The sequence below is a fragment of the Python bivittatus genome, unplaced genomic scaffold, assembly GCF_059951505.1.
Source record: "Python bivittatus isolate LINGU-HERP-01145 unplaced genomic scaffold, Pbiv_v1 ctg000080_np1212, whole genome shotgun sequence".
NCBI lineage: Eukaryota > Metazoa > Chordata > Lepidosauria > Squamata > Pythonidae > Python > Python bivittatus.
The window spans coordinates 28608387-28666089 of record NW_028277035.1 but is presented as its reverse complement, the minus strand read 5'-3'; the positions used below and the strand labels follow the sequence as shown (position 1 = coordinate 28666089).

Here is a 57703-nt window from a genome sequence, read left to right as displayed (position 1 = left end):
GCAGGTGGCTCAGGCCATGGCGGATTATTAATGTAGCTATAGCTGGAATATGCTTCTGAGTGGACATACAGCTATGGGTGAGCAGTAAAATAAACTATGAAGTCATGTTTAAGGAATAATTGTAGATTTTTTTAAAAAATAAAAACATTGCTATTAAAATTTGTCCTGCCATTGCCAATATTGACCTTTATTCCTGGTCAAATAAGGTGGAAGATGCCTTCCAGATGATCAAGTCCAAGCCTCTGATACTATCCAATCCCTGATCTGGATGGGTTTTATAGGAGCAGAAGCATCAGATTGCATACTGCTGAATGCCAGAGTTCCAGCCAGCTGCACAAAATGATTGGCCATCTCTCATATTTCAGACCTGGGAAGAAATGCCTGAGATAAAAGTGGTTTGTGGTGCAGCAGAAAATGGCTTGGAATTCTACTGACCCTCAGAAAAACTATCTCCTCACTTTCCTGATCCAAATCCAAGGTTATATGTAGAAGCCTTATGATCTGCAATTAACTTTTGTTTAAAGAGGAAAAACAGCAAAATAATCCTCATGCCAAGGTTTGCTGTTGTACTGGCATATTTGGAATCCATTGATCCGACAGTCCATTGGTTTACCACAACTTTTTTCCAGGATGCTTTTTGAGTTCCCAACCCAGCCTACAGAACTACGATTTCCTGGTGGCCCCTCATCCATGAACTAACCAGGTCTCAGCCTGTTTAGCTTCTGAGGCTTGCAAGGCCAACTAGAAGCTGTCGAATATTCGACTGTTACCTCCCTGACCTCAATTGCTACAATTCATTAAGTATAAGCCTGCAGCGATTTCCCCGTTTCTGAGCGGCAGGTTGTCACGTGCAGGGACGAGGCACCTAGAGATAAAGCCATGCAGAAACGCCACTCAGTCGAATGGCTGCGAAACAGCTCTCAGTCACGATTTCCCAGAGGGCTCAGGACCGCGTCGCTTCATCACGTCCTCCCGGCTGCGCGACCTCTCCTCCGGCCTTGCCGAGGGCGCTCTAACTTTGGCTGTCTCACTTCCCGCTGGATGCTGACGTCACACAGCCTCCTGGGCGGGGTGTTCCTTCGGCGGTGGCGCGAAGGCAGCGCCGGGGTTGCGGGCCGGGCGCGAGATCGAGCCCCCAGCGCTCGAGCGCCCTTTTTCAGTCAAACGCGCCAACCCCCGCCGCGCTGTTGGTGGGCGAGGCGAGGCGAGGCGAGGCGAGGCTTGTCAATCAAGGCGGTGGGTTCTCTCTGCCGCGATTCCACTGCGCGGGGCTGCTTGCCGAAGTCCTCGCGGCGGCCGACGCTGTTCTCCTGCGGCTCCCGGGTCCTCCGCCTGTCTCCCCCAAATCCGAGAGCAGTGCCCCTTCCCCGCCCCCAAGAAAGGTAGGCCCCCCCTCTTCTCGCGCCGTCCCCCTGCGGCTCTGGGAAGTTCCCGGTCCCAGAAAGAAGGAGTCCCCCCCGCGCATCCTCCTCCGGGATTCCGGCGCCGGGTTCTCGGGAGGGCTCGCTCCTTCCTCGAAATTACCGCCTCCGCAGAGGTGCCCTTCCTTCTTGCCCGGCGTGGCGGGCCGCGGTTTCTGATTCACCCTGGGGAGGTGGAGGAACGGGGGCGGGATCTTGCCGTAAAGGAAGAGCTGAGCTAAGAACGGGAACCCGCTGTGGAGGGTATTGGGGTTTCCTGGACTTCCTTTCCTTCCTGCCCTTTCCACCGGCCTGTGTTTTCCCTTTCGGGCGCTTTCGTTTTTAAAAGAATTTCCAAACCCAAACAGAAACAGTGATGCATGCAACTCTCCGATCTTCTCAGTGGAACCAATTACAAGAGAGGCGTCGATGCTTTTCACCAGGCCAACCGTTCCGGGGCATTTCTTTTAAAGCAGGGGCGCAGCCTCCTGCTCCTCCTGTAATTTGGATCCCTGCGTTGAGGCTTCTTCTAATGCTGCTTCTGTGATATCTTTAAAAATAAATAAGTCAATGTATGGAATGCATGCGTGCATGTACATTAAAAATATTAATTTTAAAAGAGAAAAACAGTACACATTTTGAACAGAAAGTAAAGTAATAAGTAAGTGAAAAAAGATGCAAAGAAAGAAAATAAAGAGAAAGAAAAGGTGATAAAGAAGCGGCTTTTTTTAACAGCAGTTACAAGTACATTTATATTTTACACTCTCTAAGGTTACATCATAATTTTCTTCCTTCCATAATCTCATGGAATGCTTGTTAAATATTTTAATGCAAATAGGAATGAATGTCAGATGCTTGTCTGTCAATTCAAAATGTCTTTGTGGAATATTATGGAAAGAGTTCATTCTTAGTGACATGTTTTTGTTGCACCACTGCTGGTAAAATGATTACAACATTGTTTCTCAAACTTTCTGGAATTGTGGAACACTAAATATTTAAAAAATCCAGGGACCCCTCAGTTAAGCAAACATCCCTCTATGATTCCATCTTTAACAATGTGGGAGTTCACTTTTTTTTGTTTTTTGGTGAACAAGCTCATGCATTTGTGAATGCCTTCCTATTCCCTCCCACTTCTGAAGATCGTTTTAAAATAAATTTTAGTGTAGAAGTCCAAGAACAAATAAGAGTGGTGATTGTTCAATAAGTATCTTAGGAAAAGAACAGTTTGATTCAAATATGTGGTTTAAGTATGACTTTTTGTGCATTTATATGAAAAGGGAATTCATTTAAAAGTATGGTATGATATTATGATAGTTTATGAGAAATGATTGAGAGAATTAGTGTAGAATACAAGGGTGCTGAGAGATTCTAAATATGAGATGGACCATTTTTGATAGTACTGTATTAAGAATGGGAAAAGACAGACATGAGAGAAAAGAAAAACTAGAGTGAAAGGAGAATGAGTGGAGAAAGAGAAAGTAAGAATCCAGTATGAAGAAACTTTGGACACTAGAATAATCTTTCAACAGAATGAATGGAAAGCAGGTGTAAGGAAGAGGATGTGGAAGCTGCTTGAAACAGAAATGAAAAGAATCTTATTACTGCATCAGTATTTGGAATTACACATATAGGCTGCTTCAATTGCCAAAGCAACTCTAGGTGACATACAGCAATAATTATAGTTACAAATTATAGCAACAGCAACAAAAATTAACAAGCCATGTCAGGGAGGTAATGCTGCAGTTGTGCAAGTTCTGTAGACTTACTTGGTCTTTAGCCTTCCATCCATTTCCAATAAGCATCCTTCATAAGTCTCAGCTTTTTCGCAAACTGCCTATTCAACTACATTGGCTTCTTCAGATATTGTTTTGTTTTCTTCCTCATTGGTATTATTTGAGACTACACTATCCTTAGTTTTCTTTTCAAGAAGTTCCAGCCAGCTACAACACCTCTGCCTTTACAATTCTGTTCTTGTGGTAACTCCCTTACTATTTTGTTTGGTTTATTCAAATTGGCCTTTTGAAAATCCATGGTTTGTGTTTATTTTTATTATTTTTAATCAAGCTTTTTATTAAAAATCAAGAACTCTTACTTGCACCCAAAGTTCCCACAACTCTAATATCTTCACTAGTACTTACCTGTTAGTATGGGCCAAGTCCAAGTAATAGTTCTTATAGCGCACACCACATCTTTTTGAAATACAACCCAACGCAAATAAAAAATTCATGATTTTTTTGAAGCTTCAGTTATCTGCTTTAATAAATCATCATCTTTTACTTCTGTCTAGTTTGGTGGCCTGCACCAGGTTTCCATTCCTTCTGTTGGCTTGACCTGCTATCTTAATCCATAATATTACTTCTTAGCAACTGTGTTACCATAAATCAATTGTAGCTTTACAAAACTCTGTGAAGTGGTTAAGATGGGAGATTTCAACAATCCATTTGTTGGAAGAGTAATTCTGCCAAACCCAAGATGTTAGATACATTTTTAATTTCTGTTGGAGATAATTTTCTCTTTTAAAAACTTGAGGTGGACGTTGCTAACTTGGAGTTCATCCTAACTAACAGGGAGGAGTTGATTGAAGAATGTTTGAACGTATATAACAATAAGGGAATTTTAACAGTTAAATGCTTTTTCATATGCTTTAATGAGAGAGATTTGAGTGGAATGAGATACCTAAAGTTGTAGAATTGAGAATTAAAATTAAGAACAGAAGTATATTAAGAAATAAGGATAGATGCTTCTGTGGCTACTGTTATAATACTGGTACAAATAAATAATGCTTAAACTTTTTGCCCTTTTTTGAACTTAAGTAAATTGTACTTTTGAAAAACTATTTTTCACATTTTATATATAATGCTTCGTTAAATATGTGATTTAGCAATAACACATTCTTACTCATTTACATTGATGCCAATTTAACTTACTTGTTTTACAGCTGCTTTTTTCAAGATCCTTACAATACTTGGCAGATACACATAATTTAATTCAGTTCTGCCTGTCTTTACATTCCATAGTAATGTTAAGGTGAGAGCATGAAGTGTCTCTAGTTTATAATTCAACAGAGTCTAGAATACATGGTGCTAGTCTGCCTTCTGAATTGAGGATGAAATCAAATGAAAGATACAACAAAATTGTTTACCAATATTTTGCTCTTTTAGTTCTATATCTAGAAGTTTATTTATGGGCAAATCTCTTATTACCCAAATTACATATGGCAAATTCTTTGCCTTATCTAGAATGAAGATTGATGAAACTGACATTTTTTATTCTATTTAACTTTACTCTGCAGGATATTTTGAATACAATTTAATGCTAACGGAACGAAGAACATTTTTCAAACATGTCTAAAATTAATAAAATGAGCATTCTTGGTGTGAGGAGCTTTGGTGTGGAAGATAAAGATAAGCAAGTTATCACTTTCTTTAGTCCTCTAACTATTTTGGTGGGTCCAAATGGTGCTGGAAAAACGGTAAGATTCAAGTAGGCTTAATTTCTTTTTAATTAAACTGCACTTTCATACCACCCATCCCAATGTTCAGAAGTGGCTTGATTCTGGGAATAAATAAATATATTTTAAAATCTTGCTACCAATATCCCAAAAGAATAATAAATAAATAACGAAGTTTTGAGATTATTTCTTATAGGGGAATGTTGTTGTATTCAGTTTCATATTTACCCTGAAGAGTAGCTCCTTACAAATAAACTCCTTAAACTCTGTTTAACAGTGACATTGAAAGAACAGATTGTATAGGATGCATGTTTTCTTTAAAGAGATACATTAAAAAAAATCTCTGCTCATTTATAGAATGATTGTTTAATTTGCACAAGGACTACCAAGATCCTATCCTTTCCTTTTCCTCCCCACCCCACTGGTTACCTCTTTTTTCTTTTCTTTCTGTTTGCCCAACTTTCTGCTGTCTCATCTCTTGAGCATCTCTCTTTCTCTTCCTTCATTCTCTTAGCTTTGTGGCTGCTTTCTTTTTAAGGTAGTGCCAGTTAACTTTTTACTTATATTTTACTGGTGCAACAGACTACAGTCTCATCACACACATAGTGTATGAGCAGATGACTAATTATAACACTGAATAAGTTTTTAAAATGTGACTGCACAGTGCACATGCAATTCTTAAATAATTTGTGTATTCATTCAAAGATCTGCCTGCTCTACCTTTAGCAGGAGTTTTGAATTTATCCATGGATTTCTAACAGTTCCATAGTGCTTTATTTATATGTGTATTTGTACATTGACCGTGTGTTTTACATTGGAGAATATGACTGTGGAAAATATTGAGACATTTCTTTCAATACAGGAGGATGCTTTCAAAGAACTAAATTCAAACATTTTCTTGTCTGTTCAACAACATACATGAGTAGTCAGCTTGTCAGATGCATAGCATCTTGCAGTTCTGTGCAAATAAATGTCAGTGTGAATTCCTGCGAATAGAAGTGATAAGCAAAGTTCCACGTTTGTAGTTCTTCTGATAACATCATTATATGAGTAAACAGTTTGCATGATTTCTTAAACATCTGGGAAGGTTGGAGAAAATAATACATGAGGGACTCTACATTGTCTTTTTATCTCCTTATCAAGATACTGTGTATTTGTTCAGTGGCTATTTATGTATTTCTGATGCTTGTTTCCATTTCATTAGACCATCATAGAATGCCTCAAGTATATATGTACTGGAGACTTCCCACCTGGCAGCAAAGGAAATTCATTTGTCCATGATCCAAAAGTAAGTATTGTAGTTGCTAGTTTGTTTGGCTAGTAAATTTCAGTTTGTAAATTAAGTTAGTTAGGAACTTGTATTTTCCTATTTCAAGAAAGTGACAATTGTGATTTCCTATCTTGTGCCTTGAGATGCAATGTCTCTAGTAGAGGAGCATATTGAAGCATAAATGTAAGAAATAGATTAAAATATATGGTCAGAAAATGACTGGATTATAAATATCCATTGGAAAAAGATTGTTTGTTGTTGTTGTTGTTATTATTATTATTATTAAATCTTGTGAATGAAATATATTTTAGTAAGCTATATTCTTGCACAGGGCAGTTTAATAATGATGTTTCGACCAAAAGGATCGCTGGTGCTTACTTTTCAATCTTAGATCTTGCAGATTCGGTTTCACTTGCAAGGTAAAGTCTTTTTTGAGTCAACTCCTGATTGTTTCATGGACACATCCATGCAGTTTTCTTGGCAGTAATTTCTTGGCTGGGTTATTTGTGGGACTGCCTCTCCCTAATTGTTTTTCCCTATCACATTCAGTCTGGCCACAGATGCATGCTGAGAGTCCCATCAGTTAAGGACCCAGAAAGTGGGCCTCTTTTGTCATAGCACCAGGCCTTTGGAACCCCCCCCCTCAAATTACAGTGGCCCCAGCCCTGCCAGCTTTTTGTAAAGTCTTGAACACCCAAATGTGTCCCCAGGGAGGTGACTCAGACTGTCATTTGGAGCCCATGAATTTGTTGATTATGGCAACTTAATTTTACCTCAGTTGCTATTATATATATTGATGTTTTATGCTGTTTGTATTTTGATTTTAAATGCTGTTAGCCGCCCAGAGCTGCTATGGTGAGATGGGCAGCCATACAAATTGAATGAATGAATGAACAAATAAATAATAATAGGGAAATGTTATAGGGAATGAACAAAAATAAATAATAGGGAAACAATGATAGTTTTATCATTGGCCTTTCTTGGTTTGTTTTTTCTACTTAAGATGTTCTTTTTTTTCATCTACAGGATTTAACTGCATTCAGCTAACATTAATGAATTTCTTCTCATACAATAAAAATATGTGCTTCAGCTTCTTGTCCTTGTCCTGCTCCTTAAATTTCCCAAATCTGTTCCAAAGGGTCCCTCAGCTATGGAGTGGAAATGGAGGAAATTCAGTACATCAGCAGCATCCATTATGCAGAAGCCAACTTTTAAATCTCTCTGTCTACTTTTGTTATAATAAACTTGGTGAAAGATGTGACTTAGGGAAGAAACTGTTGAGTTTCCTGGACCTTTTAGTGGTTTTCAGTGCATTACATGAGTGTTCTTCTGGATTAATCAACTGATGAATGCTTTCTTAATTTATTAACATTTGTTAGATATCAGGAGATAATATAGGGAGACTCCTTTTATAGCCCAGGGGAGTTTTCCTTTGCCGGAGGATTTTGTGGTTTTTAATATGAGCATGAAACTGCAAGAGGTTATTGTTATCTCTTGCAGTTTCATGCTCATGTTAAAAACTGCATGTCTTCAATAATGTCAGAGTCACTACTCAGATTAAAAAAGAGAAAGTTCAGTCCAGATCAGACATTGCCTGTGGGGGAATTGCATATTCTGTGCTTTATAAGATCAACTGCCATCATCCCAGAAAAACTGTTTTTGAATCCTAGAAAAAGCAGTACTTCCACTTAAGACAGTTCCTTGCTTTAGCCTTGCTCCCGAATCTTCCCTGATAATAGTGGCCAGGAGTCCTTTATATAAATAATCCTCAGTGTTCACAGTTTTGCCTCCAAAATACATGTCTTGTGTCATTAAACACATACTCTAGTGTGTTTAATGTGTGACTGCCTCTGAAAACAATTCTGAAATTGTCTGAACTGAAATAAATACAGCGGCAGAAATTTGTACAGTCATATAATGTACTGTAGAGAGTAAGGGAGATCTCTTTGACAGAAATACGCAAGAACCCTAGATAAGCAAAGGGGGCTGAAACGTTCTTCTGAAACGTCCTGGGAAATGATATTATTTGGAAGCGATTCAGGCAGGTCCCTCCCAGATTCACTGGTGTTTAAGGAGAAGAGTACTGTTAAAACATAATCAGGCTTGCAAGATTCTGTCATTACAACCTGTCTCGATAAAGTATAGTTCTAATCTTCCTGTGGAGTTGATTTTCTGGTTTGGTCCACGTAGTGGGGCTGACACGTAGACGTCATGTAAAAGATATACATGAATTGTCTTTCTGTTTTCAGACTCTATTTACAGCGCTGGTTTTGCCCTTTAAGTCTTATATAGATTAGGTCCTCTTTATCTGAAGGAAAACTTCATCTGATCACTGAAAGCTCTCTTGTAAGCATTTCTGCCAAATGAGGGATCATAGGTATGTTAAAAGGTATGCAGCTATCTCAGTGGAGGTTGTTATAGAACACTTTCTTCAAGCAAGTTCATTTCATACCTGCCCGTTTCCTTTAATGCAGCATATAAAATCCTTCCTATTTTAGAGAATTTTATTTTTTTCCTTTTTAAAAAGTTATTTAATTTTAGGAAAATACAAAATATAGGTAAAACACTAAAATTGTATGGAACAATCCTTAAACTTAAAAAAGAGAAACCAGGGAAAAAAGAAAACCCCAAACAAACAAACAAAAAAAGAAGTAAAAATCTACCTCATCTAGTAAACATATTGATAGTCACTGGCTTACTAATAAATACCATACAATACTATAGTGTAACCAGATATAAAATTTTATTGTAAAATATCATAAATTCTCTTTGGCAGAGATTTTATTTTAGATAATTTTAAACTTAAAACGAGCATTTGTTTAGTTATTCTGTTGTTTGATTTTATTTCTTTATAGACTTTAATCCCATTTTATTGGTAGGTAGGTAGGTAAATTTTATTGCAGCTTTGACCAGCAAGTGTACATAAACACATAAAGTTCTACATATATCATAAAAAATAACAAGTTAAAACCCCTTTTTTTCCATTGGCGAAGGTTGCCAACGAAACAGATGTCAGAGCTCAAATAAGACTTCAGTTTCATGATGTTAATGGAGAGCTTCTCGCTGTCCAGCGGTCCATGGTATGCACTCAGAAAGGAAAAAAGACAGAATTTAAAACTCTTGAAGGAATCATTACAAGAATAAAGTAAGTGAACAATCATTCTTTATTGGGTATGATTTTAGGGTTCTATCAGTGCAGATGTATAATTGTATGTCTGATAACAAAGTATGTCTGATAGCAAATTTCAAAGTTCTATTTTTACACACCACCAAAGGAATTGTAATCTTGTACAAAGTTGCTATGGCAACCCTTTTTAAATATTTTTATTTTATTTCTACTTTTATTCATACTTCCAGTTCATTTCTATTTCATTAATTTAATTGAGTAAATAACATAACTAATAACATATATTTTTCTTTTGTGATATTGAAAAGAGCTGTATTATCCTTACATGATACAGTGGAACCTCGGTTTACGAACTTAATTCGTTCCGTGACTCTGGTCGCGACCCGAATTGGTCGCAACCCAAAGCAAATTTCCCCATAAGGTTCAATACAATTACCGTTAATCCGTTCTGGCGTGGAGGACAGGGAGGTGGCTATTGCTTGGAGGGAGAGTCCACCTCCCTATGACCACGTGTCAGGGGCGCAAAATGGCCACGGATCACGTGTCAGGGGCGGAAAATGGCTGCGGACCACATGTCGGGCGGAAGAATGGCTGCGGACCACATGTCAGGGGCGGAAAAATGGCCGCAGACCACGTGTCAGGGGCGGAAAATGGCCGCGGACCACATGTCAGGGGCGGAAAAATGGCCACGGACCGTGTCACGGGAGGGAAAATGGCCGCGTATCCTGTTCGTACCCTGAGGTGGAGTTCGCAAACCGAAGCAAAATTTTGCAGCCGGAGCTGGCTGTAACCCAAAAAGTTCATTAACAGAAGCGTTCGTAACCCGAGGTTCCACTGTATATTGGAAAACAGTAAAAATAAGAATAATATAAAAAGTCAAACAGTAATGAAATATATGGAATAGATTTAACACAAGGAAAACCAAGAGTCCATGAGTTCTAGTCCCGCCTTAGGCATGAAGCCAACGGGGTGCCCTTGGGCCATCCATTCTCTCTCAGCCCTAGGAAGAAAACAGTGGTAAGCCACTTCCAGAAATCTTGCCAAGAAAACTACAGGGACTTGTCCAGGTAGTTGCCAGCAGTCAACACTGAGGAAGGAAGGAAGGAAGGAAGGTTGGTTGTGTGTATAATATTTATTATTCATCTGCTGTGATTTTGTATTTGTGTTCATACAGACATGGGGAAAAAGTCAGTTTGAGCTCCAAGTGTGCAGAAATTGACCGAGAGATGATTGCTGCCCTTGGAGTTTCCAAGTCTGTAATTAATAATGTCATTTTCTGCCATCAAGAAGAATCCAACTGGCCTCTAAGTGAAGGAAAGGCTCTGAAACAGAAATTTGATGAGATCTTTTCAGCAACAAGGTAGTTTTTACTTGTGGTTTCTTGAATGAGGTAAAAGATTAAAATTAATCAAATAGCCTTTAATAATACTAATTAATAAAAGTTTGTCCACGAAAGTTACAGATACAATTTAAGGTAAAATCACGTACGGTTTTCTTTCAAAAAGGTATATTAAAGCTTTGGAAACACTTCGTCAGGTGCGTCTGAAGCAAAGTCAGCGGGTTAAAGAATGTCTGGTGGAGTTGAAGTACTTGAAGCAGAATAAAGAAAAAGCACAGGAAATCCAGAATCAGCTATCTAACAGGGAAACTCAGTTAGCTGCCTCCAAAGAAAATGTCAGATATATTGAAAACCAACTAGAGCCTCTAAAGGTGATTTACTATCTGTAATACGTTGATGTAATAGATGTGTCCTCAGAGCTGGCAACCTGCAGGCTGTTTGTGGCTCTGAATCCTTTTATTATAGCTTATTTGCTGGCTCCAAATTGTTGCCATAGTTTAAATGTGTCTGTAATTATTGAAACATTAAAAGGCATTAAGAGAGCATGAAGTCAAACTTTTTTTTTTTTTAATGGATATTTGAATGTTGGGTCTTTATGTCCAGATAGATGATAGCTGGACTGCTTGAACTCATGCCCAACTTAAAAATGCAATCTCTGAAGATGGGAGAGAGCTTTGAGAGGTTGTTTTATAATCCCTCATATTTATTATATAGCTTTCTTATTTTAAATATTTATTCCTTTGTCAGAACTCTTTGATGGAAATAGAACAGAATCTTGTAAAAGTAATGAGACTTGATAATGAAAGCAAAGCTCTGGAAAGTCGAAGAAAGCAGATGGAAAAGGATCATCAAGACCTACAACAAAAAATGGAGAAGGTTTGCTTGTGTTCCTTGAAGTAGAATATAAACTGCATGTAAACGCTATGCTGACCCAATGGTAAAGGTTAGATTTTTCTTCCCAGCAGCTGTCGCATTTACAATCAGTCAGCCCTCTTGTATTTATTATTACTCTTGCAGTTTTTTTAGTGAGCAGATCCACACTCATTGTACTCCTGTTTTGGTTTTCAGGTTGAAAGTAATTTGAGATACCTTGAGAAAAAGTATGCCAGCTGTTTAATCAGTCATATTAGTGAGGTCTTTGCCCTCTTTCATTGATCTAATAGACAAACGGGAACTGTGCACACTTGGCTTGTAGCTGCGTAAAAGCCAAAATAGTTTGAAAGACAGACTTTGAGTTTTTTATTTTGTGTTAGCCTTTTATTCTAGGTGTTATCCCTCATATAACTGTTTTGAAGATCAGGAAATTGTACTCTGGGGGAAAAGATAATTAGCATCTTATATTTGCTACTGTTAGCTCCCTGGGAAGGTAGGAGGTGAGAGCATTCAGGGCTGGGATGAGAGTTACGTTAGGAAAAGGGTTAACATTTTCCCAGCCCACTACAGTATTTCCCAGTCTTCAAGGCAACAATGTGGGATGGTATCATAATCATGTACCTCTTTATGTCACATCTTCTTTGGCCTTTGCAGAACCCCCCTCTGAAAAAAGGTATTTCTGAATGTTTTTTTCCCCCTACATTGCAATGTTAGGTTTTTCAAGGAAGCGATGAGCAGCTTAGAGAAATGTATCAAAACCATCAGAAAAACGTGAGAGAAAAGGAGACACGGTTAACAGAGTGTCAGCGAGAACTGGAGAGAATAAACAAAGAATTCCAAAGATTTAATAGAGAAAAATCAGAATTATTGGTTGAACAAGGTATTATGGCATTTTTGTTAACTTTTTAATGCATGTTAATAATGAAATGTTTACAAGTATTTTTTTCTTTTATATATAATTTTGATTATAATGGTGAAATCTAATGTAAATTAAACTTAAAGAAAGAAGAAAATAATGGAGTAAAATGTGCAAGAAAAAAGAGAAGAAAGAGAAAAGTAAGAACGTAATAAAGAGAAAAGAAATATATAAAGAAGTGACTTCCAACCTTCATCACAAGTGTAAACAAATTTAGTGACTCTTCACCCCCTCTAAGGTTACAAACATTTACTTCTTAATCCCATATCCCATCCCTTATCTATAAACAAATCCATAAAATATCATTTTTCAGTCCTGGTGTCAGCAGAAAGTCTGTAAAGGGTTGCCAGAGGTAATAACTTATCTTGTTTTAACCTTGATTAAATACTGTAAACCAACTTTATATTTCTTCCTTTTACTTCAAACAGTCTTAATCTTTAGTTCATTCAAATGTTGTCGTAGGATTTGATTTCTCTTCATTTCTTCTTTGTCCCATTGCACAGAATTCTTCAAGACTTTAACAAGCCTCTTTTGAAATCCAGTAGGAAAAAAATTATCCAGGCCACTCTCTTGCTTTGTCATTTGTGCTTCCCTTTTAAATTTTAAAACCTCAGCCAGTTTTTTTTATAAATCCAGTGAAACATCCTTTTCTAAGTCATTCTCTTGGCCTGTCAGTTGTAAATCCTCTTTCGATACCATCTCTATCTTGTCAGATAAAATTTGTTCTCCATCTGTCATTTCTTCAATGGCATCTTTTGGACATAGTCTATCCATAGAAGCAGACATAATCACTGACATTGTTGATACTGTGGCTACAATTTTCTGATTCTATTCTTCAAAAGTCTCCTTCAGTATTTTCATTGTTAGAACATTTTGCAACATTTTGCAGGTTTGTAACACTTTCCTCTACCTAAAAACTTTAGTCCCCTCTGGTGTCCAGTTTTTGAAATCATGAAATTGCTTATCTTTGTTTTGTCTTGTAAAAACAAAAACAGAATCTATTTCCTGCGAGAAGCAGTTTGTTCTTTATAATTAATTCCAAAATCTTATTGTAAAAGTTTCAATATTCCAATTTTATCTGGACCCTTAGTCCATTTATAACTTTCTAAGATCAAAATCTTATTTAGCTTTTTGCTGTTTATTTCAGATTCTTTAATTCTTAAGCTTATGATTAAAATTTTCTTTCATTCAGGATTGAAGGCAGACTCACCCAGGGTTTTCAGACTTGTCAGTCCGAAAGTCTCTAATAGCTTAGAAGTAGTTAATGAGCAATTTCCGAAAGTGATAAGAAAGTGAAGTTTGTGAACTTAGTGTCCTTTAAAAGGCTCCACCGCGGTTGCAAGGAAGTTGGCTAATCCCATTGTCTCCTGGTGCTCAAAACCTGCCGAAAACTGCTGTTCTGAGCAGCCATCTGGAGCACATATGCATGATTTCCCATCCTCCCCTTATCCAGAGAGGTTCCAAGGAACTGGTTCCTTGGTCTTTGCTGCGGTCATCAGCTCTGATTTTGCAGAGCCATTTTCAGTTTGTCATACCTCCCCCAGAAGTCATCACAAGTATTTTTTTTTTTTATGGTTATGTGAACACACTAGATTTAAATGAGTGATAATTTTGATTCAGGTCATCCAATAGATCTACCTCCTAACACCAATTTATTTGGCTTACTAAACTTAAATCATAATTTGGTAAAGGGGGATGCCCACAATTTGGAAAAAAAAAAACACATTAAGAACTGTCACTCACACTTAACATATTGTGTGTGCATTTGGTATACTCCGTGACAAATCATTATAGCTAATTGTAAGTCACATTCTTCACAATGCTTAATACTTTCAAAGTAGCCCTTACAATTATTGAAAAGTGCCTAGCTGATTAAACATTTTTTCTGAGGTAAAGTATAACGTGGAAGATTAGAAGTTGAAGATAGATTAGACATGGCCTGATAGTTTCTTCAACTCCTAATGAGATCTTTGACAGCAAGTTTGCAAATAAATCCGTAATAGTTATAAAACACTATTAGAATGCCAGTCCATGCAAAGGAAATGTAAATTGTTTTAAACTCCTTTACATTGTAGTCCTATACATATCTATTCCAAAATAAGTCCTATTAATTTAAACAGTAATTTTGTCCCATGTAAGTGAGTTTACAATTCTAATCTCAATCTTGTAATCTTAAAACAAAGGTTTCAAAAAGCTATTCTGATTCTTGTTTTTGCATATGTTCTTGGAAGGAAGGTTCATTTGTCAGTAGAAGTGATTTCTTGAGAAGCATTACCATTTAGAAAAAGGAGATTTGCAGTGCACAGGGACATGAATGAAAAATCATTCAAATAATTAAAACAGCTGCATCATTTGAAGACTAATGTATTTTGGAAAGAGATGCCACGTATCTTTTTCAAAGGTTTGGCATAGCCCTAATAACATTCCTATCATTTTTACTGTAGTCATTTGTCTGTCTATTCATAAAATTGTCCAATAGGTGTCATAGGGTTTTATTTTCTCTTTGAAGTTCGTAGTAAAAAAACCCCTAAAGTTCTTTGTCCAAACCTCAATAATGCAGGAGGTCAGTGGGTTTTTAAACACTACAGTGCAGATAAAAAGGCTAAATATTGCTAGCATCTAATCACCCAATTATCCCTTCCTACTTTTTTAAATGCAAGTATAAAATAGGGGAACCTTTCAAATTAAAAAAAAAGTGAAGGATCATTAATATTTCGAACAGCTCTGTCAGACCATACAGAAGGAAAAGATACAGTATAAAATACTAGAATTGTACTGTAGGTTAGAAATACCAAACTGGAATAGATCGTAAAATAGCTGAGAGTTGATTTGATTACAGTGAAAATAATAGTAATAATACCATAATAAGAAGAGGAGGAGGAGGAGGGGGAGAAGGTAGAGGTGGTGGTTTGGGAAATCATAGATCTCAATTAAATGCTATATATAGTAAAAAGACAGCTACGTTCAGGAAACTTTACGTATGCCTGGCTAATACACATGTAGGCATTATTCTTTTCATACTGGATTTTTCTTTAGAAAAATCTAAAAAACTAGACCATATATGAACAGTCCATACTCATGAATCACAAGCACCCTTTGCATCATCCCAGATTCTGTTGCCTACCATCACCACCTTGGATGGAGATACGTAGTTAAATAACTACATTAATTAAAATAAATAATCTTAATATTTCATTAATTTTTACCCTCTCTGTCCCCTTTTAAAATCTGTTTAGGTAGCCCCACCCTCTTTTGCAGTGTGGCCTCCTTCAGCAGCTGGTGTTTCGCAGCTCAATTAAAGCTGTACATACCTGAATTAGAAAATAAGTAGTATCAAATACTGTATCATGTTCACTGTGACCATGTAGCTGAGATCCTAGCCCTTTCCTTGAATGTCCCTAACTCACATAAGAAGCTTTTAGAAGAGATACAAGGTTATGTGGGAATTGCAACAGAAAGATTCAGAATCAGTGATTTGTGGATTTGAGAATCTGGGGTTTGTGGTGAGTTGGAATAACAACTCAGGTTGAGTCAATGATGTAATAATATGTTTATCTACTTGTGCTTATATAAATATAATATTTGTGTGGGTATGTGTGTGTGTATAATGTATAATATGTGTATGCCCCTTTATATTCATAGATGCTTTATCATTTTGCTTTATCCCTCATATAATATCTTTAAGAATGGAATGTTTATTATTGTGGCCATCTGTGCCTTGTATGATTAATTGATTGCAGAGTTCACACCTTGAGAGGAGATAGGACTTGAGGAAATATGCTGCGGTACCTCCTTATCCCTTCTGGTTATAAACACAGGGGCAGTCTGTTAAGAATAACAATCATATCCTTGGCTCAACTTGTATATTAAAGCTGCTGGGTTGCATTTCAAGGAATGTGTGTGTGTTCACATTATGATGGATGTTTGTGTCTTCCTTCTTGGTTATCCTGTTTCCTTATAAAGCCATGTTTTCTTTATTTGGGATCTTCTGCTTGTATATACACATGCCTGAACTGTGTTTCATCAACATTTCATATAAGATCTCTCTTACTCTTTCATTTAGGTACAAGAGACCAGTAATTCACTGTAACCTGGTAGCTTTGGAACTAATAAACTACTGTTTGGATCTCTCCAATTGTTGGTGCTTTCCACCACAGGATTAATTTTACTTGGATGATTAGGCGACTAGCATTTTTTTCTATTTAAATGTAAACGACTTTTACAGTTCCTTGGATCTGATCAACAGTCCTATAAAACCTTGAATATGTGCATGTGTTTAAACTCTTGTTTCTGTCTGCGAAGGTCGTCTTCAGTTACAAGCAGATCGTTACCAACAGCATATTAGAACCCGAGATTCATTAATTCAGTCTTTGGCAGCTCAGTTGGAATTGGAAGGATTTGAAAGAGCACCCTTAAATGAAAGACAAATTAATAGTTTTCAGAGGCTGGTGAAAGAGAGACAGGACAAAGATATGGAAACTGCTAATAATTTAATGGTAAATATTTGTGTTTGTACATTTAATTTTTTTTTAATGGAAAGAAATATATATTTTTGCTTCTGTCCAGTATATTTCTGCAGTGATAAAATATCCCTGGCACCATTTTTTGAATAAAAATAAAGAGAAATGTATTACATACAAACTAGTTACAACTTTTGCAAGTATGAATATGTTAGTAAATACCAATAACAATTTTCTTTCTTGATGTGTGAGTCTGCCAAAATTAGCAAAATTAAATGGTTAGTAAACTGGGCTTAATCTGTGACGTGCTATGCTCCAGAACCAAAGAGCTCATTTCAGATAAACAGCACATCTGACAGGGATTCCAGCTCAGCCCTTATTGGTGGTTTTTTTTGGGCTTTTTAACATAAAACATTATTTTAAACAGGTATGCTCCTGTCATAAAATCAAATTGGTAGTAATACATGCTACTTTTCAGGGCCCTAGTAAATGAGACACAAAATATTTCAGAAATCATAATTGTACAGGTGATCCTTGACTTACGATGGCAATTGGGACCAGAATTTCTGTCGCTAAGCAATGCAGTCATAAACCTCGACTACATTGCTTAGCGACAGCAATCCCTGCAGTTCTGGTTGCTGTCGTTAAACTAAATCCCATGTCATTAGACAAGGCAACTTCCTGTCAGCTTCCAACAACTAAGTCAGTGGGAAGCTGGCAAAAAGTTGCAAGTCCCAGGTGGCTTGCCAGCAGCCAGGTAAGTGGCTGTTGCCAGGTGGGGGAGGGTGTGAGGGAGGTACGGGGAGGGTGCGTGGGGTGTGTGAAGGAGGTGAGACTTGGGGAGGGTGTGCAAGGATGTGAGAGGCATAGCGAAGGTCAAGGAGGGTGCATGGGGTGTGCGAGGATGGTGATGCAGGGGTTGGGGAGGGTGTGCAAGGGAGCCACAGGGAGGCTTGAGAGTGAGGAGGTGCGCAAGTGACTGGTGCGGTGCAAGCGCAAAGGAGCTGGGATAAGGTGCATGGGTGGGGAGATTTATCCCAGCAACTTGCAACCTTCCTTGGCAGCTTCCCCATTGGCTGGTTTGCAAATGGCAATCACGTGTAATTGGGCGCTGTAAATGGTTGTAAGTGCGAGCTGGTTGCCAAGTGCCCAGATTGCAATCATGTGCTGCGGGGATATTGGTGTGGCCAGAACTCTGAGGACAGTGATAACCACCATTTATTCAGCCCTGTTGTAACTTCGATCACTGAACAAATGGTTGTAAATCGAGGACTATGTGTATGTATGATTTATTTTTGTACATTAGCAGAGGCAGTGAAGGAATAACATGTTTGAGATCTTCCCCTTAGTCTGATAATCATAAATCTAGATAGTCACAAAAACAATTGTAGCTTAGTCTATCTTGATTACTATTATTTTGTGTATGTGCAAAGAGTTCCATGTGCAGAGTAAGCATCAGAAGAAAATTCCTGTGTACAGGCTGCGTACAGTTTAGTTTTTATATTACTGTTATTATATCCCATCCCCATCTTGAGTTCACAGTTTAGGAATCAAGAAATACGATAACCCATAATTTGATCTAATCTATAATTTGTTCTGTGTGGAGTTGTTGGTTGCTATTAGAAAACAAACTTAGGTTAGGTTTAATAATTTGCCAAGCCATAAGGTGGTCTGTTTGATTTGGTTTAGCATATTATATGAATGCAGTCATTGTGGCTTATTCAACAAATCGTGTTTGTAACAAATCATGGATTAGTGCAGAATGTGAATCAAATGTTAGTACTCCAGATTTCAAACACAAAAAACATCTTTGTATTATGTCTCTATAGTGACTAGATTGGTTGGGGCCATATGTGTATATAAATTATCACAAGTTTGGTTAGGCTCAGTATAGTAAAATAATTCATTAAAAGCATTAGTTGTGGAACATTTCTTAGCTTTAGTCTATTTAGATGAGGGATAGGGTTTTTTTTCTTTAATTTAACTCTAAATGATTGTGTATGACATCAGTATTGACAGAATTCTTCACAGAATTATATAAGTATTTGTATATATTGTATAATTACAAAGCATTATTGCCAAAATGTTATTACTTGATTTGATGCCATCCTAACCCATTTAATTACAGAGGATCCTGCTTGTAGTGGGCTAACTTGTAAGTACGTTTTAGAATACAGCCTTTGTTTGAATAAACTGTGATTTTATCTTTTTTTCAGAGAGAATTTGGCGAGAAGGAAACAATGAAGCAGAAACAACTTGATGAAATAAGAGATAAAAAAACTGGACTTGAAAGAACCATTGCCCTAAAGTCAGACATTCAAAATAAGAAGCAGCTTGAACTGAAGAATCTAAAACAGGAATTACGTCAGCTTGAAGGATCATCAAATCGACTCCTAGAACTGGATCAAGAACTTACAAAAGCAGTAAGGCTTAGTTAACAAACTTATATGTGATATGTAATAAAACTAAAGGATAAACATAGCTGTTTGCATCCACAGTTTTTGTTCTAAATACTCTCTAAATAAATATTTCTAAAACTAATTCCCTCTAATTTATTTTTTCCAAGTAGGAAGATATTAAACCCACAGCTCCCCCATGCATGCCACATTGTCAAGACATGAGAGCAAAACATTTTCCCTCCTCTAAAAAAAATCTCTTTCTCCAAACATTTCTCCCTCAAAGTTGCTTTGTGTTTGCTTTCTAGTTGCTTTGCTGACTTCAGATTTCTGATTTCTTCAACCTCCCCTTCCATTTTTAATGTGCTTGCTGGCTAACCCAGGGCTTGTACACATAAAAAAGTACATGGGTGAAATTACTGTGTTAAATGCAGCCAACGATCTGCATATAATGAGGAGTTAGGAATCTGAACTAATCCATTCCTTTGCCTCTAACATTCCTTTGCTGACCAAGAAGCTTGCAGGAAAACTGAAACTGCATATAAATTTGGTTAGTTTGCTTGCAGATCTGTCTATCATTACTGGAGAGAAGGTCGTAAATGGAGGGGTGAGACTGGAGTCCATGTTGTCAATTCTATTCATGTGTACATTTTTTCAGTGCCTCCATAGGACTATCTTGCATTTTAGGAATGTGTCTCAGATTAGTTCAATCCAGTTATTAACTTCATGAGATCTCCATATTTAGGCTCAGTCAGAATATGCTGAGTGCTCTCTGAAAATGCTGCTGGAGGGATGTCATCAGTTACAATTAACAGAATGGCGCATGCTGCTCCTTCTAAGGGCATTCTCAATCTGCATTGCTCTTTTTGAAGAAATGCAGCCCAATTCAAAACAGGCTACATATTGAGACTCCCTGTGATGATGAAATGTGAAGAAGATGCCACCAAAATAGCCTCTTAATTGTCACCTTGTTAAATGTCAGATATCAGAACAGAACATAAGAGGCTATTTTGGTATAGCCAAGAGTCTGGGTATATCACCTCAAATGGCACATGCAGGTTTTCTGTATGCAGATACTTTTTCCATAGGCAGGTGCTATTACCAGGAGCCTGAAATAGTCCAACCAATTGACTATTCTCATTCTTTCAGTGAGAAAAAGAAGTAATGACTGAGAGGTGTTTTCTTCAGCAGCTACAAAAAATATCCTGTTTCTATTGCTAGGATTAGCATTAATTCAGTGAATACTGTTCTAGTCTGTTCATTAGAATATGTGTCCCTAAATAGAGGTAAAAATCTGCTTCCTTTTATTTCTGTTCAGAAACATGAATTAGTTGAAGCTGAGAAAAACTGCAACGTTGAAACCCTAGAAATGGAAATTAAAAAACTGCAAGGAGAAAAGGCAAATTTGGACAGTACTCTTCGGAAACTGGATAAAGAGATGGAACAACTGAACCTGAATACTACAGTTATAACCCAAATGGATATGCTGAAAAAAGATAAAGTAGTGTATTTTCTCTGACATGCCTAAATATGCTGGAAATAGAGCACAGATCAAGGTTGCATTAAAATAACAGTTCAAATATAATGCTAGATCCATCATTTGGCACTACAAAGATAAACATAGTTTCCCACTTCTATGAAGTACCAAACAATCTTTATATCAAAGTAAAGAGAAACACATACTGAGGGCCTTTAAAACTTTATTTATGTAGTTTACTATTAAGTCTGAGCTAGTTCAGTATTTACAGAATGAGAAATTACTTTTTTGCTTATAAGTTATCTTTATCGCTGTTTCTTCTTTTAAGGCTGACAAAGAAGACCAAATCAGAAAAATTAAATTTAGACACAATGAAGAATTAATCTCCTTGTTGGGATTTTTTCCAACCAAAAATCAGCTTGAAGATTGGATTCACTCTAGAGTTCAAATAATTAATCAAACAAGAGACAAACTTGCCAAGCTCAAGTAAGTATTCATTTTGTTTGATGCAGTAATGCAGTGTGGGGATTAATGTTAATTATATAGGACTTTCACTTTTGGATGCATTAGTGCAGAAGCATTAGTACAGAATTTAGTCTGCTGGATGTTAAAAAAAATGTACTTTGAATTTCATTAAATTAACAGTTGTCTACAGTGGATTGCCTTAAAAAGGGGATTATTTTCAATATTTTTGTTGATCCTTTTCAAACAAGGACCCAAAACTTCAAACAAGTATACCAAAAAAAAAAAAAAGTATCTGAATATGTCCATTTAAAAGAATGAAAAAGTAAGAACAGAACATTTGAACCTATGTAAAAAGCATAATAGCATTCAGAAACCTATTATTAAAATGCCTGCTAAAACAGATTATTGTAAGTTACCTGTTGAAAGTTAATCAGTAATGGAGACTTCTGGGGAAGAAATGGTGAACTGAAGGCGACTCCACAAAAAACAGAGCAGACAACCACAGAGGAATTAAGAGCCAGCGAATAGACCGGCTCTTTGTAATTCCTCTCCAGACAGGGAAAGGACTTGAGATTGCCCACAAGTGCTCCAGACAGTTGCTCCTTGCAAAGAGACAACAAGACGGCGGTCTCCAGTGGATTTAGAGCTCTGGGAAATGAGGGAATAGCTATCTTGCTCAAACCACAGTTGGCTTCTTCAAAAGGACACTGGGTTTGCATACTTGCTTTTCTAATCACTTTTGGAAATTGCTTGTTAACTGCTTTTCAGCTATTAGGAACCTTTTGATCAATAAGCTTTACAGTATCCGGTAAGTTTCCTTCACTCCTTAGTGAATGAAGTTTTAAATACAAGTTTAAGGACTTAATTTTTTTTTCTGGAATAAACAGCAAAAGATGTTTAAAACTTTGATTTTAGAAAGTTAGAAACAGACTAAGGGTCCAGATAAATTTGAATTAAGATTTTGGAATTAATTATAAAGAATTATTCCTGTAGGAAAATGCTTTTGTTTTGAATTCTTTAAAAATGAGATAAGACTTTAAAATTGGACACTAGAGGGAACTAAAGATTACAGTTAAAGGAGAAGAGAACACTCAAACTGGACTTACTAATACAGAATGAAACAAAACATTGGACATATTGAAAGATATTTTTGAACAATGGGCTCAGAAATTACTTTTATCTGCCTCTGTAGATAGACTGTGTTTAAAAGAAGCTATGGAAGAGAAATGAGTATTACCTGACATGATTGAGACTGATTGAAGTGGATTTAAAAATGACAGGCTACAAGAATAATATGGAAAAAGATGTTATACTGGACATACAAAAGAAACCAGCTGATATCTTAATAATTAAAAGAGATATACAAATAACAAACTAAGAGAGTGACCTAGATAATTTTCCCATATTGGATTTACAAAAGAGTCTTGTTAAAGTTTTGAAGAATTTTGTGAGAAGGGACAGAGAAAAAATGAAAAGAAATAAAGTTCTAGGAAGTTATTTGAAGGGACTAAAGATCAAGATTGTTAAAAGTAAAAGGAAGGAATATAAGGTTGGTTTATTTGATCAAGGTTAAAATAGATGTGTTGTTATCTCTGGTAACCCCTAATGGACTTTTGCTGACATCAGGACTGAAATCACAAGGTTTTAAGGTGTTTATAGATTTGAGATGGGATATGGGAAGAAGAGATCATTTGTTGTATTTTAAGAGAAGATGATAAGTTACTAAAATTGTTTATACTTGTGATGAAGGGGGAAATCACTTCTTTATATATTTCTTTTCTTTTTCTTTACTATATTCTTTTTTTCTTTTCTATTTTTCTTTTTACTTTTCTACACATTCTATTTTTTCTTTTTATTCCTTTATTTTCTTTAGTTTGTATTTTTATTCTTGTAAATCTTTAATAAAAATATTAAAAAAAAAGAAAGCTAAGCAATAATGAGGCCAGGCTAAATGGCTAGAGTCAGAGCATTCATTATTATTGGTGCCATCACACAGAAAGTATTTAATTAAACTAAAGTGGAAATGGCCAGGATATGAATAACATTAGAGAAATCTAATTAAAACTCTACAGTGTCTTGCCACAAAGTCCAACAGAGAGATGGGGGAGGGGGAAAATATGTAACTGGTCTATAGTAGATCTGAGAGTTAAGGAAATTTGTTTGGGTGAAGGCAGTTCTTAAGATGCTCTAGCATGTGGTTGTTTAGACTTTAAAGTCATAACAGAACTTTGATAGAGGAAGCAGATGAGACATTCAATGTAGATGGAAGTGGAAGTGTCAGACTTGGAGGGGTGTGGTATGGCAGGTGTGCTAGACAGAAATATATTTTTCCTATGGTTTGCTGTTTGGGTTAGTGAACAATAGAGGAGGAGGAAGGATTGTGTCCATTGGGTTTATCAGTAAAAATTTTCCAGCAGACATGTGGTGAGGGGGTTTATTCTTTGCCCTGTGTAGTTATAAATGTGTACTTCTTATAATATTTGATCTACATCTAATTTGAATCATTATTTGTGAGTATTCTCTTTTAAACCAAAGTATCTATTCCTTTCAGATTATAAATTCATTTGGAGGTAAAAGCGTAAAAAGCTTGTTTCCTTAAAAGCATGATTCTTTAGGTTAGTTTATGATAATATTCAGACTGGGCAAATTATGATTAAGGTTAAATCCCAAACCAAGATAGGAACTCAGTTTACAAACTACAGCTGAATCTAGAACTAATCATAGTTCTTGATTCATACAAGATGGAAAATTGTGGTTGGGGTTTTCTGGAAATTAAGGAAGTCACTGATGTGCTGAAATAGAGAAACAAATATACAAACCTGTAATACAGTGCCAGTCCTATAGATGGTGGATTCTAATATTGTCTAAACTAAGCCAGTGTGAGGATCTTGTCTGAAGGCCGTGTGCATTTGCCAGAGCAATCTAAGTAACAGAGAGAGAGAGAATTGCTTTTAAATGATAAACATCATTTGGTAGGCAGATGCTCACCCAGCATGAAAAGAGCCAGAAAATCAAATCACTTCAACATTTTTTTTAAAAAAACCTCAGTTCTGATTATAATATTTATGTTTCAGCAAAGAACTCGTTTCAGCAGAGCAAAGCAAAAGTCATATTACCACTGAACTAAGGAAAAAGGAAGAGCAATTGTCCACATATGAAGAAAAGCTTTTCGATGTCTGTGGAAGTCAAGATTTTGAAAGTGATCTTAATAAACTGCAGCATGAAATTGAAAAAACATCCAAGCAACGAGGCAAGTTTATATGACTCCTTCCCACTCCCATAGGATACATCTGATTCTTTCTTATAAACTTGTTTATACCAGTAACTGGTAAGCTTCAAAATAATATCAGGAACTGCATTCATAGTAGAGCTGGAGGTCAGAATAGAAAAATGGGCAAAGCCATGATGTTTCCCCCCTCATTTTAGGAGATTTATGCAACAGTAATACTGAAACCAAGTAAAGATCCATCAAAGTGTGCAAGTTACCATCTAATACTCTTGTTAAATGTAGGTGCTAAAATCTTGACAGAAACTTAGCATGGATATTCCACACATCTCCTTCCTCAGGAAGGAAATACCATCAGGTTATTCAGTCAATTAGAAAAAATCTTGTGTGCTTCCTACTGGATCACAGGAATCTCTGGACATTTGTAAGGAACGGGAATTTGTCCACTGTCTGAATTGGTATGCTGAGGAAGATAACTTTGTTAATAGTGTACATATTTTAAATTACATTGCACAGGTTAACATTGATATAAGTAGATGGTTAAAAATATCTACAAGTTTATGGGGAACAACAAATGTGGTCAAAATGAGTATCCCTTCTAGATCAATATATATTTTAAGAGGACTCAGTATGTTAATTGCTGCCTGGTATTTTAAATGGATTAACAAGTAGCTAATTTTTATCAAGTGGACAGACACCAAGTTGTCATTCTTTAAACGGAGGCTCTCACACAGGGGAGGGGCATGTAACTTTCTCAATTTTAACTGTCTAATTGGGCTTAAATCTTCTGCTTTTATGAGAAATAAGTAGATGCCATTGTGAGTATCACTAGAAAATTATTTTTGACTCTTGAAAATATGCCAAATGCTTGGTTTTAATTTTTGCTGTCAGTTATTTTTTCTTTTTCTAAAGACAAGGAGATAGATTTGGAAGATTTTGGGATGGTTTAACTTTGATACTGGTTCTCATGAGAAATTGACCTTTTAGCATAGCACTAACTTAAAAATGGTGGATAATATCTTTTTGGGGAGAACTTGAGTAGATAAAGAAATTAATGTTATTTGTTGTTGTTTAGTCGTTAAGTCGTGTCCGACTCTTCGTGACCCCATGAACCATATTGCGCCAGGCCTTCCTGTCCTTCACTGCCTCCCTGAGTTTGCTCAGTTTCATGCTCATTGCTTCAGTGATGCTATCTAACCATCTCATCCTCTGCCGTCCTCTTCTCCTTTTGCCTTCAATCTTTCCCAGCGTCAGGGTCTTCTCCAAAGAGATCTCTCTTCGCATTAGGTGACCAAAATATCTGAGCTTGAGCTTCATTATCGATCCTTCCAATGAGCAATCAGGGTTGATTTCCTTTAAGATTGACTGGTTTGACCTCCTAGCAGTCCAGGGGACTCTCAAGAGTCTTCTCCAGCACCACAGTTCAAAGGCATCAATTCTTCGGCGCTCGGCCTTTTTTATGGTCCAGCTCTCACAGCCATACATTACTACTGGAAAAACCATAGCTTTGACTATGCGGATCTTTGTCGGCAAGGTGACGTCTCTGCTTTTTAATATGCTATCTAGGCTTGCCATAGCTTTCCTCCCAAGGAGCAAGCGTCTTTTAATTTCATGGCTGCAGTCTCCGTCTGCGGTGATCTTGGAGCCCAAATAAATGAAGTCTGTTACTGCTTCCATTTCTACCCCTTCTATTTGCCAGGAATTGATGGGTCCAGATGCCATGATCTTAGTTTTTTTAATGTTGAGTTTCAAGCCAGCTTTTGCACTCTCCTCTTTCACCCTCATCAAGAGGCTCTTTAGTTCTTCTTCACTTTCTGCCATTAGGGTGGTATCGTCCGCATATCTGAGGTTGTTGATGATTCTCCCTGCAATCTTAATTCCGGCTTGTGATTCTTCCAGCCTGGCATTTCTCATGATGTACTCTGCATATAGGTTAAATAAGCAGGGTGACAGTATACAGCCTTGTCGTACACCTTTCCCTATTTTGAACCAATCGGTTGTTCCGTGACCGGTTCTAACTGTTGCTTCTTGGCCCGCATACAGATTTCTCAGGAGACAGGTAAGGTGGTCTGGTACTCCCATCTCTTTAAGAATTTGCCACAGTTTGTTGTGATCCACACAATCAAAAGGCTTTTGCATAGTCAATGAAGCAGAAGTAGATATTTTTCTGGAACTCTCGTGCTTTCTCCATGATCCAGCGAATGTTGGCGATTTGATCTCTAGTTCCTCTGCCTCTTCGAAACCCAGCTTGTACATCCGGTAGTTCTTGGTTCATGTATTGCTGAAGCCTAGCTTGTAGGATTTTGAGCATAACCTTGCTAGCATGTGAAATGAGTGCAATTGTGCGATAGTTTGAGCATTCTTTGGCGTTGCCCTTCTTTGGAATTGGAACATAAACTGACCTTTTCCAATCCCGTGGCCACTGTTGCGTTTTCCAAACTTGCTGGCATATTGAGTGCAGCACTTTAACACCATCATCTTTTAGTATTTTAAATAACTCAGCTGGAATCCTGTCATCTCCACTAGCTTTGTTGTTAGCAATGCTTCCTAAGGCCCACTTGACTTCACTCTCTAGGATGTCTGGCTCAAGGTCAGTGATCACACCAGCGTGGACATCAGGGACATTAAGATCTTTCTTGTATAGTTCTTCTGTGTATTCTTGCCACCTCTTCTTAATCTCTTCTGCTTCTGTTAGGTCCCTGCCTTTTTTGTCCTTTATCATGCCCATCGTTGCACTAAACGTTCCTTTCATATCTCCAATTTTCTTGTAGAGATCTCTAGTCTTCCCCATTCTATTGTTTTCCTCAATTTCTTTGCATTGTTCATTTAAGAAGGCCTTCTTATCTCTCCTTGCTATTCTCTGGAAATCTGCATTCAGTTGCTTATATCTTTCCCTTTCGCCCTTGCTTTTCGCATTCCTTCTTTCCACAGCTATTTGTAAAGCCTCATCAGACAGCCATTTTGCTTTCTTGCATTTCTTTTTCTTTGGGATGGTTTTAGTTGCTGCCTCCTGTACAATGTTACGGACCTCCGTCCATAGTTCTTCAGGCACTCTGTCTACCAAATCTAATCCTCTAAATCTATTCATCACCTTCACTGTGTACTCACAAGGAATATGATCTAAGTCATACCTGAGTGGTCTAGTGGTTTTCCCTACATTCTTCAATTTAAGCCTAAATTTTGCAGTAAGAAGCTCATGATCTGAGCCACAGTCAGCTCCTGGTCTTGTTTTTGCTGTCTGTATAGAGCTTCTCCATCTTTGGCTGCAAAGTATATAATCAATAATTAATGTTATAGACCATCTGATTTTTTGCGGTGGTTAAGTAAATCACATGGTCATTAAGTGAAACACATGGTTCCCAATTAATTTTGCTTGTCAGAAGCTGTCTGGGAAGATCACAAATGACAATCATGTGACCTCAGGATGCTGCAACCATTGTATATACATGCTGGTTGTCAAGTGCCCAAATTTTGATCACATGACCACGAGGACACTGCGATGGTCATAAGTGCAAGAACCAGTCATAAGTCACTTTTTTCAGTGCTGTTGTAACTTTGAACAGTCGCTAAACAAATGGTTGTAAGTTGAGGACTACCTGTAATCTCTTTGGGGAGAAGTTCATTTTAAATTGAGGGTCCTTTGCCTTATGGGTAAACGACCCCAAAAGCATACGGTCAAACATTGTATTTTTATTTGTTATGTTTATCAACAGCATTAAGATTTGTACAGTTACATTCATAATTATTCTTCTCAGAAGAATTATCAATACCATTAATATTAGGACCATTGTCATTAGCAATAAAATGAACATTACAATTATAATAATGAATGGGATGCCATCATTGTGTACACTTAATTCTGTCTGCCTGCCTGCACCTATATTTTTTCTGTCACTGTATGCCTTGTTGAATGGAAGCAGTACTTCTTGCTATGAACAGAGTTGATTTTATATTTTGGTGAAAATTTTCCTTTAAACATTTAATATTTGACTTAACGCAGGCAGCATTCATAGACAATGTAGAATGGGCTTAAGTGGCAAGAAGGATCAGTGGGGAACCACATGTAGATTGTGAATTGCCCATCCCTGATTTACACCCTCATTTTTGGCAACAATGAATAGTAATGGAAAAGGTAGCTATTCTATCATGTGATTTTCTAAATTAGCATAAAGTTTAAATTACCCCTCAAGTTTTCCTTTACAACCCTGAAGCACTTCAAACTTTTTAATTTTTATCCAGTGCTTGTTGATATTTTTTTATAAGGGGTTAAATTGGGTTCATGTTTTTACTGTTTTAGCTTTTCTGTTCATCTTTGCTTAGATTATAAGTTGCTTTGGAGTTTTTTTGGTGGATAGGTACAAGTTCTTGACCTAAATCATCCATTAATAAGAATGGTTAATCCTCTTCGCCAAAATGAATTTGAAAAATGATAATTGATAAAATACTATCTTCCCTCTGTCTTATGAAAACATTTGTTCTTTGATATAGCTATGCTTGCAGGAGCCACAGCAGTTTATTCACAGTTCATCACACAGCTAACAGATGAAAACCAGTCATGTTGCCCAGTGTGTCAGAGGATCTTTCAAACAGAGGCAGAACTGCAAGATGTCATAAATGATCTTCAAGCCAAACTGCGCCTTGCTCCAGACAAACTGAAGGCAACAGAATCTGAACTTAAGAAAAGAGAGAAGAAACGTGATGATATGATTTCTCTGAAACCTTTCAGGTGAGGCAGGTATCACAATGTTCTATGTTGTGAGAAGTGAACAGAGTTTTCAGGAAAGACAGTCATTTGATATGTGCAAGTTAAAGCGGTTTGCTGTCCTTTCAGGCAGTAACATTCACTATCACTTCCACCACAAAATAATATAGTGACTTAGATAATGAGTTGCCCTTCTAAAAACAGCAACTGATTCCTCATTCTCTCAACAGCTGAGAGCATCAGTGGCCGTGTGGCTGTGAAGGGTCCCCCAAATATATGGAGGGCAGAGTTGGCTCAGGAGGAAAGAGAAATCATGTTTCTCCTCCCAATCTCTCTTTCTCCAGTAGGAGTGTGCCATGAGGAGAATTCCAGTCATGGGAAAGCAAGGTTAAGAACGTTACAATCAAAGCAAACATAATTGTAGTATTCAAATCAAAATAAGACCATGGCATCAAAACAGAATTTTTAACACTGCTAATAATAGGAAGAGCTGATCAGTGGGTTAGTTATAACTCCCATAAAAATCTGAGAGAGCCCTGCTGTATATGAGTTCAAAATTCATCAAGTCCAGCGTTTTGTTTCATGTGTGTGGCTCACTGGATGCATCTGGGAGTCTCTAAACTGAAGGTGAGAGCAAAAGCCCCCTTGGACTGTTGCTACCTAACCACGAATATTGAAGGCACGCTGCCTTAGATTTGGAGGCAATACTCATTAAGAAGTCAAATAGCCATGGAAACCTAAATTGTGGGCCATTATTTTATTTATTTATTAAACAAACTTATATAGTTGCCCATCTACCAGAAGGAACTCTGGATGGTGAACAAAATAAAAACACAGTGCATTAAAAAAGACAATGTAAAACAATAAACAGCATTGAGACCCCAGTATATCTCTCATTTATTCCATGCCAGCTGCATCAACATCCTGACCCGAAAGCCTAGGGGAAAAGCCAAGTCTCCACCGCTTTTCTGAAGGCCAACAGGGCCAGGGCCATTCCACAAGGCAGGTGCTATGACAGAGAAGGTTGGAGACTGGATGAAAATTGTCCAGCATTGCTGGGTCTAGTTATAACCTCTTGACCATCACATTTGATGGTAGCAAATTCCAGGTGTTGTGTAAAGAAGTAGCTCCTGAAGAAAGAGAACAAGGAGACAAATGGACCTCACAGGGAAGGATATTGGAGAAGGATGTCTCCTTCCAGGAATTACCAACTTTAATTGCAGATGGAAACAGGACTTAGAATAGAGTTTCAGCCACTGCTGAATATTTAAATAACTGCAACCAGCAAGCTCTTAATAGCTGTTTGTCTGAAGTTGCTGCCAAATCTTCAAAGTTAATTCCACAGAGGTACAACTTGGATATAATCAAGACATGTGGGGCAGCTTCTACATCAGTCAAAGCTTGGTTCACAGTGGCAACAAGACTCCCCAGGAATACTATTGAGCTGAGACTTATTTCTAGATTTTAAACTTGTTCTTCCAGAAGGGAGGGAACAGGTCACATATTTCCACTCCCTCCCTTCTGCATATTTTCTGCAGAATGATTGCCTACATACACTACAGTAAGGAATCCAAGTACAGTTGTACGAAGTTGATTTTATGACTGTTAACAAGGAAGAAAATGTCATGCAGTTTTATTTTGTGTTTCTTGTAAAGACAAACAGTATCTGAACTTCAAGAAAAAGATATACCTGAGTTAAGAAACAAGCTACAGACCCTTAACAGAGAAATTCAAAGCCTTAAAAGTGATATAGAAGAACAAGAAATCTTCTTGGGTGTTAACATAACAGAGGAAGAAAGTGCCAAAGCATGTCTGCAAGATATTATAATTATGGAAAGGGATCAGGTAAGGGTACTTCTTCTTAGATTGCACACAAAACCTTCCTTTACTACACTTCACATGTAAAATGGCAAAGTCTGTTAGAGAAAAAAGTCTCTTCATTTAGCTTTCTTTCTCAGTTAGTCACATAATGGGAAGGAACTCTTGAATTGGGGGTGCAGGGAACACCTGTATAAATATGCCATGCTTATCTCCAATAGATATTCTGGAGCCCAAAATATACTACAGGTAGTCCTTGACTTACGATGGCAATTGGGACTAGAATTTCAGTCACTAAGTGATATGGTCATAAAGTGTGACTGCATCACTTAGCAACAGCAATCCCTGCAGTCCCGGTTGCCATCGTTAACTGAATCCCAGAGTCGTTAGGCGAGGCAGCTTCCTGCCGGCTTCCCACAATCAAGTCAGTGAGGAAACCAGCAGGAAGTTTCAAGTCCTAGGTGGCTTGCGAGCAGGCAGGTAGGTAAATGGCGGCTGCCAGGTGGGGGAGGCCATGATGGGGTGCACAAGGATGCACCCCGGGGGTGCACAAGGGTGTGAGGGAGGCATGGCGAGGCTTGGGGAGGGTGCATGTACCCGAGTGGCCAGTGCAGCACAAGTGCAGAGGTGCTGGGGGAGGGTGCACAGGTCGGGGAGACTTAGCCCAGTGACTTATAATCTTCCCTGCTGGCTTCCTCATTGACTTTCTGGGGAAGCTGGCAGGGAAGGTCGTAAATGGTGATTGTGGGGCACTGAAACTGGTTGTAAGTGCAAACCACTTCCCAAGTGCCCACATTGTGATCACATGACTGTGAGGGTCTGGGGTGGCTGGAACTCTGAGGACCAGTTGTAACCATCATTGTTCAGTGCTGTCATAACTTTGAACGGTTGCTGAATGAATGGTTGTATGTCAAGGACTACCTGAATTAAGCACTTCAGGATTCTCCGCATTTTCTTTCTGTTTTTCAGACTGATCTAAAGGATGTTGAAAGAAAAATTGCTCAGCAGGCTACTAAGCTCCAGGGAGTGGATTTAGTTCGAACTCTTTTGCAAGTGAGCCAGGAGAAACAGGAAAAAAAACATCAGTGGGATACAGGTGATGACATACAAAGAGTAACCATGTTTTAATAACTAAGACTGTTTCTGACTGTGTGTTTCCTATGCAAAATCTTTAAAATCACATTTTCAAAATTAATGAAATCATGGGATCATTTTTCCCCAAAGAAATATTCCAAAGAAACAATCCACTATTTGTTTTAAGAGTTGCTGTATTATATAAAATTAAAAATGGAAGGAGGGAGTAATATGTATGTCACCTTGAGTTCCTGAGCAAAAGACAGGATCTAAATGGTTATCACCTTTAAAGCCCTACATGGCATGGGTCCAGGTTACCTGAGAGACTTACCCCATCACATCAACCCGTCCCACCCAGTCAGGCAGAGAGGGTATGTTGTGGGTCCTGTCAGTGAGAGAATGTCGGCTGGAGGGGCCCAGGAGGAGAGCCTTCTCTGCCGTTGCTCCCGCCCTTTGGAACATTCTCCCCCTAGAGGTGTGGCAAGTCCCTACCCTACCAGCCTTCCAGAAAGAATTGAAGACTTGGCTCTGCCAACTTGCGTGGGGGGATAACAACTCTACCCGATCTTGGGGGTGGCTAGTGCCTTGATGACACCCCTGAGTGATTGCCAATTATTTTTGGATCTTTTTATTTTGTATTTATTACTGTAATACTGTAATTTTAATTGATTTTAATTGTTTTATAAATCGCCCAGAGTCGTTTAATGAGATGGGCAGTGACAAATTTGATAAAATAAATAAATCAATCAAAAAACAAATACAGTTAAAAGTACACAGATAAAATTAAAAGTTATCCTAACTTTCATTGATAAAAAGTAAACAATATTATTAACAAATAAGTTTTTCTTAACTCAAATATGGGAAACTCTCTTATAAGTCTCTATTCCTTTATTTCAAAAAACTGGGGTTTTTTCCCTAATTTTTGAATCTTTTATAAAAACAATTTTACAGCATGATTTTAAAGGGTTTTTTTGAATCATGATGTTAAATAATTTTTGATATACACATTATGGGGGACGCGGTGGCGCAGCAGCTTAATGATGCTGAAAGTTGGCGGCCAGAAATGGTCGACGCTTCAGCGGTTCGAGTCCAGCCTTCGCGTTAACAGGGTGAGCTCCTGTTTCCTCCCCAGTTCCTGTAAACCCAACAGTTCAAAAACTCACGTGAGTAGATAAATGGGGACTCTCACTCCAGTGGGAGGAAAAATGCTGGCGGCGCCTTGCGAAAAAGGAGTCGGGAACAGTTGCTGATAAGCGTGAAAAACCACACGCGCCCAAAAAGGGCGCGAAGCAACGGAAACTCCGCCTCCTGCGCTCGCCAGCTGGGCTCTGCCCTAGGAAGGAGGCTCTGGCAAACCACTTCCGAAACACCTTGCCTTGAAAACTGCAAAAGGACTTGTCCAAGCAGTCACTGCAGAGTCGGTAACAACTGAGCGCAGATTAAAAAAAAAAAAAATACACATTATACTTTATAATTAATTTAGGTCATTAAAATTCCTCTTGTTTCAGGTGTGATGACTACAACCTAAATTTAATCTTAAGGTATCTCTAGTAACCCCTTTGTCCAAAAAACCCCCTACAATATCACAACTTACATCAGAATAAATAAGAAAGTTGTTAATCAAATTTTGCCAGTCTGTAGTCTTTAGCTGAAGTTTCCTATATGGTAGCTAACAATAGAAATACAGTACAGGTAGTACTTGCTTAACAACTGCCCATTCAGTTACAATGGCTCTGAGAAAATAACTTTACAACCAGTCCTTGCACTTACAACTGTCGCAGTGTCCCCAGAATCGCATAATTGAGATTTGGGCACTTCACAACTGGTGGGGGTTTACTACTGTTGCAGCATCCCACGGACACATGATCACCATTTGCATTCTTCGCAGCCGGCTTCTGACAAGCAGAGTCAGCAATAAAATTGCAAGTCGTGGTCATGTGATGTCTCGCTTAATGACTGCGTCACTTAGCAGTGGAGTTGCTGGTCCCAATTGTGGTCATTAAACAAGAACTACCTGTAGTACTATTTTAAAAAGAAGCAAAGCCTTAAGTATGACTGTGCAGGACTTTGGATTTGATGCCCAAAACATGTTCTCAGGAGTGCAGGAGTACAAGTATTGCCTCTGCCTGCAACTCCTAATAGCAAACACATCTTTTCTTGGGAGGGCAGCTGTACTTTAAGAATCTAGATATATTTGTGCCCACTTTGAAGCACTGCACTTGTTAATTCAGATTCAGACACAAAAAGTTGCTTTCAAACTTGTTGGCACACCTACATAGAACTTGCCTGTAACTCCTTAAAGCAGCCGTACCCTTTCTTAGGTTTGTGCTGCAGCTGCTGATCCTGGGAAAGAAGTCACTGCTTTAAGGAATCACAGGCCAGGTGCCCAATATGCTCCAAAGCACATTTTGGTCAACATGGCTTATACTACTTTAGTTACAATTTCATCAAATTAAAATGAACATTGTATTCTTTCCTTGCTTACTAAAAAGTGCTTCCCTTTCATTTTGCTTGCAGTTACTAGCAAAATTGAACTGAAGCAGACACTTAAACAAGACCAACAAAATCAAGTCCAGTATTTAAGGTGCACAGTGAATGAACTCAAAGCTGAGAAGCTTCAGGTTTCTAGTTGCATGCAGCGTCAACAGCAACTTGAAGAACAGACTGTGGAGTTAACAACTGAGGTGCAGTCTTTAAACAGAGAGATCAAGGTAAAATGCCTAAGGAATATTTATTTATATTTATTTATTTATTAAATTTATCCCCGCCCATGTTACACATGCTGCTCCCAGGTTCGGCTTATGGTCACTCACTCACACATTCACAGCCTGTTGAGGGACACGGATCTTGTCAGCCCCCCTTGCTTTCTACCTGGGTTTCCAGATAGGTGCGGCTGGAGCAGACCGACACACAGCCCTGGTCAACAGCCGGGAAATAATGAGGGATACACACAAATCACTTCCAACCGAATACTGAGGCACAAAAGGTTCTTTGTAATACACGGAGACCCAGTGAATTTAAAGTAACAGCAAAACTTTACTGGTTGCAAGGTACATTTGCTCTTTCTCATACACACACACGCTCATCCACACTTACACACGTCCTTCCGAACTAGGCTGCCAGGCACTAGCTAGAGGGATGGAAGCCGCCAAGTCTGGATCCAAAGGTGACTCAGATGACTCAACTCAGAGTGGGCGGGCTTTGGGGCCCCTTTTATCCCCAAAAGTTCTTGCTTTGTTGATTCACAAGTCTGGCAGTTGTTGATGGGATTGGGGTTTCCATGCACTCAGGCCCAACTTCTTTTGTCTGGTTCAGGTCACATTTTTCCTTTGTTTCCTTAAGGACTTCCTTCCTTCTTATCTACCTCCCCGAAGGGATCTCATAGACAAGATTCCTGGTTTTTGTCCTCTCTGCTTATGTGGCTGCTTCATCTTTAGGTTGTGGCAGCTTCAGCCTAGTCTTACACCCATCTCCCCCCAGTGGGGGACTCTGGGCAGCTCACAACTTGTTAAAAACAGTAAATAAATATACAATTAAAAACCTGTTGGGGCTCTCATGAGTTTTTCTCCCTTGTTTCACTTTAGTTCAGCTTTATACATTCCGTTCAATCACTGCAAGACTGTAATGTGTATCTGTAAAGACAAAAAGCAGATTTCTAAAACAAAAAGGATATAGTCGTGTGCTTTTTTTTTTTCTTTTCAGGAAGCAAAAGAGCAGTTATCTCCTTTGGAAGCAACTTTGGGAAAACTACAACAAGAAAAAGAAGAGTTGTTGAACAAAAAGAATACAAGTTACAAAATAACACAAGATAAGGTTGGGTGCTGGCCCTGAGTTGATTTATATATTCTTGTAGAGCAGGGTTCTTGTAGAGCATGGCTGGCTGGGGAATTCTGGGAGTTGAAGTCCACCCATCTTCAAGTTGCTGAGGTTGAGGAACCCTGTTGTAAAGAATCGATTTTTTAGTTAAAATCTGTCATGTCATTGTTTTTGAGCACTGCAACTTCTAGATCAGTCCCAATATTGTGTCCTCCAGTTAAACTACAACTCAAGTCTGTTTCTCATCAGTTTCACAGTGTTTAAGTGCCTGTCTTGATTTTCCCTTATAAAAGCAGTCTCCCCCAAACTCAGCCTCTGAGTTGTGGTGAGCTATTACACTCTCCCCATTCTTCATACACACAGAGATTCTACACTGATAACTACAGCCTTGGTTAGAGCTATTGTGAAAAATGTGTAGTTGCAAAAATCCTGTCATGTTCTTGCAGCATCACAACTAATAAGAGGCTTTTTAATAGAAATAGAATGCATGTTACCTTCAAAAGAGGAAGACTTCCCCCATTGTAAGTTCTTGTACCTTGTTTTACAAGATAAATACACATAACATATATTGAAGGGAGGGAAGAGGGTGGGGTTGTTGACTATTTATTTTGTTTTTCTTTTGTGTGTATTGGGTCAAGGGGATTTTTGTCATGTGGAGCGTGGGATATTCTTTGCATCTCTCCTGTTGGTCAGCTGGAGGGAGAACTGGTGGTTTCTGTACTTAGCAACTTGAAGCTATCAGAAGTGAAGGGGTTCAAAGGTTAGTTTCAAACCAGTTTGTGAGGGATTTGGGGTCCAACATAGTGAAACGGCCATGTGGCAGTATCCTAGATTCTCAGTTTCTTAAGGAAATGGAAGCAGACGATGGGAATAATTAGTTCTTAAAATGGAATCCTTCAGATACATATTAGAACTGAAGAAAAGATGCAACTGCCTTAACAATTTGAAGAAAAGTGCTTTCTTTATGCCTCTACTTACTGCAAAACCCCTCTTTCAAAGGATTTGCTCGGCTTTAATATCAGTCTACTGTACTGCATAGCAGCTGTGGAGCAGAAAACATATATTTGTGCTAAGGATTATTAGAAAAGAAGTTAAGAGTAAGTTGCCAGTTCCACAGTTATAAAGCCGTGGGGCATCTACATTTGGAACGGTACTTCCCCCAAAGAATATTATAGAGCTCTTCCCCCTCCACTCATCCGTCTTCCTTTTATAAGTCATTGCCAGAGGGAGGGGATGGGGATGAAACATAACAGCCAGACACCTGCGGATCTTCATAGTAATCATTGTAAAAATCACAATTGACCTGTAAGAAAAAAGAAACATTTTATTTCCTTGAATTTGGGCAACATGTAATAAATTTCATAATCCTTCTCCAAAACATTCTGCTCTAATTAAGGTAAGATGCAGTTAGAATCTACAGTGTTTTGAAGTGTACATTTGTTGAATAATATTGACTACTGATTTATAACTTTATATTTCTTGGAATCAAGCATACTTTTTATGCATTTCTAACAGATAAATGACATTAAAGAAAAAGTTAAAAATATCCGTAACTATATGAAAGAGATTGAGAATTATATTCAAGAAGGGAAAGAAGAATACAAGCAGGTAATTAGTAAAAAGATAATAACTAGTAAAATTTTTCAGAAACTTTTTTCAGAAATTTTCTTCAGAAAATTTTGCATGTAACTTTTAACACTGAAATGTTTATTTGTCTTTTGCAGCAAAAGGAATCTGAACTGGAGAAAGTCACAATTCAGCTAGCAGATTGTGAGGAAAAGAAAGAGAAGATAAATAAAGAAATGGGAACAATTAGGCAAGATATTGATACTCAAAAGGTACCTTTGTCTCCACCATTAATCTAATAATATATCAATATGGACTATATATAAAGTGTCCTCTACGTTTTAGTAATACTATATTTTGAAATCGTAATAGTCAAGAACTACTACGACATCTTATATTCTACTTTATGAATTGCATCATATTTGCTGATAATTATTATTGAACTTAATAGATCAAGTGACAATAATTTAACTTGAGGCTTTATAATGTAATTGTGCAGTGGTTGTAATAAAATCCTCTTGTACTTAGGAAGTAACTGAAGTGTAGCAGAAATGCCTATTATGCTTACAGCGTGTGAGTGCTACTTACTAGTAATCTCAAGTAGCCAAATACAATAACACAAAGCAGTAAGAGGATGAAAATACCACTTGTAATCCTGCTCTACCAAAAGGTATTGGGTGGTACTCTGTGCCTTACATTTGCATGTGTATTAGCATCAGGGAACAATGAGTGAAGATAGAAAACTGGCATAGGTACAAATGTTTTCTCAAGTCTTAAGGATTTATAGTATTATGTTATTTCAAAAAATAAACTTATGTTCCATTTATTTGTTGCACAGCAATCATCAGGACACTAGGTCTCTCTTTTGGAACTTGCTTTATCCTCCATATGAATTATATAATCCTAGCACTTTTTTTCATCTGATGAATTAGGTTCTTGCTTCCCCAAAACTAATTTCATTAAGGTTCCATTATAGTCCATTGAAATCTTTCTTCTGAAATAAGAAATAAATAAGTTCCTTCCACCTCAAAGATCAGGGTCATTAATGAAAACTATTGCTTTCATAAAACAAAGTACAATGGTGTGAATTTTTTAAGATAATTTATACTGTTTGAATAAATATACTTGAATGAAGTGTTAGGCAGACATCCACTTGTGCAGTGGGACTTGCTTCTCTATGTGTTGCCTATATGCCTCAGAATCTGCCGTGGAAAGTTGAAGGACTTATTCTGTGGTGGAAGTAATTTCTGCTTATTAAAATGCAGAGTGTGATTCTACATCTATCTTTTTATTCAAGATTCTTCTTGTACATAGGACATTATCTGAAAAAATGTTCAGTTCAGGTTTCAGTTAAAATAACTTTTTGTTGTTGTTGCTGCCTTCAAGTCAGAGTTGACTTCTGACAACTGCTTGGACTAGCCTCTGCAGTTTTCTTGGCAAGATTTCAGAAGTGGTTTGCCATTGCCTGCTTCCTGGGGCTGAGAGGCAATGACTGGCACAAGGTCACCCAGCTTGTCAAATCTGTCTAACAATAACAACTGATTGGTTGGTTGGTTGGTTGGTTGGTTGGTTGGTTGGTTGGTTGGTTATTTAATTTTTTTCATGAAATTCATGAAATTAAAATTGATTTATCATTTTAAGGGATCATGATGTTGCAAACTTGCAGAACATCTGACAATAGCTTCTTGTTAACAACTCATTGCTTATGCTCTTTTGATTGTAATGGGATAAAATAGTGTAGAATAATTCACTATTCAGTTTTATTTCAATTTAGGTTCAGGAACGATGGTTAGAAGATAACCTTACTTTAAGAAAAAGACATGAAGATCTAAAAGAAGTTGAAGATAACATAAAGCAGCATTTGAAGGAGATGGAGGAAATGCAAGTACCACAACTGAAAAGGTATATTTTGAGCTTTCTTTATAAAGAAAAATCATTTCTTAAATCAAAGGCATTAGACCTCAAGTATTTGCATTTTAACTCTTTTTCCTTATTTGGTCACAAGTATTTACATAGTGACTGCATCGTGATAGAGGAATTGCTTGTAGACTGAAAGAATTTCCTGTTGTTTTGATTAGATAATTCTCTCCTCCTCTCAACAATTGTAGCATGAGCAATCAACTTGACTGATTTTAGACAGTTGCTTCTGGTAATCATAAATAGCACTTCAGTGTTTCCTCTGTGGTTTATTCTCAGCATGTCCTATTACAAAGTGCACTGCCTCTAATGGTGACATCTCCATTGATTTATTACCATGAATAGGTTTATTTATTTATTTATGCAATTTCTATAGCCACCCATCTCAATCCAAGTGACTCTGGGCAGTGAACAATTTCAATAATTAAAACCATTAAAACAATTACATAGATCAGTTGTAATTTCCACATCTTGCGTATAGCTGTAAGTTTACAGTTATAAGTCAGCTGTTAATTAGGAAGAGCCTAGTAGCACCTCTTCAGATGAATTATTTTTATTAAAGAGCATAAGTTTTCATGAGCTACAGTTCATTTCATCAGATGCATGGAGTGGCTAAATTGATGTAGGACAGCTATTGTAATCCTTGAAACATAATATAGCAAAAGTATTTTCTGTTGCTTTACAGGGCATGGCTCAAGTGAGCAGGTTCAGGTTACAAGTAAGGGATTTGAAACTAATGCTAAGAATGTCCTGATATATAAGCTGTTATAAGCTGTTCAACTGTGAAACACTTCCTCAAAAGAAATGTTTAAGCAGAGGCTGAATGGCCCTGTATTAAGGTTGCTATAATGTTGCAATGACTATGCGTTGAACTCCTGCAGATGTTCCACCTTTAGAGGCCGATATATGTAGAGACAGCATTGCTTAAGTGATTAAAAAAGAAATAAGACAAAAGCTATAAACTATGGACAGCCAAATTCAGGCTATACTTTCTTCTGTTTTATTTAGTCTCCTTCTACAAACCAAAATATTTAGTTTCAGAGATGTGAATACACTTTGCAACTGTAAATATTAATTAGATGTATTTCATACAGGTTATTGTAATGCCTTTACATCATTAATACACAAGTCTGTAAAAATGCCATTTCCTATTCCATTTTACACTTTCACAATTTGTTTTCCATTGCATTATACTTACTTTAAAATGGGGATTCTTGCTTCTTTCTCAGTGTTGAAGATTAGATGTCCTCTCCGCTTCCATAGTGCCCTAATTCCTCGTGTATATTCCTTTTTTTCATAATCAAGTTGGCAGTGCTTTTTGCTCATAAGTGTAATAATAGAACTGTATGTTGGTCTTTTTTTTACTTAGAGACCAAAAACATTTAGAAGAAAAAATAGAGGATTTGAAAAGAAACCACAGCTTGGCACTTGGTCGGCAGCATGGATTTGAGGAAGAGATCCTGAGATGTAAGAGAGAACTGAAAGAACAACAGTTTAAAGATGCTGAAGAGAAGTATAGAGAGATGATGATAGTTATGAGAACAACAGAACTGGCAAACAAGGATCTTGACATTTACTACAAAGCACTGGATCAGTGAGTAATGTCATATACCAAAAATATTTCAATTGCAAAGTAAACTAAATAACATTTGGCTGTTCTTTAACAAATCATTAATATACTTACAAGAGCTTATTTGGGTGGATAGGATGGATATGAAGATATTGGCAGCAATAAGTATCTCTATGCTAAGTCTCCTGTGATGGTGACCGTCACCACATCAGTATCAAGTCTCTTAATACTGCAGGATGTGGTCCTAAATGCAAAGGACTGATTGAACACGAGAATCAAAAGGATAAGAGAAAGAGGAGGTGTGAAGTGTGAGCAATTCACTTTGCCTTCTTCACTAGTGCTTCTTAATAGTGGCCTGTTGCTACCACATTCTACACTTCTGACAGTAATAGGTTGATTACTACCTCTATTAGTACTGGCTCACACTACTGATTAAGATGAGATTCTAGATTTTATTCCTGAATGAGAAATATGAGACAAATCTCCTTCCAGCCAGTCCACAGGTTGAATCACGTATCTACCCTGCACTGTGGAATCTATCAACTCATTTTGTTCCAGACTCATATCAACTTATCATGCTACTGTATGTTTATGCAAATTGTTTAATAGACTTCAACATCAAACCTGTTACACTTACAGTTATGATTGGTACAGTGCACCCTTGATCTTTTTGTCCATTCTCAGTTTCCTTAGCTCTGAGAGTTTAATTCCAGATCCTCCTATTCCTATTGAAAAAGTTCAAGATCTTTGACAGTCACAGGGTCACCTCATAAGCACTCTTAGTTTTTTGCTGGATTCCTGCATTAGTAGCATTTACTTGTTGCTTCTGCCTTTACAGCATGTTCTATTTCCTTGAAGCCAACAATTTATACAACAATTTATATTATTATATTTTACAATAAAATATCTTCCAGTTACCAGAATTTGAATTCTGCTAAGATAAATAGAAAATAAATTGTCAACAGAAGATTATTACAGGCTCCTCTTGGAAGGATACTTTGGACATACAGAAACCAAGGCCTAGCTGAACCAAAGAGAGTCCATGTTTGAACAGAATATAATCTTTGCAGACTTGCCCAGCAAATAACCTTTTCTAGTGGTCATGATGGATAATGAGTTTAGTGAACAGTTTAATGAAGTACAGATAGTCCCTGGGTTAAGAACGCCCAGTTTAAGGATGACCCATAGTTAAGGACAGACTTAAGGACATTGTAGCAAAATTCGAGTTAAATATACAGTGATTCAAGTTAATTACACAATTAACATAACATTAACATAAGTAATTACTACTTATACAGTATTATACAATAATACGTTCTGGCTTACAAATTCGACTTAAGGACAAATCTTGGGGACAGAACTCATTCTTAAACTGGGGACTGCCTGTATAAACACGCCATCCGAATGCACAGATGCATGCAATAGCATGCTGGGGTGGACTAAAATAGTGAAAAGCCAGAGACAAGAAGATATGACTATGGATAAAAGCATAATCAGGCCATGAACTGCCCAAGAACAGCCACATCTCTTTCCAAGTTGTCTTCTGTATTCCATAACAAGGTTGATGAAAATGATCAGAATCCAACACTTTTAGTGATGAAGAGGACCTGTGTATGTGAGTGTGCAGGAATGTGTGGATAAAGTGTAAGACTTTCTCTGTTCTATATCTTGCTATTTTGTTTGTTGCTTTTACTTCTCTCACTGTCTTTTTGGGAAAACTTTCTGGAATCATGGAGTTACATAACAGCTTTTGGTAACTATCTTATTACTAATTTAGATAGCTTCTCTATTTACATTAGTTGGGAAATTGTGTTGATCAGCAACATATACCTCTAATTAGTCATTCTGTATTAGCGAAATATATTAAAGGGACAATTTGTATTCAAGCTTTGATTTAATAAGTGTAGGCAATTGTACTGTGTATTATTATTTCTGTGGGGACAGAGATCCTCAGAGGGGAAGAAAAAATTCTTCCCTTATTTTCCCCCTCCCAATTGCCCGTAAAGGAAGTGAACAATGCCTTTCCAAATTAACTTTCCCAGTTCTCAAGAGGCCAGGATATAGTGGTAATGGAAGACTTCAGCTATCCAACATCTGCTGAAAAACAAACCCTTAGTAGAAGATCACAGATTAATGATGTCTCCCGCTGAAAGTTTAGTTTTTCAAAAGGCTGAAGAAGAAACAATAGATCCTACATCTAATTCCAATCGACAAATTGGTCAGCTGAGTGAAGGTGCCAGGCACCTGGGGAAAAAGTGGCCACAATAGGTTGGATTTCTAGATGATCAAAGGAGGAAAACTTGGAAGAAGTCAGTCATGCACCTTGGCTTCACAAAGATGGGTGTTCATTCATTCACAAGGATAAGCAAGCTCAAGAGTAATGTGAGATCCTGAAAGCACAAGGACAAGTAACCTCCATGAGAAATCAAAACGGAATAAAGGTTAAGAACCTGTATGAATGAATAGTAGGCGTACACAAGACAAGAAGCAAAAAGGGGTTATATAAAGAAAATCAGGGGGAGATAATTGAGGAAAACAAACTGAGAGCCCAAGCTCATAGAGATGGAGTCAGAAAGGCTCAAGTTCAGAGTGAGAAGAGCCAGAGAAGGATGTGAAATATAACAAGATGGGATTTTGGATGGGGAAGGGGAGATGTACAGTATGTCAAAAATAAGAATCAAGAAGGTTATGGGTCTGCTATATGAGGAAGGTGGAGAAATAATGGGGAATAGGCAGATCTCCTTAATATCTTTGCATTGGTTCTTTCAAAAAAGGGATAGAACCTCTTAACATGGTTGAAGAAGGTTGGGTGGGAGGAACATAGCTCAGGACTGATATATAGTAACAACCCACCCTTGCTACCTTAGATTAATTCAAGTCTATAGGTCCAAACAAATTACCTCCTTTAAAAAAGTGGCAGAACTGACTGTATTCTTTGAAAACTCCTTGGAGAACTGATGTAGTGCCTGAAGATTGCAGAAGAATAAACATATTTCCACTGTTCTGAAGGGAAGAGGAAAGTCCTGGGAAACTATAGACCAGCTTTTAGTTTAACATTTATACCGAGTAAAGTATTATAACAGATTATAAGGAGCGTATCTGCAGGAATTTAGAAAAGAATGCCACCATTATTAGGAATCGGCATGGGTTTGTCAAGAACAAGTTGCATCAGTTTATCCTTAGTTTAGTAATCATAGGGAACAGTTGGCAGTAGTGCACTTGAACTCAGTAAAGTATTTGATGTTGTCTCTAGCAATATCCTTGTGAACAAAACGGATAAATGTGGATTAGGAGGTACTGTTGCTGGTGAATTTGCAGCTGGTTGAACAACCACACTTAAAGTCTGTGCCTAAATGGTTCAGCTTTGTCCTGCAGGGACAAATTCAGTGTGATCTCCCAGGGCTTTGTCCTTGGTCCAGTGCTATTCAGTATATTTATAAATGATTGAAGGGAAAGATACTTAATCAGATTTTATCTGATACATTAATGACAAAGTTGTGTTCAAAATGATCTTGGTAAGTTTAAGCATTGGACGAAATCCAACAAGATAATGTTCAGCTGTGACAGATACATGGTCTGAGAATTTCCCAACTCAAAAATCAAAGCATTGGTATAGATTAAGGAAATCTGGTGTGGTATAGGATGTGTGAGTAAAATCTAGAAGTATTAGTGGATCCCACCTGAACATGAGCAGCCTATGGGAGAAGCTTCAAAGGCTGTGCAGTCATGGACTTCATTAACAGTAGCACTCCACCCAGATCATGGGAGGCAATTTTACTATGCACATGTTTATTATTTATGTATTTATTAGATTTATATTCCACCTTTATTTTGTACCACCCAAGACAGCATGCATAATGCTCTCTCCTCCTATTTTCCCCACAACAATCCTTTGTAAGGTGGGTTGGGCTGAGAAAGAGTGACTGGCCCAAAGTCACCCAGCGATTAGACCACTTTTGCAGAACTGTGTCCAGTTTTGAATACCCCTCTTTTATAATGGACGTAGAGAAGCTGAAGTAGGTTCAGAGGAGAGCTACCATAATGAAAAAGGGTCTGGAAATCAAACCTTAGTAGAAAAGATTAAAGAAGCTTGATATGTTTCACATAAAAAAGAATAGACTGAAAGGAAAGGATAGCAGTTTACAAATATTGAAAAGACTGTTATGTGCAAGAGGGGACAGATCTATTTTCTATTAAAACTGAGAACAGGGCAAGAACCATTGGGTTGAAATTAAAGAAAGGAGATTTAGGCTGAACACTAGAAGGAATTCCATGACAGTAAGAGTTGTTAAATTGTGGCACCGACTAGAATGGTGGTGGAATCCCCCTCGTAGGAGGTTTTCAAGCAGGACTGGATGACTACTTGTCGTGGATGTTTTAATGGGTTCCTGCACAGAATAGAGAGTTGGACTACATGGTCCTTGCTGGCTGGGGAATTCTGGGAGTTGAAGCCCACACATCTTAAAGTTGCCAAGGTTGAAAAACACTAGTCTATAGCATCCCTTCCAACTCACACAGTCTATACTGTAATTCTGTTGATAGTGCAGAGTAACAGACTTTGGAGCATGGAGCCATGACCACTATATCACACGTCAGAGCACTTTAGTTCTTCTGTCCCTTCAGTTTGGAATCTTGAAAAATAAAGAACTGCCATGCCTGTAAGTAGGTCTGGAGAAGAAGGACTGGCAGAGCAATAACCAAGTGCTTCTGCAGTCTTTCATTGAGGTGGATAAGGTTCCACCTCAATGAAAGGTTTGCGCGCAAGGCACAAAAGGTTTAGTCCCTCTACAATGACAGTATGTATGTGAAAACTGCTCAGATCTTTTTACGTTGTGACTGATTTCTGATTACTGTGGCATTAAAACAGTGGTGGATCAGAAATTCCATACCAGACATTTCCTTAAGGGTTTCCAGTCTGGCAATTTGTGAGGTAACCCTAGAGGAATCAATTTATTTTCTATCCTTTGCAAGGTCTAGAGACTTTTCTAAACAATACGGAAGGACATAGGATTCCAGTGGAAAAAGAAATTGGTCAGAAGAACTGGTGCAGATGTTTTGTAGTTGCCTTGTGAAAGATAATCAGTTTGTAGTATAAAATAAATTGAAGGCTATTTTCACATTAAAATCTAATGTTGCTTGTGAGTTCTGTCAGCCTAAATGAAAAGAAGTAACTTACGAAATCGAAAAATAAAATAATAACTTCTCCCTCTCTTTTTTTAAAAAAGGAAAGCTTTTGGATTATCATATTTTAAAAAACATGATAAGAATAAACATGATAAGCAAATATGCTTCTCTTTCTGTATTTTTATCTGATGCACCCAAATATGCAACTCCGTTCACTAGTAAAAATAACCATGACTCAACTTTTAAAAGTCTGATATTATCAGGCAAAGAGCTGCTATAAAATCCAATGTTACAACGGAAGCATGACTAAATATAACTAATGAGAACAATGAAACTAACAGTTCTTGGAACATCTTTAGGCAATATTACACCATCTACCAAATTATATTTTCCATTATATCTCTTCCATTTTTGCCTTTGCTGCTAACATTACAAAAATATGGCGTAGGGTTTTCCAGAGTGTTAAACAACCAGCTATAAGCATAATGGAAGGATACAAAAGCTTTTTTTTTTTTTTACTAAGAAGGATTTGTAGCTGTACTGGAATGAGATCTCCATCGTTGTTTCAACTTTTTATTAGAGTAGCATAGTTTTAAAACATTTTCCTAGCTCCCTTATTTTGCACCCCAATCAGGTTAATTGCACCCAATTTTAAAACTGGCCATAATTAATATTATGTTAGCCAGCACTTGCATTTTCTAAGGCAAGATATGCATAGGGGTTTGTACCAGGTTTTGTTCTTCCCTTTGTGGAGGAAAGTAAATGGTCAGGATTTATCATTTAACTACAGTTCCTGGCTTGTACAGCACAAAATGCTGTGGTCAATCCTACAATTTATTTATTTGCACAATTCTGAGGCCATCTGACTCCCAACAACTGTGTGCAACTTACAGTTTTAAAAAAGTGGGGAAAGTACAAAAAACAGAGAAAGAAAATACTTTGTGTGGCCTGAAAACAAACATCTAAACAAACAAACAAAACCCCATCCAACGGGCTCAAGCCTCATGCTGCTCCAAGGCCTGGGAGAATAGCCAGGTCTTTAATGGATCCCTGAATACCATTTGGGGTGGAGCTGTCCGGATCACCGAATGCTCTCGGTGAGTCTGTTGCAGCAAAAACAAGGCGTGTGGCATCTCGAAAGACCAACAAATTGATTATAGCTTGAATTTTGGGGAACTATGCTCCATGTAATCAGATGCATGTAGTGACCATATATCTATGATTTGACAGGGAAGTGATAAACAATTAAGAAAAATGAGATACATTTTTAGATAGTACAAAGATCTTTACCCTAATTAACAGTAGGTACTCAGTCATAGAGTAACTAAAGATGTGAAGGCTCAGGGGGAAAAAGCATTAAAAATTGGGAAATGTCTCTCCCTCCCCCCCGTCTTTTTCTTCTAAAATTGAAATATTTTGAAAACATTTTTTAAAAATGAAATACTTTCTTTTAGAATAATAAATGCAGAGTGAGCACCAGCAGAGCAGTATAACCCTCAAATGCAAAATTTATCCTGGGGCAGTGCTGTTCTCAGTAAAGAAGGGATTTAGTGCCTGATTTGGATGTGGCCTTCTGTGTTTCTGATTTTTTTATCTTGATGTCAGTGGATCTGCTTTTCCCTAGGCCTGAAAGGGCATGAAAAGCAAGTTTTAAAAGTATTTCAAAGTAAATCCAGTTAGTAAATTCTTGTCTAAATTATACCTTTACATTGAATAAATATATCAAACATGATAACAGTATGAGTAAGCCAAGTTATCTGTATTACATTATATGTTCTTAAGATAGTATTGTGAATCTAAATTGGTAAGTTGTTTAAAATGAAGATTAGGTATATTTCAGTTTTTTCCAAAATTTGGGGGGTTTTTTCCTCGACGTTAACAAAAACCATGAGCAAAAAGACTTAATGGAAAAAATTTAAGATTTAAGGTTTTAAGATTGAGAAAAAAGTGAAATACTTGGATATTACTATGACTAATGTGAAGTGTATGTTATTTCAGAACAATTATGTTAGGACATGGAATGAAATTAAGAAGGATGCTAAGATGGGAGAAATTACAGTTGTCATTGACGGGGAGAATTTCTGTGATAAAAATGAATGTATTACCTAGAATTATGTTTTTGTTTCAAACAAAACCTATTTTGACAACTGATGTACCATTTAAGCAATGGCAGAAAGATATATCTAGGTTTGTATGGCAAGGGAAAAAGCCAAGGGTTAAATATAAAATCCTCCAAGATGCAAAGGAACAAGTAGGATTAAGTCTGCCTGATTTGAAATTGTATTTTGCAGCCTGGTGCTTGGTTTGGATAAAGGAGTAGGTGCTGCTGAGAAATAAGAGAATTTTAGAACTAGAAGAGCATGACCTGAGGTTTGGATGACATGGCTTTCTGTGGTATGATAAGGTTAGTGTAGCTTTTAAAAATCAGTATATTAGAAGTGCCATATTGAGAATATGGAATAGATATAAACCCAGATTGTGGCCAAAAATGCCTGTATGGGTCTCAACACAAGAAGCATTTTATAGAAAAGAAACAGCAGGCAAAGAAAGATGGTTATCGAGAGTTGTAACAAGAGCATGGAGAATATAAGATGAAATCAAGAGATTGATTGACTGCAGAGGGATTTAGTTTTCACTGGTTTTCGTATGCACAGTTAAGAGAAAGGTTTAAAGGAGATTAACAGGACATTTGGAATTAAACAGCACAAGATAGAATTTGAAATTGGACTATGTACAAATGATGAACATGTAATTGATAAAATATATAAACTTGTTGAAATTTGAAATGGAGGAAGAACAAGAGAAATAGTGTATGATAAAGTGGGCTAAGAACTTTGGACATAATATACTGATGGAACAGTGGGAAAATATGTTTCTGAAAGGGTTGAAATTCACATTATATTATAATTTAAAGAAAACTTTTATAAAATGATGTACCATTGGTACATGACTCCAGAAAAATTATCTAGAATGTAAAAAGGTGCTTCAAATTTATGTTGGGAATGTGGAAAACATAAAGGGTCTTTTTATCATGCCTAGTCGACTTACAAAAAAGCAGATCGTTTTGGGTTCAAATACATACAGCGATACAAAGAACTTTAAAGATTAATATTCAGTTGAAACCAGAACTCTTCTTGTTGGGATTAATGGATAGACAATTAGAAAAAGTTATGGAAGACTGTTTTTTATATATGATAACTGCTGTGAGATTATTATATGCACAAAAAATGGAAAGACTCAAATACGCACAATGGAGGAATGGCTGGTAAAGATGACAGAATTAGCAGAGGTGGCAAAATTGACTTGTTTGATTAGAGAAAGGATAATAACTATGTTTATTAGTGACTGGAATGTGGCCTTATGGCCTTTTTAATGAAAAAAGAAAAAAATGAACTTGTGATTTACGGGTTTGATTATTAGAAAGGGTAGATTATGGAAAGAAGGAAATTATGTTGTAACCTTAGAGAGGGTAAAATATAAATTACTTATAACTGCTGTTAAGAAGATCAGAAGCCTCTTTTTTATAATCTTTTCTATTTTCTTTTTTATCTTTCTCTTTCCTATTTGTTTCTTTGCACTTTTTTTCACTTACCTATTACTTTTCTTCACTTTCCTTACTTTTCTCTTTCAAAATTTGTATTGTTTTTGTTCTTTTAAAAGTTTCTTTAATAAAAATTATGTACATAACAAAACAAAATTTGGGGTAGGTTTTTTTTTCTGAAAAAAGGAAACAATCCTTTTTTTCCCTGTGTGTTCAAAATTTCTGGAAATTTTGCATCTCTAAGAGTAGTATCATAGAGATTCAGTGATAAATAATAGTATTAATTTGTAACGTGCCAGAAGAGTTCTTTTCCTTGCCATGTTAACTAATGTGTATAGTAAAAAAAGAATAGGAATTTCTTTCAGAAAGTAATGCTGAACCTCTTAGTAAATTATAGCTTAGCTATTTTGCTTTGATATTTGTCTGTGAAGTTCCATTTGTTCAGGAATAGCCACTTTAAGGTCAGAATATCCTGAGAAGTAAAATGAGAAATCCTGGCTTGTTAGCTTGCTCTCAGCAATGGAGGAGTGACACCAGTTCATGTTGCAGGGGCACAAACCAGGAATTTGGGTTTCTTGTTACATATGAACTGAGCTGTATGTCTATTTTATTTGGCATACTTGGTCAGTGGCCTTTTTATATTCCAAATATGACCTTATAATTACATATGCTTATGCTTCTGTAAGAAGGAGAAGCATTTTGAAACTCAGAATTACTATTAATAAATGTTATCCTTTAAATATTCCCTGATTAAATTTGTTACTTTAAAATCAAGTTGTTCTTTTAAAAGATTATTTAAGTGAATGCAGAGCATTTCTGAATTGTTTCTACTTATGACTTTATCTATGATCAATCTTAAACACTGAATGCTTACACCATAGTCCTAGTCTGTGTTTAGTGTTCATGGATCCATTAAAATCAGCAACCCAGATTCTGTTGGATTGTGGTGTTAATTATTTGGAAATGGCTTGTGAGATTTATTATAACACCTCTCAAGAATAACTGAAGGAATCTTACAAGATTCAATATATGGGATTTTAGTAATGCAATTTCCAAGTAAGATAGTCTTTCTCTCATGCTTATATTAGACCTTTTTGCATACTTCTGGCATCAATTCTTGAATATTGAAGCATAACCTTGCATGGTCAGAGTATAGTGAAAGCAAAGGAACTGACATTTTTAAAATCTCTTTTCTCTTTTCCATCTCTTAGAGCAATAATGACATTTCATAGCATGAAAATGGAAGAAATTAACAAGATAATTCGTGACCTGTGGAGAAGCACGTACAGGGGACAAGGTACAAATACACACACACACACACACACACACACACACATATGCACTAGCTTTTATTGGGGATGCAAAGAATTGGAGATAAAGTTCTGAGATCATCTTCCTTTAAGATAAAAATAGATTTATACATTGGGTCCTTGAGAGGTAATACAGTCTTCCATATTAAGCAGCATGGCATTGCCCTTTGAGTCATCTTTGTTGATGCTTTTAGATAAATTCTTTCCTGTTACTTGCCTTGTTGCATTACCTTCTTCCTTTTCCTCTTTACAGATGGCAACTGCTGAGCTACCAGAATTCTGCATTCTGAAATTTCTTTTTTTCTTTTTCCTTTTAAAAAGTAATACCCTTAGCATTTACCTTGTGAAAAGAGAATTTGTGGGCACTGCAGTGGAGAGTGGGTTGTAAGGAAAATCCATCTCCTTGCTGACATATGCAAAATGAAAATGTAAAATAAGCACACAAACACACAACATCTGGAAAAAGACCCTCTTTTGACAAAACTCTGAGCTACTGTCTATATTATGGGCAAATGACATGCCTATTTGGGAATAAGGTGGAGTTTAGTGTGTAGATACATTTAAAATGCTTTAAGGTAAGGAAAGTTGCTTTGGCAACTAACTGTATGGAATTGCCTTTTTTTCCCCCCTATAGATATTGAATATATAGAAATTCGGTCTGATGCTGATGAGAATATCTCTGCTTCTGACAAAAGGAGGAGTTACAATTATAGAGTAGTAATGATGAAAGGAGATACTGCTCTAGATATGAGAGGCAGATGCAGTGCTGGCCAAAAGGTATGTAGCAGCATATAGTTTGGGTGGCAATCCATTGATGTATAGACATTTTTACTAGGTACACATTCTAGACTATTGGTTGAAAAAGTAAACTCAGAAATAGTGAAGCAACATAGAATGAAAAAGAACAAAGAATCAATTCACCTTTTTTTCCAGGGGAAGACTTATGGAAAACATAAGTCTTGAACCTGAATGTTCCGTGTGGAGCTGCTTAAGTAACTGTATTCAGATGATAGTGTCTGTGTTTAATATGAATAAGCCTCACATTGTCACTTGTGTAAACAGGAAGTCTCCATCTGACTACAGTTTATATTCTTCTGTACAGAGAGCTGTGGTCCATGGTTTTAGAACAGCTTCATATCATGTCTGCTTCCAAAACCATTCTGACATAAGGAAACTATAGTTAAACTGAAGATTTTTTTAGCTTGGTTTTTGACATGAGCAAATGAAAGAGTAAAATGGCTGCTTGTAGGAGCACAGGATGCATTCCTCTTTTAGCTTACTTAAATGCAAGATGGCTGTTCAAATATGGCCATCCAGTTTGGGACTGAAAATCTCTTCTGAAGGAAAGCAGTTGCACCCAATGCTTAGCATTAGTATCTTAATATTATCAGTGGTGGTGGTTTCTGTCACAGAAACTTTTCAGTGAAACTCTTTTTCATCTTGTAGCAATCCTTGTAAGAGTTGGACTTTTTTTTTTTTTTAACCAAAAGTAGGTAAGACTTAATGTATCTAAATAGGGCTTATTTAAGGTTTAAAAAGCAAAAAATCATGCAGGGATGCAAAGATTCATAAAAATGGAGCTGGTGGGCTGCAGGTTAGACACCCTTGCTATAGGGAAGAAACTCTTTCCCATCAATCTCTTTTTAAATGTTACTTTTAATTCCCACTCTGCATATCTAAAATATATATGGAGTCTGTCAGCTGCATTTAAGCAAAGTTTTTTTGTATTTTAATTTGGGGGGAGGAAATGTTTACTGGAGGGAGAGAGCAGGTCCTCATTAACAGCTCAGTGACCATCACCCATTACACTTTCAATTACAAAGCACAGTGAAACCGTGTCAACCGCATCAGCTGTGTTGAGAAAAGTGCAGGGGAGGCTGCTAGATGGGAAAAACTTTTTACTGGTGAAAAAAATGTTATATTTGTATACCATAGCATATGGTTGCAGATTTATTGTGGTTTGCTTAAAACTCAGCAAGCACTTGATGCTGTTATGGATGCATTTTACCTAGCTGTTTTCAAATATTTTTTGGTTCAGAAAAGAAGACATAATATACCCACTGTAGTTAGATGTTACTTATTGTAATAAAAACTTAATTTTTATAAAATTTTCATATACATTCACTTAGTCTTGAATTCATAAAGTAATGATATTAATGAGTCATGATTGCTGTATTGTTTTTGCTCCGTAATCAAATTTATTACTTAGATTTCTCAAGTGTAACCATTTGAAGTAGAACATGCTGTAGCTCACATTTAAGCTTTCACACTGATAATCCAGAAATATATGAATATTTTCATAGTAATTCTTGAAACAGAAGAGAATCTACTAAGAAAACTGTAAGGATAATGATTACAAAATGCCCCATTCCCTTTTTTTGTTCTTCAGAGGAGAAAGCTACTCAGCTGATTTGAGTTTATAGACCTTTTAATTTATACATTTAAAAAATAAGATGCTAGCAAAGGGAATGCTGGTGATCAATATGAGATTGCCCAGGTGGTAGTCTTCTCTAAAGGGCCTTTTCATGTGTTATAAATATATGTGTATACCCAGACTATGTCTTTTTTTCCATATAGCAAATGTTCTAGTGGATCCAAATTTTCCTCCCAAGAGATGGGGGGATCAGCCTATGGAAAAACTAAAGGGTGATCAATCAAGATAAGCTAGATGTTGTCTCAGTACTACTCTGCTGTAAAGGCACACAAGTTATCAGGGATACTTTCAGCCATGGAAAGACAAGGTTAATCAAGGTTTCCTTTATCTGTGGGGTAAGAAGCTTAGCCACTTGCATCAAATTAATGTGTGCTACAAATATGGTAGTTCTTTTTTTCCATAGCAAAGCTTGGACATGGTAGTTATTTAAAAAAACTAGGGATCTTTAACAGCACCCTTAGCATCTCCAGTAGATCATATTTCTCACTTATTAGGGAAGTACTAGTCACAGTGTTGCCACTGCACTGTTTTTAAATACATTTGCGTTCTGGCCCATTTATTAAATGGTGATATTTATTTTAATTTTAGGTTCTTGCCTCCCTCATTATTCGTCTTGCACTAGCTGAATCCTTTTGTCTCAATTGTGGTATTCTTGCATTGGATGAGCCTACCACCAATCTTGACCGAGAAAATATTGAATCTCTTGCACATGCCTTGGTGGAGTAAGTATCTGCAGATTTTAAGTTTAAGCCTGTGGAGACTTTCCATGCCTAGTAAGCAGCTAGTAATTCAAGTACTTCTCTGCATGTGAAATGGTAACAGCATTAGAAGTTTCAGGCAAATCTTTTCTGTATTTATCTACCACTTTTTTTGTTCCCAAATGGAGACCATGATGATATCCTCCATCCCAGTGTGAAAAGCAGAAGTACTTCCTCTATGTTCAACTACTTTTCACAATCCATTCCATGTTAGGCACATGTGAGTGAACAACTACTGAGGCTAAGGCAAATGTTCCAGTGCTTCTGGTGAAGATCATAGTGCTGGGTGAGGAAAATTACTCTTGGCTTATATGATGTGGAAATAAGCCCCAGCCCAGCAAACTGAGTTCTCATAAGTTCTCATGGGCAACTCATGACTTCTCATGGGCAGCTCACTGCTTGTTTAGTAGAAAATATTGATCCAAAGACATGATGTAGAATTTGATACACTTGTTTCTTAAAACCAGCAGGTTCCAATATTTAGAAGTGGAATTCAGCTCTAAAAATTGGCAATATAACAGCAGTAGAAATAATTTTATGGCTAAAGGAATAAAAGGGAATGAGGAAAGTTTTTAACAAATAGAAATATTTTAGCTATCTAACAGAAAGCACATATAAATGGTGCTTGGTAAATAGAACCGGATAGGTCCTGTGCATTCTTACTTGCCCAACACCACTTCTAATTGGATCAGGACTATCCAAATCTCTGTTTTCCTTGATCTACTAATGGCCTTACAGCGATCTGAGGTGCACTTTTCCCAGTACTTCTCTCTCAACTAATTATAAAATGTAATAGAAGGATCGATTAAGTGTGCATTCTGGATTAAATCAGCTTTTATTTTATATAATGCAACATTTGTTTTTCCTTTAAAGGATAATCAAAAGTAGATCTCACCAGCGTAACTTTCAATTGCTTGTGATAACACACGATGAAGATTTTGTGGAACTGTTGAGTCGATCTGAATATGTGGAGAAATTCTATAGAATTAAGAAGAACCTTGACCAGTGTTCTGAGATTGTGAAATGCAGTGTCACAACTTTGGGATCATATGTTCATTAGAGCTTCTAAATGACTGTATATTTTTCTGAAGATTTTTCTGAATAAAGACCCTTCTTTGGATAAAAAAATAATCTGCTGAAGTTTTCCCCCCAATTAAATAAATGTGTGTGTATGTGTAGATAAATATGTGTATAAATAAAAATAAATATGTTGACAAGTACCAAATAGTTGCAGTATTAAAATGCTGGGGGTGGGACATGGGGGAGAGGAAGGTAATTAAAAATAAGACTGTGCACGGAAACATAGTGGTCTTCTAAGACTTAATAGTGTATAGTTTTAGAGGAAAACATTCCTCAGAATAAGGCCTCTAGTAGCCATTCAGAAGTTAAAGGAAGTTGCCACAATTCCATATCCTTTAGGGCAGTGTTGTCCAAACTTGGCCACTTTAAGATGAGTGGACTTCAACTCCCAGAATTCCCCAGCCAGCCAACACTGCTTTAGGGTTAAAGAAGATGCAGACATAATAAGCTCAGGACATATCAGTCTCCACTGCAAGGGGCATGCCATCTTTGGGAGCTGTGAGGAATTGCCAAGCAGGATTTTCCTCTCTCGTTACTGAAGTACTCAAGTAAACCTTGGTTTGTGGGTCCTACCAGCTTTCACGGCTATAGCTCAAACTGCTGATGATCCTACCCAGGCCTATTTAATCACTATTTGAGATTAAATCTCAGGAATCTCTATTGAAGCCACTTTTAGTTCTCTGTTTACTGATTGTGATGCATTTTGCTTGTATTTAATCTTGTTACTCTACTAACTTGCATATTGAGTACTAGCTAACTTTATGAACTAGCTAACACCATATTAGAGCCAGTTTGGTGTAGTGGTTAAGATGCTAGAAATGGGAGATCATGAGTTCTAGTCCTACCTGAGGCACAAAGCATGCAGGGTGACCTTGGGCCAGTCATTATCTCTCAGCCCTAGGAAGGAGGTGATGGCAAACCACTTCCAAAATCTTCTGAGAAAACTGCAAGGACTTGTCTAGGCGGCCACCAGGAGTCAAGACTGACTTGAAGGCACACATACATGCATAGACATAAACACACACATTTTATCTTTTAGAGAGCCAGTGTGGTGGTGTGGTTAAGGCACCAGGCTAGAAACCGGAAGATGGTGAGTTCTAGTCCCGCCTGAAGCACGAAGCCAGCTGGGTGACCTTGGGCCAGTCACTCTCTCTCAGCCCTAGGAAAGAGGCAAGGGCAAACCACTTCCTAGAAATCCTGCCAAGAAAACTGGAGGGACTAGTCCAGGGAGTTGCCAGGAGTCAAGACTGACTTGAAGGCACAAAACAGGACAAAACACTGTATTGGAACTGACCCCCCCCCCGCAAACCATTAGAAAGTACTTATATGCTCATCTCCCCCAAAATCATGAATACTTTAGTTCCTGTGTACTTTTATATAAAAGTATCTGTGTATCTTTACTGTAAGTTGGATAAATGCATAAAAATTCTATTTCCAAGTAAGGATTTCTAACCACATGCTCAGCAAAATGTAGTTTGAGCTCCAGTTCACATCTGAGGAGATGTATTTATATTATTTAGGGTTTTTAAAATCAAATTGAGCAATCAGGGAAAAAGGTAATTTGAATAATTGGGGGTTTTATTAATTTGCATTTCTACTTACTAAGCATTTTGAGGTGTGATGAGTTTACTGAATGCCCACGCTATTTGCTTATGCTTTAAAACTTCCTGTGGTTCATATTCAAAGTAAGAATTGACATTGATAGGTTTTTTTTAAGTCACTGATATAAAGATATAGTGCATGCTAAGTTGATACTTTTGTATTTGGGTGCAATTATTCATATTGTAATTCGACAATCTAATACAAGTATTGATAATTTAGGAATCTTTAAAATGTATACCTTGTAATTCCTCCACAGTTCTCTCTTTCCATGAAAGCGCAAGCTATTAATAGTCAAATGAAATGTTTCAACAGCAAGGAAGGCAAGAAAGTGTTTGACTGGTTTCAGCACCTTGTTGTGATGCTTCAGTACAACTGATAAAAGACTGGGTTGCTAGGAATTTTCAAAGCAACCAGAAATAAGAGTAAATTTAAAAACTTGCAAAAAGTTGAACACTATAAATCATAATGGTTGTCCCAGCAGATACTGGCAACCGTTTTTCTCCTCAAGGGCCACGTTCCCTTCGTAGGAATACATTGGGCCATACAATGGTGGTAGGTAGTGCTAGTATCATTATTTAATTTATTTCCAATTGCCTTACAGAGGAAAGACTTTGAAAAATGTGCTTTCCTGAACCTCCTCTTTCTGTGCGGGGGAGAAAAATTGATTGTTTCCTGGGCAAACAAGGCATTGCCAAAGAGAGCCTGCCAGCTGCTAGAAATTTGTTGGTCTGCCACTTGCCTACAGATTCCACGATATTCCTGCTTCACCTTTCCACCCGATGTCATCCTTTTCATGTTATGAATTTAGGTTGCCTTGGTACATCCCATTTTACATGCCCTACTGGAATCCCATGGGAAGTCATGAATGGATGCCCTTGGAACCTGTGCTTGCTAAAAGTTCTTCGAAGGCTTTGAACCGTGTCTTTGAAAATGCCCCTCCCCTTCCTTTTTCTTCCTTTCTTCTTTCCTACCTTCCTTCAATTTATGTAGT

The 57703-nt window shown here is 37.3% G+C and overlaps 1 protein-coding gene across 1 annotated transcript; it reads left to right on the top strand.

Annotated features, from left to right (window-relative positions):
* Positions 1-1000: 1000 nt before the first annotated feature.
* RAD50 (RAD50 double strand break repair protein) lies at positions 1001-55247 on the top strand. The gene is made up of 26 exons (XM_088133728.1): positions 1001-1382; positions 4693-4872; positions 6056-6139; positions 9115-9266; positions 10423-10608; positions 10754-10958; positions 11335-11463; positions 12175-12340; positions 16679-16872; positions 19053-19259; positions 20551-20733; positions 21038-21195; positions 24249-24424; positions 28889-29126; positions 30758-30947; positions 31890-32016; positions 34512-34705; positions 35697-35807; positions 37326-37418; positions 37535-37648; positions 39151-39278; positions 40663-40887; positions 50740-50825; positions 51473-51615; positions 53861-53994; positions 54904-55247. Exons 2-26 carry the CDS (start codon positions 4744-4746, stop codon positions 55088-55090), a joined length of 3939 nt encoding a protein of 1312 aa, XP_087989854.1. The 5' UTR covers positions 1001-1382; positions 4693-4743; the 3' UTR covers positions 55091-55247.
* Positions 55248-57703: the final 2456 nt, after the last annotated feature.

Coding starts and splice junctions, on each gene's coding strand:
- RAD50 (XM_088133728.1), top strand. CDS start 4,744: ATGTCTAAAATTAATAAAATGAGCATTCTTGGTGTGAGGAGCTTTGGT. Junction 20,734..21,037: donor ATATGCTGAAAAAAGATAAA/GTAGTGTATTTT, acceptor TCTTCTTTTAAG/GCTGACAAAGAAGACCAAAT. Junction 51,616..53,860: donor GATGCAGTGCTGGCCAAAAG/GTATGTAGCAGC, acceptor TTTTAATTTTAG/GTTCTTGCCTCCCTCATTAT.